The sequence below is a fragment of the Coffea arabica genome, chromosome 1c, assembly GCF_036785885.1.
Source record: "Coffea arabica cultivar ET-39 chromosome 1c, Coffea Arabica ET-39 HiFi, whole genome shotgun sequence".
In the NCBI taxonomy this organism is placed as follows: domain Eukaryota; kingdom Viridiplantae; phylum Streptophyta; class Magnoliopsida; order Gentianales; family Rubiaceae; genus Coffea; species Coffea arabica.
Window position 1 is genome coordinate 42,739,801 of NC_092310.1, and position 56,124 is coordinate 42,795,924.

The window sequence follows — 56,124 nt, forward strand, 5'->3', positions numbered from 1 at the left end:
CAAACAAAATTTTTGCTAAATTTTTTAACAACTTTAACTACAGTAACTTTAAAAAACTTCTCAAAGTTTTTCAATTATACTCTTCAAAATGTTCAAAAATTTACATACTTTAGAAATTTTTCTTATAACTTTTATAGTAAGTTACAGCAAAATTTTAGACAAATATCTAAAAAACTCATTTGCCAAACGAACCCATAGCGTAGTGTTAAATAGAAATGGCCCAAAGAACCGTATGTCATGATAATCTTCCGCTCTCCATGTGGGAGTTCTCTTTTATCTCTCTTGGGAATTGTGTACTTCTCTCTTTCATGAGGGTTTCAAAAACTTTCAAACTTTCAAAGTTTCAAACACTCAAAAACATCCATCTATGCATTTAATGCCAAGATCCATTAGAATTAATCACAAACGGTCCAACATATTAGCATTTATGGAGCAAGGAGGAATATAAGCTAAGTTTTCTTCTCAGCTTTCGTAGTACTATTTTATCCAAAAAAAAGAGAGAGAGGGAGAGCATGAGAAAGAAAAATCGAAAAGAACAAGAGGGATACAAAGATCAAGAGTGCAAAAGAATGAGAAACGGATGACTGGCTGGCCAATTCTAAGAGAAGATCCGGTGTTGAGGTTTTAACCAAAGAAGAGGGAAACCTTAGAGCACACTAAGGAACTCATCTGCTCAATCATATGCCGTTGACAGGTAATGTGAATCCCATGACTTTTGGGCCTCTATTTTTATTATGGTATTATTTTAATTGTTCCAATTAATTAAAAAGATAGAGTTATTATGCAAAAAAAAAAGAAAGGGAGGAAAAGGAAATAAAATAACTATAGTAAGGGATAAGGAGTTCTAATAAACTGAAACTCTTACCCAGACCACCTACTAGTAGGGAGTGCTAGGTTTAGGTTTTTATTGAAACCCTAGACAGAAAAAAAAATAACCTTGCCTTTCTTTCGTCCGCCTCCCTAGAGCAAGAGCCGTCAGAGAGGAGAGAAGGAGAAGAAGGTGTCACCGTCAATCGATCCGACAACTAGGCACCTAAACCTGTAAGTCCCGACTTCACACAAGTAATCTTCTCTTTTAAGTTTTAGTAGATGTATTGATTGTTTTAGGAAAATTATGGTCATGTGATGTTGTTACATATAGGTAGATATATATGTTCTTATAAGAAATTTAGAAGGATGCGCATCTGGATTAGTGGAAATAGGGGGTTTAGGGGGTTAGATCTTGATCTTGGTGAGTAATTGGCCTAATTGGCCTAAATAGGGGGTTAGTTGAGGATGTCGCCAGCACTTGGACAAAATTGTGGTTGGCCATTGCGGCCAACCAATTGAAGAACTTGGGTCGCCAGACTCTCTGGCGACCATGGTCAGACATGGTTGGCCAAAGGCCAACCATGGGCCCCACCAGAAATAAAAAATAAATAATAATAATAATAATAATAATAATGAAAAATAATGATAACAATAAACAAAATAAATAAGTAGAAAGGGAGCAATTTAAACTTGAACCAAACTATAGTATAAAAATTTAGTAAATAGATTTTAAATATAACTAGTCCATTTTTATAGTATATTGTGAATATTAAAATTCAGGACCCAATTTAATATAATTGTTAGAGTTGATGGTTAGTCATGTAAAATATTACTTTATTAATTAAGTCTAAAGTACTTAAATAGAAATCTAAAACATTTTAGCCTAACCTTATTAGATTAAGTTATACAATGTAAGATATGCTCTAGATTGTTGAACAAAGCGCTTAAAATAATAGTAATAATAATATGGATGGAGCAAATAAAGGATGTAAACGAAAATATAAATATATATACAAGTGTAATAAATTAAGACAATAATTATAATAATAAATCAATATATATATATATATATATATATGCACATATATACATAAATAATAATAACACCTACACGTGCACAAAGGTAGGAATAAAGTGAAAGGTAATAATAGCTAATTAATAAATATATATATATATATATATATATATATAAGTGGTAATAAAATAAAGTAGCGACGACAAGGACGATAATAATATAATAATAAATAATTATTAATTATAAATATGTATAGTAAGATAACAGTCAAAATAATAAACATGATTATAAATAATTATTTTATTTTAAATTAGGGAACTTTCTAAAAATTGAAACTTTCCAAATTAGTAAACTTTCCAAAAATAGAAAATCGCCCAATTTGAGGGAGATGCTATTAGGGTCCATTTAATGGTCTAGGTATGAATCTTTTGCTTATTTAGAGGTTGTATATTTATGCATTTATAGGAAGTAGCAACTAATTAGGGAACCTATGCGTTTGATAGGTGCAATGCAAGGATCTAAGGTAGTTCCACTCGAGCAGCCAAACAGAGGTAGGTGGTACTTACCCTTCTGAGATTTCAAATGTATAAAATGAAATTCTAGTTTTCAATCACATTTTGTTGTGTTGACTCGAAAGGTGTTTGATTAAATGTTTTACTTGTATAATTATGAAAGTTATATTTTATTATACAAAATGGACCATGTGACTTATTTGACATGTTTTGATATGTTCTTATATACAAATGAGATGGATCTTTTATGAAAGCAAAGATGTATGTATATGATATATGAAATGAGTTTTGAGAAGTAAAGCTCAGAGCAGTCATGGAATAGACGGTAGGGGTTATAGTCCTGTCTAATCGCCATGGTAGCCTGGTATAAAGTCCGGCCGATTGGTAAGGTCATGGTAGCCTGGTATAGAGTCCGGCCGATTGGTAAGGCCATGGTAGCCTGGTATAGAGTCCGACCGATTGACAAAGCCATGGTAGCCTGGTATAAAGTCCGGCCGATTGACCCAAGAATGAAATGTGAGATCAATCGATAGTCATGAAATCTATTGGTCGCCCACCTAGAAGGGGTCTAATCTCTAAGCTGAGTACTCAGTAGCTGGTCATTGCATGTACTTGTTATGAGCTGATTTGATGGAATGATTATGAACTGATTTGAAATGAGACTTATGAACTAATATGAGTTGATTTACGAATGAATATGAAGAGATTTGTGACTTGAGACGAAATGATTTATGACTTTGCGATTTCTCATGTACAACTATCAATATGATGCTTTTGAATTACTTGTCCTTCTTTACTGCTGATTGCTTTATTAATAACGTTACTTTCAAAATTACGGATGTGAATGATATGCAAATGATTTGAGTTGTACTTATATATTTGTGTACCTATAAAATTAAGAGTGCGTGGTCCAACAGAGGGGTAAATATTGTCTACTGAGCGATGTGTCGCTTAACCCACTTCTTACCATTTTTGCAGATTCTGAAGAGTATGAATTGGTTTACGTAGAAGACCCTGAGGATGACTTTTATTAGTTTTAATTGAATAGAAGTTGGCAGACTAGCTACTTCTAGTTGCTAGTCATGTTTATTCTTGTTTCCGCTGTTTCAATTGGAGAATAAATGTACGAACGTCTTGAATATTTGTGGACTTTCTCTTATATGTAATTCGTACCGCACTTTATTCAGTTGAATGATTTAGTGCTGTTAAGGTTAAATTAGTTAATGTAGCCTTGTATTCTTGAGTGAGATTTGAGAGTACGGCGGATGTCATGTGATGGGCACGTGCGGGCTCGGAGCATGACATTTTTAGTGGTATCAGAGCCTAGGTTCGAGATAAGACCATAAGATAGAATAATTCATGAAATAAGTAGTGTAAGTAGTAAAGTAGGTTTGGAAAAAAAAATCTGTGTACTTTAAAGAGAAGGGAGGCATGGTTGATGGCGTTCCATTTGGTGTTATAGGAGATGGCCGAACCAGTGCACGGGGAGCAGGAGAACTGCGACTGCCTAGTCCATTTGACGGGATGTGACGTGGCTCGCCTTAGGAAGAGACAAAGGTTTTATAGGGACAGGTTCCTCGAGGAGTTAGAGAGAGCCACGGACGGAGCTAGGAAGGCTTATGCGTTGAGTGACCAAGTAGCTGACCAATGGCAAGAGATCTCGTCGCTGATAGTGTCAAGGGAGCACATGAGACAGGACATGGAAGGCTGGAGTGGAGAGGCCCTCCGTCTGCGAGAAGAGGTCATTAAGCTGAAAGCAGATATGGAAGTACAGAAGGGACTAGCTGATACGTATAATGAGGGGTTTGAAGAAGTAGCTTCCCTACTCCAGAATCGACAGGCGGAGTACGAAACCCTAGCGGTGAAATATGGAGAGAGAAGGCAACGCGTGATGAACTGGATAGCTGACCACCAGCCCCTTGCACCGCAGATGCTTGGGTGGAATCACCTGTGGCCTGATAGTGATGCAGAGATAGAGGATGACCCAAGGAGGACCCTGGGAACATGCCCATGGAAAATCAAGAGGGAGAAGATGGAGTTGAGGATCAGGACGATGCTGGGGAGGGCATAGGAGATGGAGCTATTGTGGATGCAGATCCACCAGTTGATGAGTAGTGGAGTTGGTTTAAAAGAGGGTTCGTTTGACGAATCACTCGCTTTATTAGTATCATGGGATATTATTCCAAAAAAAAAAAAAAACTTTGGTAGGTTGATTAGCGGTTGTTTGCGTAGATTAGTCCTGTAGTCAGTCGAAAGCTATAATTAGACAGTTTGGACGCTAGGTTGTAAGACATTTTCTTTTGGGAAATAGTTGGATTTTTTTGACCGCTGTGTAAGGGGGTCGATTGTTCTTCTCGTTCGGAGTAGCGAATGAAACCTCCTACTTAAATATATATATATATATATATATATATATTTTGTTATGAAATAACAAAAATGTGGATGTCCCTTTGTATTCCCAAGGGGATTAATTCATTTATGGCTACTTATGTATAGAAATTACAATTCATAAATCCATTCATGTAGTGGAGAAACCGTTTCATAGGTTTCTTCATATTATTGTAGTAATTGATGTTTAATAAGATTTATGTACCTTTAATCTTGTAGTGCCTATATATAGAGGTACATTGAAACCCTTTGGGATGACTTTTGTATCTTGTTGAAATATAAGGATATCATTATCCCTTTCTCTACTCCTTTCTCTAATACTTCTTCAATTTCTATTGTAGTATTTCATTTTATTAATTTTATAACACGTTATCAGCACGAAAGCTCTTCTTTTGAGCAAAAGGTGAAAACGGAGGCGCTACTTTGAGCAAAAGTGAAGTACAAGATTTTGCCGAAATTCTGCCCGTATTTCTTCAAGTGACTTTTGAGGTAAATTTCTAAATCAAAATCTTATTTCAATTTCTTATGGCTAATCTTACAAATCAAGAGTTTGTACCTCTTGATATTTCTGGAAAAAATTATTTATCATGGGTATTGGATGTTGAAATCCATCTTGAGGCAATGGATCTTGGTAATACTATTGTGGAAAAAAATGAATCCTCAAACCAAGACCGTGCCAAAGCTATGATTTTTCTTCGTCATCATTTAGATGAAAGATTAAAATCAGAGTATCTTACTGTTAAAGATTCTCTTGTCCTTTGGCGAGATTTGAAAGAAAGATTCGACCACCTGAAGTTGGTCGTTCTTCCAAAAGCCCGATATGATTGGCTTCACTTACGGCTGCAAGATTTTAAATCTGTCAACGAATATAATTCAGCCATATTCAGAATCACTTCTCAATTATCATTATGTGGCGAAAAAGTCACTGATGAAGATATGTTAGAAAAAACATTTTCTACTTTTCATGTCTCTAACATGCTCCTGCAGCAGCAATATCGAGAGAAGGGGTTTAAAAAATATTCTGAACTTATTGCATGTCTTCTCTTGACTGAACAAAACAATGAATTGTTGCTGAAAAATCATGAGTCCCGACCAACTGGTGCAAATCCATTCCCTGAAGCGAATGCGACCCAATTTCAAAATTCTGGTCGAGGTCGTGGACGTGGCCGTAGAGGTGGCCGTGGAGGAGGCCGCGGACGTGGTTGTGGCCGTGGACGTGATCGTAGTAAATTTGTGCCCCGTGAAAATTTTAACCGGGGCAAGCAACAAAATGTTTCCCAAAAGAGGGAAAATAACTACGATCAGAAAAATGGAGAAAAGAAAGTTTATGAAGAAAAATGCTACAGGTGTGGTATGGAAGGTCATTGGTCTCGTACCTATCGTACGGCCGAACATCTTGTTGACCTCTATCAAGCATCATTGAAAATGAAAGACAAAGGTGTTGAGACAAATTTCATTGATCAAAAGAATGACTATGATGATGGTGATGATGCTGACATGACACACCTCGATGTTGCTGATTTTTTTGAACATCCTGAAAATGTCAACAAATATCCCATGATTATTTAGATATTTTTATGATACTTTATATCTTTCATGTAATTTTCTTTCCATTGAATATTTATTTTCGCATCTTTATTAATATTTATTTTTGTTTGAAATTTTCTTCCTGAAGAAGAAATGGATGTCAAATATTTGGGATTAAATAATGGTGATGATGATATTTGTCTCATTGATAGTGCTACTACGCACACCATATTGAAAAATAAAAAATATTTTTCTTGTTTGAAAATGGGAGAGACAAATGTTAATACCATTAGTGGTAGTGCAAAATTGATTGAAGGCTCCGGAAGAGCCACTATATTTCTCCCTGAAGGGACTAAAATTATTGTAAATAATGCACTATTCTCTCCTAAGTCTCGAAGAAATTTATTAAGTTTTAAAGATATCCGCGAAAATGGATATCATATCGAGACAATGACTGAGACAAATGGTGAATTTTTATTAATCACAAGTATCATTTATGGGAAAAAATGCAAAGTAGAAAAGTTACCTTCTTTTTCTTCTGGATTATATTATGCACAAATTAGTGCAATTGAAATTCATCACCTAGTAGACCAGAAGTCTACTCATCCCGATGATTTTATGATTTGGCATGATCGTCTCGGACATCCTAGATCTATAATGATGAGACGAATAATTGAGAATTCACATGGCCACTCATTGAAAAATAAAAAAGTATTAAAAGCCAATGAATTCTCTTGTGTTGCTTGTTCTCAAGGGAAATTAATTATTAGACCATCACAAGTTAAAGTTGGGACTGAATCACCTGCATTTCTAGAACGAATTCATGGTGATATATGTGGGCCTGTAGATCCACCATGTGGACCATTTCGATATTTTATGGTGCTAATTGATGCATCAACTAGATGGTCACATGTATGTTTATTATCTACTCGCAACTTGGCATTTGCGAGATTACTTGCTCAAATAATTAAATTGCGAGCACAATTTTCAGATTTTCCAATAAAGAAAATTCGTCTAGATAATGCTGGTGAATATTCGTCACATGCTTTTGACGATTATTGTATGTCCATTGGAATAACTGTTGAACATCCTGTAGCCTATGTTCACACACAAAATGGTCTCGCCGAATCACTTATTAAACGGCTACAATTAATTGTTAGACCATTGTTGATGAGGTCTAAGCTTCTTTCATCTGCTTGGGGACATGCTATTTTACATGCAGCAACACTTGTGAGAATTAGGCCGACAAGTTATCACACTTATTCTCCCCTACAATTAACTTTTGGTTATAAGCCAAATATTTCTCATTTACGAATATTTGGTTGTGCGGTGTATGTTCCAATTGCACCGCCCCAACGTCGTAAATTGGGCCCACAAAGAAGATTGGGAATATATGTCGGATATGAATCACCTTCAATCATTAAGTATATGGAACCATTAACAGGTGATTTATTTACTGCGAGATTTGCAGATTGTCATTTTGACGAATCACATTTTCCGACATTAGGGGGAGATAAAAATCAACCGAAAAAGGAAATCACTTGAAAAATATCATTGAATTTCCTTGATTCTCGTACTAAAGAATGTGAATTAGAAGTTCAAAGGATTATACATTTGCAAAAAATTGCAAATCAATTACCGGATGCATTTAATGACTCCAAAAGAGTTACTAAATCACATATTCCTGCTGAAAATGCTCCGATTAAAATTGATGTCTCTGAAGGACAAATCACAAGTGCTAATGAGTCTAAAGCACGCCTGAAGCGTGGGAGACCTCTTGGTTCCAAAGATAAAAATTCTCGAAAGAAAAGAGGAATAGATGAATCAACAATTAGTGACAAAATTCAACCTCCTGAAGAGGTCGCTCCTAAAGAGCCAATTCTTGAAGAGAATGAAATTATAGAAAATTCAATAAATTTTGTCACTTCAAGAAAAAGTTGGAACCGAAAAGAAATAATTATTGATAATATTTTCGCATATAATATAGCACTTGATATTATGGTAGAGGACGAGGATCATGAGTCTAAATCGATTGATGAATGTCGAGGTAGAAATGATTGGCCAAAATGGAAAGATGCGATCCAATCTGAATTGGACTCATTGGCTAAAAGAAAAGTTTTTGGACCTGTAGTCCAAACACCTGAAGGTGTAAAGCCAGTAGGATATAAATGGGTATTTGTGAGAAAAAGAAATGAGAAAAATGAAATTGTGAGATATAAAGCAAGACTTGTAGCCCAAGGATTTTCACAAAAGCCTCGATTTGATTATGATAAAACGTATTCACCTGTAGTGGATGCTATCACATTTAGATATTTTGTGAGTTTTGCAGTACATGAAAAATTAGATATGCGTCTAATGGACGTCGTTACTGCATATTTATATGAGAATCTTGAAAATGATATTTATATGAGAATTCCCGAAGGATTCAACATGCCTGAAGCATGCAAATCAAATCCTAAAAATATTTATTCTATTAAATTACAAAGGTCTCTGTATGGGCTCAAATAATCTGGACGTATGTGGTATAACCGTCTCAATGAATGTCTAACAAAAGAAGGTTATACCAATGATCCAATATGTCCATGTGTTTTTATCAAGAAAAATGGATCAAATTTTGTGATAATTGCGGTATATGTTGATGATCTAAATTTAATTGGAACTCCTGAAGAGATTCAAAATAGTGTTGAATATTTGAAGAAAGAATTTGAGATCAAAGATTTTGGAAAGACAAAATTCTGCCTTGGTTTACAAATTGAGCATTTGAAAGGTGGAATTTTTGTCCACCAAACTGCTTATACCCGAAAGGTATTAAAGCGATTTTATATGGACAAACCACATACATTGAGTACCCCAATGGTTGTCAGATCATTAGATCCTAATAAGGATTCTTTTAGACCACGAGAAGAAAATGAAGAGATACTTGGCCCTGAAGTACCATATCTTGGTGCAATTGGTGCACTAATGTATCTTGCTAATTGTACAAGACCTGATATATCATTTGCAGTAAATTTATTAGCAAGATTTAGTTCCTCGCCCACAAGACGACATTGGAATGGTATTAAACATATTTTTCGCTATCTCCAAGGAACAATAGATCTTGGTTTATTTTATTCAAATAAATCCAAACCTGAATTGGTTGGTTATGCTGATGCTGGGTATTTATCCGACCCGCATAAAGCAAGGTCTCAGACTGGTTATTTATTTACATATGGAGGCACAGCCATTTCTTGGCGATCTACAAAGCAATCACTAGCCGCCACTTCATCGAATCATGCTGAAATAATAGCAATTCATGAAGCCAGTCGAGAATGTGTTTGGTTAAGATCAATGACCCACTATATCCGGAAGAATTGTGGGTTATCCTCCGGAAAAGAAAATCCTCCAACTATATTATATGAAGATAATGCAGCTTGTATAGCTCAATTGAAAGGAGGATATATTAAAGGAGATAGGACGAAACATATTTCACCAAAATTCTTTTTTACTCATGATTTGCAAAAGAATAGTGAAATTGATGTGCAACAAATCCGATCAGATAATAATCTGGCCGATTTATTTACCAAGGCATTACCAACTGCGATATTTGAGAAATTGGTGAAGAGTATTGAAATGCAACGATTAAAAGATCTCAAATGACGTTTGCATCAGGGGGAGAAATTATTACACAAGAATAGTGTACTCTTTTTCCTTCACTAGGGTTTTTGGTCCCACTGGATTTTTTCCTAGTAAGGTTTTAACGAGACATATTCTTTGTGTAATGGACATCCAAGGGGGAGTGTTATGAAATAACAAAAATGTGGATGTCCCTTTGCATTCCCAAGGGGATTAATTCATGATTTTATGGCTACTTATGTATAGAAGTTACAATTCATAAATCCATTCATGTAGTGGAGAAACCGTTTCATAGGTTTCTTCATATTATTGTAGTAATTGATGTTTAATAAGATTTATGTATCTTTAATCTTGTAGTGCCTATATATAGAGGTACATTGAGACCCTTTGGGATGACTTTTGTATCTTGTTGAAATATAAGGATATCATTATCCCTTTCTCTACTCCTTTTTCTAATACTTCTTCAATTTCTATTGTAGTATTTCATTTTATTAATTTTATAACATATTTTTTTTTATTTTATTATATAGTTAATTGTCATCATAATTTGTTTTATGTGATCTTTCGCCATATTGTTTTAAGGGTAGTACACGTAAAGTATGCATGTAGGCAACCCTAGTTGGACCTTCTTAACAGCGTTAAAAGCGTGTTTTCTTGTGTATCTATATATGTGTATACATGTATGCATAATGATAAATAAGGGTAACAGATTCACGTAGTATGGGGCTCATTTGTGTGACTTAGGAAATGGCACCAAGAACTAGGCGTGGCGGGAATCGCAATGGCAGCTCTAATGGCGAGGACGTCCAGGGTAGTCATAGCCAAGAACCGTATCCAGGAAATAATGTTCAGGATATGGGTCACCAGGGGGCTGGTTTAAGCGGGCATCAACCCTACATGATGTTGCCAATGGAATTAGTGACTACCCTAACTGGAGTAGTCCAAGCATTACAAGCCCAATCCCAGTTAGCGCAATTTCAGGCTGTCCAAACCCAGGGTCATGGACAAGGGGGAACCCAATCCTACTATGAAAAAATGAAAAGGGTCCATGTCCCTACCTTTGATGGAACCCCTGACCCGAACTTGATAGAAAAATGGTTAGATGAGATAGAAAATAATTTCGCACTTTTGCAAGTGTCGGAGGAGATGAAGCACCTAATTGTCAAACCCTTTTTGATAGGAGAGACTAATAAGTGGTGGGCAACTCTGGAACCTATCGTTGCCCCACCAGTCAGTTGGACAAAATTTAGAGAGGAATTCTTGAAATACTTTTTTCCACCCGCCATGAGGATGCAGAAAATAGATCAGTTTGAAAATCTGAGGCAAACACCGGTTATGTCTGTGGTACAATATTCAAATAAGGTTACGACGCTGGGAAGGTTCGTGCCGTCGACCATGGCGGATGTCGAGTTGAAGAAATATAAGTTTGTACGGGGATTGGCAAGTAGAATTCAAACTAGGGTGAACACCGCGTTCGCCCCAACATTTAATGACGTACTGGATGCCAGCGTGAAGGCTGAGGCTGACTGCAAAAGATTGGACGAAGAGGGTAGGAATAAAAGGCCTAGACTAGGGAATGAACTGGCAGTGTCGGGAACACTGAAACCTGGCGGGCAGTTCCGCCTAATTAAGAAAAGTCATAGGCCACCACCGAAGGTAACTGGAGGAAACACCTTTCCTACGTGCAAAACTTGTGGAAAGATGCATCGAAGAGAATGCGACTTAAAACGACCCCTACGTGTAAGACCTGTGGGAGGATGCATCGAGGGGAGTGCCGATCTGGAACAGGGGCTTGTTTTGAATGTGGACAGCTGGGGCATAGAACTATGAATTGTCCAAATAGGAAGTCGGGAGGAGATAAGAATGGCAAGCCCGCCGATATGAAGCCAAAGGTTAACGCGAGAGTACATGCCATGACCGACGTTGAGGCGGAGGTGTCAGGCGACGTGGTCACGGGTACTCTTCTAATTAATTTTACGCCTGCATATGTGCTGCTTGATTGTGGAGCTAGTCACTCTTTTGTTGCTAGGAAATTTGCTAAATACTTGTGCATGCCTCCTGAATGAATGGACCACCCCTACCGAGTAGCTGCTCCAGGAAATAAAATCTTAGTGTCTCATACTAGGTATCCGAACTGTAGTGTGGAATTGGAGGACAAGAAATTAGAAGTGGATCTAGTACAAATAAACATGAGTGACTTTGACGTTATCCTAGGGATGGATTGGCTAGCTAGACATTTTGCACAAATTGATTGTAGGAAGAAGATGGTATTATTTATGAAACCGGACAAGGAGGATTTTTCATACCAAGGAAATGTTGATAATAGGAGGGTTCGTCGGTTACTTCTCCTGTCTGCCATGCAGGTGTATAGGGCAATAAGAAAAGGATGCGAGGCATATTTGGTTTACGTTGTAGATATGGAGAAGGAAGAGACGTCATTAGAAAAAATTCCAGTGGTGAAGGATTTTTCCGACGTGTCCTCGGAGGACCTTCCTGACCTACCTCCGAATAGGGAAATAGAATTTGAAATAAATGTTATACCTGAGGCGAATCCCATATCTAAGGCTCCCTATAGGATGGCATCTACGGAATTAAAGGAACTCAAGGAGCAATTACAAGAATTGTTGGACAAGAAATTCATTAGACCTAGCATTTCTCCGTGGGGTGCGCCAGTGCTCTTTGTAAAGAAAAAGGATGGTAGTTTGAGGTTGTGTATCGATTATAGGGAGTTGAATCGGATCACGATAAAGAACAAGTACCCTCTTCCAAGGATAGATGATCTTTTTGACCAATTGAAGGGAGCTAAGGTATTCTCTAAGATAGATCTGAGGTTGGAATATCATCAACTGAAGATTAAGGCCGAAGATATCCAGAAAAATGCATTTCGTACGAGATACGGGCACTATGAGTTTTGGTCATGCCCTTTGGATTAACTAACGCCCCGGCGGCCTTTATGGATATGATGAATCGGGTATTTAAACCACAGTTGGACCGTTTTGTCGTAATATTTATTGATGACATCTTAGTGTACTCTCCAAACGAGAAAACTCATGCTGCCCACCTTAGAGAGGTCTTAACGATACTAAGAAGAGAGAAACTGTATGCTAAATTTAGTAAATGTGAATTTTGGTTGAAGAGTGTGGCATTCTTAGGTTATGTAATATCAGGTCAAGGGGTGTCTGTGGACCCGAAGAAGGTGGAGGCGATTGTAGACTGGTCACGGCCCACTAATACAACAGAATTTGATATGCATTTTAGGAATATTGACTTTTTCTTTCGTTCATTTCAAGAGGACGGGGCGTAAATGTCATTTCCTATTGTCGTCAAATGTATAATAGAAACCATTACGTGGAATCTGACAATCACTGAAAATTATAACATTTTCTAGGAAAGATTTGATTTTGCAGCATGACCAAAAATATATTCATATACATCACCAACAATACCCAAAGTCACTTTTAATGTCTATCATCAAATGGCTCCACAAGTCTCTTGTAGGGATCCGAATTCCAAACTTATTTATTCATGATTTACAAAGTCAAAGGTTATCGGACCAGTGAGACTGTTGTTACCCAACCCTAAATACTCCAGATCTTCCAAATGAAACAATGACCTTGGAATGCTTCCGGTGAAGTTATTGCTGTTGAGGTCGATGTGATACAAGTTTGGGTAATTCATCCAACAGTCAGGAATTTCTCCTGATAGAGAATTCTCCCGAAGATCCAAATATCCAAGAACCTGATATTCATTCTTCACTTCACACAAAATGTGAGAGATGCCTCCTGAAAATAAATAGTTAGAAATTAAGTTCTAAATATGTCAATCAATGATAAATTAATTGGGTGTGTAGGTAATTGAATATGTTTGATTGTTGTTTGCATATAAATCTTTTAACAGTTTTAGAGATATTTGAACTTTTACCATAAAATTAATTGTGAGGAAGTTCCACATGGACCAATGATGGGTTGAATAACTAAGAGGGAATAGCCATTGAATATCTTTGACTATAATGCACATATAAACCTTTAACAATTTCAGAGATATTTGAACGCTACCATGGAGTTGATTGTGAGAAAGGTCTACGGTATCCAATGATGAGTTGAATAGCCAAGGTGGAATGGTATCTGAAATTCCTGTGAAGGACAAGTCCAAAGCCTGAAGGAATTTTTGTGATCGGATCCATGTAGGAAATTGGGGACTTAGCTTCCACGAGCACAATCCAAGTACTAGAAATTGGGCACGAGGAGTCCAATTTGCACTTACTTTTAAGGTCAAGTAGGAGTTTCCAGATGCGTCAAAGATCCATAACGCTGTTAGATTGTCTAGGTGACTCTCACTCACAACACCTTCTATTAAATTATCAGCAATACGAAGCTCTTCAAGTTTGGAAAGCTGCCAAAGACTTTTAGGAAGAGTTCCAGTGAGTTTGTTCTGAGATACATCCAAGTGCTCCAAGGATGACAGTTTTCCTAAATTTGATGGAATTGAACCAGATAGAGCATTACCACATAGCATAAGGTATTCTAGCTTGGTACATCTTCCTAAATTTGATCGAATTGAACCAGATAGAGCATTATAATTTAGCCAAAGTTCTTTGAGCTGGGTACATCTTCCTAAATTTGATGGAATTGAACCAGATAGAGCATTACCAAATAGCGAAAGGATTTTGAGCTTGGTACAGTTGCCAACTGCGCTTGGAATTGGACCATTCAAGTGATTACTACTCACATCAAGTGAAATCAAGTCCTTCAATGTGAATACTTCACTTGGTAAAGAGGAGCTAAGGCTGTTATTATATAGATCAAGATGTTGAAGGTTGGAAATGTTGGCAATAGAGCTTGGGATAGAACCTCGAAACTGATTGGAGGCAAGAAGAAGTGAAATTAGGGCAGTTAAAGTGGATAATTGGCTTGGGAGGAAGGTAGCAAAGTTATTGTATGATAGATCCAAAGATGTAAGGGAACTTTGATTCCAAATTCCATCCAAGGAGCCTTCGAATTGATTATCCCGAAGGTTGAGAGAAATGAGATTGTTAAGATAGAGAAGCTCATCTGGCAATGAACCATTCAACTGGTTCGAGGAAAGATCCAAGTGTTGGAGGGAAGTCAAGTTCCAAAGACCTCTGGGCAATAGGCCTTCAAGCTTGGTCCCACTTAAATCAAGGGAAGCAAGGGCAGTAAGACCGAAAATCCATCTAGGGATGAGGTGTCCAAGAAAATTTCCAGAAACATCTAGGACAGTAAGAGAAGAAAAGTTGGCATGGAAGACAAATGTATCTCTGCCAAGATGATGAGAAATTAAATCAAGTTGACAAGAGCGCAAATGTATCTCTACCAAAGAAGGGATCATGTTAATCACCTCCAGCCCATTAGACGCTGTACTAAGGTTCATGCCACTCATGTCTAGGTGCTCCAGATTAGAGAGACCAGCCAACCATTGCAGGTTATCAACTTGAAGATCGGACGGATCGCCTCCTATGCTTAAAGTGCGTAAACTTGACAGGTTTCCAAGCTGATAGGGAACCATTCCTTGAAATCCAGCTCCAGATAAATTCAGGTACCTCAGACTTCTGAGAGACCCAAAAAAACTGGGAATTGGAATTCCACTGAAATCATTTAGACTTAGATCAAGGTAACGCAAGTGAGTCAAATTTTGTAACGAATGACTGATTTTACCGCTTAATGGTGATTCAAGAACAATATCATCTAGATATTCAGGATGACCATAACCATCAATTTCACGATCAGGAGTCTGAAGGTGGAGTTGAATCACGCGGCCACTTCGGTTGCCACAAACAACTCCTTCCCATTTGCAGCAATCAACGTCGCGAATCCAAGACGAGAGTTTACCATAGGGATCTTTCAAGTCTTTTTTGAAGTCCATAAGAGCTTGTTTCTCACTTACATAGCAAGTTGCATTTACAGTTTTGCTGGAAGAACAGAGTAAAATTATTGCAACGAGCAAGAAAACAGAGAAATGGTTTGATCCACCCATGATCATGTGAAATGTCGGAAGAAATACACTGCAGTACTTCAGCTATGTTGCAGATTGATATATAGAGCTGGCAGTGGTCGTCAAATTGTTGAAGCCTCAAAGCGACTTTGGCAGTTGACGTGGCTATCAATATCAGGCTTGGAAAGCATGTTTCACTTTTGCTGTGTTTACTTGACAAGTCAACAGTGGAAGACTCAGGTCATGATGTGTCTCATTTATGATTTGAGGTCATGACGTAGTAAGTCTAAACATCTGAGTGGAATTTAGAATGGAATCTGATTTGGAAAAGAATTTATTATTCATTTTTGGCTTCATTATTGAGAAATTTTAACCTCAGAAATGATTTGAAACAATTTACGAAGAAAATTACATAAACATAAAATTAACAAGTTAAAAAGAGAATTGGGATTGAGGGAGAGGAAAGTTCTTCTTTTGTCTCTTATATATATATATATATATATATACACACACATTTTGGGTATATATATATTGTCCGAGAGATAAAATTCACTCTTTCTAAGCACATATATTAAGATTTGACTCTTATTGCTATCGTTGCTGCACTCATGCAGTAAGAGTTTTGTGGTAACAATGCACTAAAATTAGTAAAGCTAGAAAATAAGCAAAAAAAAAAAAAAAGGGAAAATGAAAGTTGTTTTGATTGTCCCACTTTTGTACCTATGCTTTAATACAAATTGTAGTATCAAAATAATTTATCAGAGGCGGGCATAGGGTGGACAGCCGCCCTCCAAAAGTTTTAAAAATTTTAAAATTCTCCCTATAATTTTAGTTGTAACAAAAAAAATTTATTATATTATCCCCCTAAACAAAATTATTCTTTTCGTTACTTTGTGTAATTTCTTTCGATAAAGTGTCATATATCAAACTAACAATTAGTTTCCTTATAAAAGGATACCATTAATATCTACATTATTATACAGTTAGCATTATTTTTGAATAACAATTATAAAAATATAAATTTTCTTTTCTCCAAGTTTCTTATAACAAACCAACTCTTAGTTTCTTTGATAACTATAATTTTACAGTAGCAACTAAGGTAATATGTTACATAGGAAATCAAAGACAAAGGAAACAAAAAATATATATATATATATATATTCTAGCTATCATACAAATTAAAGAAGTTTCAACTACGATTTTAAATGCCTTACGCTGACAGTAAATAGAAAGGTATAGAGTCTAATTTTCACATTGTTTTTAGTTTTTAAAAATATCTTGTTTCAAATTATAATCTATTGAGCTTTCATTTTGCTTTTAATATGCTTTATTTGCTATAATATCACTGGTGATTCGTTGCCACTAAACTTTTGAATTCGTCACTGATGCTGATGCATATTTTCAAGGGTAAATACATCAACATAAAAGTGACATAATAAAAACAGTAGGAAGAGATCTTCTTGCTCTCACGCAATAACAGACTGAAACTAATGTTTCACAGTTCGTGCTTCAGATTTTCTCCAATAACTTGACAATATAATTTGTTTCTGCCCCTGAAATAATTTGTTTCAGATAAATACATCTACATAAAAGTGACATATTAAAAATAGAATTGGGATTGAGGGAACGAACGTTCAATTTTTTATTACGTGGTTCGGAGCTAGATATTGGTCCGAGAGGTTAAAATCTCTCTTTTTAAGCTCACACGCTAAGATTGAACTCTTATTGCTATCGCTGAAGCACTTATTTAGTAAGATTTTTCTTTTTGTTTTACACTATACTAAAATTAGTAAAGCCAGAAAATATGAAAAAAATTTGGATGCCCAATGTTCGAGGGATAGAGACCAAAATGGTCTCTTTTGAATACACGTTAGACAAAACAAATTTAGCAATCAAGGTGAAAATTTGGCCCTTGATGATTTAAATAATAATTCTTTTTCTTAAGTAAAATGAAAAAAAAAGAAAATTTTAGTCTGCACAATGTTTTCTAAGAATTGTAGTAATTTTTTTTTTTTTTACAATGCAGAAACTTCCATTTCAAGTTTAAGATGGAAAAATATTGAAACGGAAAAAAAAATTGAAAGAAATAGATTTCAGTGCATACAAGCACAAAAGCAGTGGAAAGTAGTGAAAATACTCGACTTTGGAAGCACATATAATGCTGATATGTACCTTAGGCATAAATATATCATCACATCCTTACTTCTGCAATTTTTCTTAAACGTAAGAAACAAAATTTTTTTCTTTATGATCTACCTTACTTCTGCAATTCGTAGAATCCTTCATATACTAATAAAAAGTAATTCGACCTTATTTTTTGACAAACTTTTCCTCATTTCTTCATATTTTATAAATGTTCATCCAATGAAAAGTTTGAAGATAATTACATTTAATATGAAAATCTTTGAATGAGGGGCCGAGTAATTTTGTTATTATTCTAAAGTTGAACTATTCATTTATTCATTTATTCGCAAATTAGGATTTAGGTTGCAAAGGTGCATAACTTAATATTTTTAGGCTAGAAACAAGAATCAGCGATATTTACACTATGCCCTTCCCCTAATCAAATTGATGGCTAATAGGATACCGTATTGACAAAAGACCAAGGCCTCAAATGTTCCAGCAAATACAAAGGACCAAGACCTCAAGACCTCAAATTTTCTAGCAAAGAAAGAGACTTCACTAAACTGGAGAAGTATTTGATTTAAACTCTTTACATGTAGAATGTGCAAATTTTATTGGTAGTCACGATCAGAACTATGACAAATATGTCAAACTTATAAGCATTGTAAGTAATTGCAATTTCTAACTAATAAGATAACTTTCATTTCATGAAGAAAAGGAATATCATAATTTTGCTTTAGTTTTGAAAATTTTTCTCCAATAAATTCAAAACCAAAAAGTACGCTAATTTTTCCACATCAAGTATTCTATTTACACTAATTATCATACTGTAACTTTTCGATTCTACGAATTAGCGTCTAGGGTGGAAATTAAAATTAGAGCAGTAAATATTGACATTATAATCCTTCCCATATTACTTCGAGGGCTTATTGGATTTCGTACAGACCAAAGACCAAGAAGTCTATTTCCCAGCAACGAGGTGCCAAGATTTCAAATTCTACAGCAAAGACCGAAGATTTTACGTGTGGAATATGCAAATGCACAGCATAGTGATGAATGCCTCTAGAAAACAAATTCTCAGAAAGGTGTACTGTTTTAAACATAAGAAACTTCATATTCTTTTATATTTTTTTCTCAGTCTCAGCAATTCATTAAAAAACAGTAAGTTATTTAAACTTATTTTCTGCTTAAGTTTTTCTTATTTCATCAAATTCTTTAAATATTTGTTCAGTGGAACGTTTGAAAATAGTTACATTCACTATGAAAACCTATTAATAAGGGACTGAATAATTATTGTTGTTATTTTAAAGTGATTTAGTTGCATATTAGCATTTAGGACGCAAAGGTGCACAAGTTAATACTCCAGCCTAGAGTCTAGTGACATCAATGACTAATGGGCTGCCGTGTAGACAACAGACCGAGGCCTCAAATTTTCCAGCAAAGACAAAGGACCAAGACCCTCGAGACCTCAAATTTTCCGGCAGAGAAGGAGACTTCACCAAAGTGGAGAAGTATTTGGTTTAAAGTCTTTACGTGTGGAATATGTGCAAATTTTATTCGTAGTCATGATCTAGACTATGACAAATATGTTAAATTAGACAAAGTTGATGGGAATGCTTTGACTTTTTCATGCATAATTATATCTTATTACTTCTTCTATTTCTTATTTCATCTCTTTTGAAACTTTTCTTATGCTAAACTTGTTTGGCTTGAGATCTTATATTACACTTTTTCACGTTACATTTTATTATACAACTTTTTAAAGTAACAAGTGTCCCATGAATGGGGAGATTTTAAATAACTTGGATTGTTACTTATTATTACATGGAACACATATCATTCAGATGGATAGTGTAACAAAAATATAACAGAAAAAGTTGTAATGGAGATCTTTTGCTGCCCGTTTGGGCTTTCCTCTAGTATAGGATAGCATAGAATTAGTGCAGTTGTTATTTATTGATAAAAGACTCAGTAGAGAAGATTGTACTGCTGTGACTCGTTCATTGTTGTTTTGTCTTATTTTTTGGGACAGTGCTTCAGCATCGAGAGTTACTGTCAATGGCAGAGCCAAAGAGCCGGCGGGCAAGGGGAGCAACTATCACTTTGAAAATATTTTGTACTGGACTAAAAGACGTATTGTCAATGCGGGTAATAGAACATACTGCCTTATACAGGATGAATCCTGATTTAAAATATATAAAATACTTCCACTGAAGTTATTGGTTACAAAAATTTTTGATGGAGAAGAGAACTCTATGAAATTTAAAAGGGAAATTTAGACAGAGGAGTGAACTTTTTAAAAATTTGAAGGGGACAATGTAGTTATGGAAGGGATTTTACAAAAGTTGAGGAGGGGTAGATAAGGTGCAAAATTTAAAATATTGTAAAATATCAAGTCTATTACATAATTTTTTTTCTTTGAGTTTTTATTCTACATATTATTTGTTTCCAAAATCAATATGTTTTCACCTTACCATGTATCCAAGTTTAGGGGAAAAATTAAAGTTTTAGCAGAATTGGAGAATACTATTAACCGATTCACGAAATAGACTATCGTATAATACCACAAAACTTAGTTTTGACTTTATTTTCACAAGTTAAAATTTTAGAAGATGTTTCATTAAATATTGATGCCATTCTATTTGATTATTTTCATAAATAGAACTTAAAAAACACTTTGTCCCCCTTAGCCTATGGGGTGGTAACACTTTACCACCCTGAATTTTAAAAATATATATTTTGCCCACTCAAATGAATTATGTTTATGCTTTTAATTTTGAACAACCTATGTGTATATTTTTCTTCCAAGATTACCCCCAATTTTTCAAGTTTCTCAACGGTCAACTTTTAGAGTGTTGCATTTTCTTCTTATGTTTTCATCAAAATATTCTGTTATTGTGTGCTATGATGTTAGATTATAATATACTCCCTCCGTCCCACTTTGTTAGTCTTGTTTTCCTTTTTCGTCCGTCCCAAATTGTAGTCCACTTTCCCATTAAGAAATATAGTAATCTTTCAAATTGTCTAAAATACCCTTATTAAATATCTTGTTATTAATACATTGTTATTAAATACTAACCCACTATATTGAATACATTGAGCTTTTCCAATACATTGAATACATTGACTGCATTGATTAGCATAAGGGTATTTTAGGAAATTATTAATCTAAATTTATGTTTCCAACCAAATTAATTACACTTTCTTAATCTATGTGAAAAAAAAAACCAAGACTAACAAAACGGGACGGAGGGAGTAAATTAAATAAAAAACTCCCCCTACCTCAGTCTTTTCCCCACCCTATCCCACTTTCTTAGGAGTGCTCCCATAGTGACCATTACTATTTTTTATTTGACCTAATTTTTTTTAAAAAAAATGTATATATAGCACAAATAAAAATCGCAATCATCAGTCTTTTGAATTAGTCAAAAATTCAATGTTAATTATCACATTTGAGACTATGCGAAATCTAAATCAATACCCATTAATTTTTTTACAAACAATATATAACATGTGACAAATAAAAGTCAAATAAATTAATATAACAAAATCATACTTTTGCCACAAACATAATAAAATGCCAAGAAATGGTTTATTATTTTATCACAATAAAATACCATATTGTTTATTTTAAATTTGACTATTTATATGCATATTAGTACTACACTACATTATGTATAAGGTGAGGGAGAGGGTAGGGGCATTAGCCCAATTTAAATTGATACTAAATATACATAAATCTATGTAATAAACCAACTTTGAACATTTATGCATTTTTTCCATTTTGTAACAGTTCGCCACCAACTGCGGTTTCAAATAGGAAATTGAGGGTCCGGCTTCCACAAACCTAAATAAAATGCCCTTCCCCCACCCCCCCCCCTTCTTTTCTGGCTAACCATGGAGTGGGATGCCAACAAAAAATTTTATTAAAGAAAATAAATCATTACAAGGATGGCAGTATGTACCTAACCTACAGATAAAGTGCTGCACGGTGGGTACGACGACTCATTATATTGAAGCCTCCGATAGACCTTGGCCCTTTTTGTTTTGTTGGGCCAGAGAGACTTTGGATTGACTTAGAATAATTCACCTTTGCTCTGTTACATTGACAAGTAAACAATGTGTTTGGATAGCCAAATAATGGCCAAAAACAAAAATTATTTGCTTATATAACAAATATAATTTTCAACACATTTTTTATTTTTAATTACTTTTTTATTTCACATACATCACATGATAAAAAATGTTACAATAATTATTCCAAATAATATTTCAAATAATCTCCAATCCAATGAGGTAATATTTCAAATATTCTATTAACAACCCAAGTCTTGCTTCTTGTTTATGATTTGAGGTCACGATGTAACAGGTCCATGCATTTGAGTGGAATGCACATTAGAATTTGATTTGGATGAAAATTTATTCATTTCTAGCTTGATTAGTGACAAATAAAAACTCATATGGCTTTTAATCACTCTTGGTATGCTTTCAATAAGTATATTTAATGAACAAATGAAAGAGCAACAAAGAAGAATAAGAAAAAATCATCTTCTTCCGTTCACCTTTTCAGGTTCATATTTTTTAAACAGGTTCATAATTGTTTCATGATTCATGTTTCAGATTTACAGTGAAATGATTTGAATAGAAATCTAAAACATTTTAATCTAACCTTATTAGATTAAGTTATACAATGTAAGATATGCTCTAGATTGTTGAACAAAGCGCTTAAAATAATAATAATAATAATAATAATAATAATAATAATAATATGGATGGAGCAAATAAAGGATGTAAACGAAAATATAAATATATATACAAGTGTAATAAATTAAGACAATAATTATAATAATAAATCAATATATATATATGCACATATATACATAAATAATAATAACACCTACACGTGCACAAAGATAGGAATAAAGTGAAAGGTAATGATAGCTAATTAATAAATATATATAAGTGGTAATAAAATAAAGTAGCGACGACAAGGACGATAATAATATAATAATAAATAATTATTAATTATAAATATGTATAGTAAGATAACAGTCAAAATAATAAACATGATTATAAATAATTATTTTATTTTAAATTAGGAAACTTTCTAAAAATTGAAACTTTCCAAATTAGTAAACTTTCCAAAAATAGAAAATCGCCCAATTTGAGGGAGATGCTATTAGGGTCCATTTAATGGTCTAGGTATGAATCTTATGCTTATTTAGAGGTCGTATATTTATGCATTTATAGGAAGTAACAACTAATTAGGGAACCTATGCATTTGATAGGTGCAATACAAGGATCTAAGGTAGTTCCACTCGAGCAGCCAAACAGAGGTAGGTGGTACTTACCTTTCTGAGATTTCAAATGTATAAAATGAAATTCTGGTTTTCAATCACATTTTGTTGTGTTGACTCGAAAGGTGTTTGATTAAATGCTTTTCTTGTGTATTTATGAAAGTTATATTTTACTATACAAAATGGACCATGTGACTTATTTGACATGTTTTGATATGTTCTTATATACAAATGAGATGGATCTTTTATGAAAGCAAAGATGTATGTATATGATATATGAAATGAGTTTTGACAAGTAAAGCTCAGAGCAGTCATGGAATAGACGGTAGGGGCTATAGTCCTGTCTAATCGCCATGGTAGTCTGGTATAAAGTCCTGCCGATTGGTAAGGTCATGGTAGCCTGGTATAGAGTCCGACCGATTGACAAAGCCATGATAGCCTGGTATAAAGTCCGGCCGATTGGCAAGGTCATGGTAGTCTGGTATAAAGTCCGGCCGATTGACCCAAGAATGAAATGTGAGATCAATTGATAGTCATGAAATCTATTGGTCGCCCACCTAGAAGGGGTCTAATCTCTAGGCTGAGTACTCAGTAGCCGGTCATTGCATGTACTTGTTATGAGCTGATTTGATGGAATGATTATGAACTGATTTGAAATGAGACTTATGAACTGATATGAGTTGATTTACGAATGGATATGAAGAGATTTGTGACTTGAGACGAAATGATTTATGACTTTGCGATTTCTCATGTACAACTATCAATATGATGCTTTTGAATTACTTGTCATTCTTTACTGCTGATTGCTTTATAAATAACGTTACTTTCAAAATTACGGATGTGAATGATATGCAAATGATTTGAGTTGTACTTATATATTTGTGTACCTATAAAATTAAGAGTGCGTGGTCCAACAGAGAGGTAAATATTGCCTGCTGAGCGATGTGTCGCTCAACCCACTTCTTACCATTTTTGCAGATTCTGAAGAGTATGAATTGGTTTACGTAGAAGACCCTGAGGATGACTTTTATTAGTTTTAATTGAATAGAAGTTGGCAGACTAGCTACTTCTAGTTGCTAGTCATGTTTATTCTTGTTTCCGCTGTTTCAATTGGAGAATAAATGTACGAACGTCTTGAATATTTGTGGACTTTCTCTTATATGTAATTCGTACCGCACTTTATTTAGTTGAATGATTTAGTGCTGTTAAGGTTAAATTAGTTAATGTAGCCTTGTATTCTTAAGTGAGACTTGGGAGTACGGCGGATGTCATGTGACTGGCACGTGCGGGCTCGGGGCGTGACAGGTAATCTCGAAGCTCAGATCCTTGATTCCTTCCTTGCCAATTATTAAGTAGCCTTTACTTCCTTTGTGTCTTTTCTTAGTGTGTATAGCTATAGTTCCGTGTTTCTTCGTGTACTGTGCGTTCCCCTTCTCCAAACTTCCAGCTACTGAATTCTGGTAGGGAAAGAAGTGCGTGGAATACCTTTAGAATTTGTTTAACAATGGAGAAAGAACTATCAGAAATAATGCAAAAACTGGCTCTCTCGAGCAAAGAAATAGGGGATGCAAACCTGGATTTGGGAAATGTTAACCTAGGACTTAGAGAGTGCCAAACTAGTCTTGTGGGAAGAGTTATGGGGGAAAAATTGTCAATTTTGTAGGGGGGAAAAACTTTGTGACTGCTGCCTGAAGCTCCCCAAAAGAAATGAAAGTCTTGGAATTAGGACCAAACCTATTCCAATTCATTCTGGCCAAGGAGGAGGACAGAAAACATATCCTAAAGGGCGGGCCCTAGATCCTAGATAATCAAATGCTGGTGTTAAGTAGTTGGTTTGAAGGGATAGAGGAGGAAACCTTAGCATTTCATATAGCTCCATCATGGATACAATTGTGAAATCTTCCTGTCCATTGGATCTTAAGGAAGTCATAGTCCCGCAAACTAGAGGGAAAGATAGCAGGCACATAAAAATCTTGGTGATGGCAGATATTTCACAACCACTGATAAGAGGTAGGATGGTCAAATTGAATGGAACTACTAAATGAATAAGTTTCAAATATGAAGGGTGTCTAGATTTCTACTACAATTGTGGAAGAATAGGACATAGTAAGAGAAGCTGCAAGATTGAAGTGAGAATGGAAAGAGGTCAGTTAGAAAATCAATATGGGCCATGGCTGAGTGTAGGTGGAGGAAAGAGTTCACCACAAAAGGAGCAAGCACAGAACAAGTATACAAGTGGTAGGGTCCACTGGGGATTTAGAGATGGAGAACTAGTCCTCGAGAGACCGGCAGAGAGGGAGAAGAGTCAGTAAAATGATCAGATAGGAAAGGAAAGCTAGGGGAAGGAAAATACAAAAGGGGAGTCTACAACATCTAATAAAACTGAGGTGGTAAGGGTTGGAGAAATTGACCAAGAAAAGGGTAGGCTGATAGAGACAATAATCACAAGGGCATACACTGTAGGGTAGGAAAGCCTTCTATACAACCACAAGGCAGAGACAAGTGATGGCAAACAGGGGAATACACACAAATCAAACAGTCTCATTAACAACAAGAGACAGGGAGTAAAGGAGACACAAAATCACCCTCTGACTCCTGTGGATTAGGAAATGGCTAAGATGCATAAAAGGGACAATAATGAAAAAGAAAACAAGAAGTAAAAAGTATACAAATAGATGAAGTACTCTCAGACATGATGAAGGTGGCCTCACTGAAGAAAGGAAAAGAATGAACAAACAACTCAAAACTCCATCCAGGACCAGACAACCACTACAAGAAGTGAATGGGCAAAGTAGCAGAGCAGAACCCCAAGAAAAGGGAAAATTTAGCTTGAGAGATGAAGTAATGCTAGATGTAGATGAGGAGGATCGTAACTTGAAGAAAAACAGAACAACAGAAGAAATGGAAGCTGACACAAGAGAGGAAGAGTGGTAGAGGCCAACCCAAACTGGCCTCTAAAGTCAATATGAAGGTGTTAGTATGGAATTGTCAAGGTGCAGGGAGCCCCTTGACAATTCTCCAATTGAAGGAAGTTAACAACCTGCTCTCCCCAAACATGAACTTCTTGTGTTTGTTTGGATTAGCTGTTTTTAAAGGTGTTTGGATGAGATGCTTTTTTGAGTTATTGTGTATTACTGTAATATTGTATTTGAAAAAATAACCAATCCAGACGGATTAGTAGAGGCTAAGGATAGATCTGGTGGAATGGCACTGCTATGGCAAAGTGACATTAAAATATTGGAAATTCATCGTACATCCTTCGCAATTGAATCTAGAGTACAAGATCCAGAGACATAGATAGAATGGTGGTTCATAGAGATGGAATTCAAATGTGGGGGGGAGTAAAAGAGAACCGCTAGAGTTTTTTATTTTGTTTTTTTAATGTGAAATTTTGAATCATGCGAGTCAAGAAAGTGGAGCCAAGTGGGGCAGGTTATTGTGTCCTCTATTGATTAATGATAACGGCTTTTTATTTATTGCAAATGTTAATCGCACTCCATTTTTTATAATGACACTCTTTTTATTATTTTTATTTATTAAACTATATGATAAAAAAATATAATGAGAGTATCATTACAAAAAATTATACCATGAGGTAAAAAAATGTTAATCACACTTCACTTTTTATAATGGTACTCCCACAATCATTTTTGTCATATTTCATAGTGTTTTTCATAAAGGGATTATTAAATAGGTCTTGCTTTAATTTTTTCCCCCTTGATATACAATTATATACTTGAAAAATCTTTAATTATTTTTTTATCTCTATCTATCTCTCTCTCTCTCTCAATTCTTCTTTATCTTCATCGTCCTTAGTAGGCTGTTGATAAATGTCTTAGTAGAGGTGGGAGGTCAAGAATTCAACTCTTGCTTCTAAGGTTGCAAACGAGCCGAGTTGAGTCGAGTTTTAGCCTAATTGAGCCGAGTCTTGACTTAGTTTTATTAAACTCGAAATCGAGCTCGAGTTCGACGAGCTGACAATTTAAAGTTCGAGCTTGAGCTCGACCTCGAAAAAATAAAAAACAAATTTATTTTTTTAAAAAATAAATAAAATAATATTTTTTCTTAATAAATAATAAAATATTAAGGATATATATATAATTTTACTATTAAAATAAAAAATAAAATAAAATAAAATAAAAAATATATATATACTCAAGCTCGCAAGCCAACGAGTTTAATATTTTGAGTTTGAGTCCGACTCGAACCAGTTCGAGCTCGATATTGAACGACCTCGAGTCGAACTTGACTCGAGCTGCTCGCGAGCGGCTCACGAGCAGTTCGATTCGTTTGCAGCCTTACTTGCCTTCTACCTTGCCACTTAATTGTGGCTGCCACTTCAAGTGACTTTCGTCGATGGGGGTTTTCCGTCAGCTTGCCCTCCCCTTAGATTAGGTAAGAGTAAATTATACAAATGTTATTGCTGTGATTAAAAAAAAAAAAGAAGAAGTCATTTCCCCTTTTTGAACCAGAATCCTCGGTGCATCCATCATCAATAATCCTCAACGAATCTTTCCTTTATATCACATCTAACCCATCGAGATTTATATCAAATGATTCAGTTTATTTTAGAAGTTTCAATTTAGCTATTTGATTAAAAAGTAAAAAAAAAAGAAAATCCAATATGTAAAATTTTTTCATGCTTGCACATCACACCACCATTGCTTGCCACCGTCACAGGCTTGAAATCTAATCAAAGGAGAGATCAATGTTAGGGGAAGGGAACTAGAGAAAGAAAGAGAATGTGCTAGACCAAAAGTGAATAAGCAAAATAATTTCGATTGTTTGAAATGGTGAGCTTGTATTAAAAAGCAAAAAAAGATTGACAATGTTTATGATACTTGTTTTCACTTCTATTACCAATTCTTTGGTCTTTGTCCCTAGGCTAGGAATGAGTTGTGCTAAAATGATATCGGAAAAAGATAGTAAGACCACAGCAGAAGAATATCTCTTGTTGTGACAAGAAGGGAGAGTTTAGTAAAATAAATGCAAAAGAAAATTTAATTAAAAAAAAAGGAACCAAATTGTGGATGTCAAGCAAGGCGAGAACAACTCTTCATGAACTATGACAATCACCTATATACATTGCGTGGCGGATGACTTAAATGATTAAACTAAATGGAAATTTATAACTCATAGAGATTGTTTATGAACTTTCTGTTATTGACAAGTCATGTCTACATCTATTTCACACAAACTTTTGCATTCTTCATTGCGAGTATCAAATATCAATTAGGGTCATTATCACTCTATCCCCTTCAACTATATTACTACTATCAGTTTATCTCTTAACGTTATCTATTAGTCATTTCATCCTCATAAGTAATTTAGGTTAACATGTTAAGAAATTTTGAACAAAATTTTTTTTTATTCTATAGCATTACTATATTGTTATTATTATTTTATTCCTTTAAATTATAGTGATATAATCGCTTTATTTCTAACATTATTTTCTAGGTATTTTACTTCATCGTTAATCTAATTAGTATGGTCAAAAAATTTTAAATATATTGACCCTTTAATATATATAATTAAAAATAAAAAAGTTGGAACGATTATTCTTCTTTTTTTCACTTTAAGAGATCCAAAATATAAAAATAAAAGGATGTTCTCAAATTTCTTTTTCACACTTATTATTATTAGGAAAAGAAAAAGAGACAGGAAAGAAGGAGACCGAAAATTAGATTTTACAAAGAAAAAAATAAAGAAAAGTCTAACATTATCGTATTAATTTAAGGTTGTTGGGATTAGGATTGAAATCTGGCAGTAAACATTAAAGTAAAATAATTTTAAAATAATAAAAGTATTTCATTCTTTCTTATGTGTATTTAAAAAAAAATAATTGAGCTCTCTCTCTCTCTATCTCTCTCTCCCCCTCTCCCTCCCCCTCCTAATCTTTCTATTTGTTTTAATATTAATAAGATTGCCAAGAAGAAAGAGATTAATACTTTGATTTTTTTTCTTGATACTAAAAATGAAAAGAGCCACTTTTAAATTTTTTATTATTTTTATTATACAAAGAGGAGGGTATTTTCTCTAAAGTTTTTTAACTTACTAAATTGGTTTAATGGTGGGATAAATTGTTTAAAACATAACTTTATAGGGTAAATTGATAATGAGGCTATAGTTTATGGGGGTAAAGTGAAACTCTATTAAGTTTGATTGTTAGTCTTGAAGATAAAGTGATTAAAAAATAACGTTAAGGGGGAAATTGATAGTCGCACCAAACGTTAAAGAGGTAAAGTGACCTATTAGTTACCTTGAAAACATTTGTTTTGGCAGGGTGATTATTTGAAATATTTATTTGAAATAATTACAATAGCACTCTTTATGACGTGATATATGTGATAGATAAAAAGTGGTTGGAAATTATACTTATGATGTAAGCACAACAAAATTTGAATTTTTTTTGGCAAATCTTGATAACGAAACATACCTAATTTGTTCTAGCAGTAGGCTAACTACTAGTTAAGGAAAGCTCATATGCATTATGGCATGATTGGCATCCTTGGTGCCATCAAGAACGAGTTAATATACAAAACAACGTTCAACAACATGATCACATAAAAAGGTTGTATAATTATTGACCTTTTTAGTGATGTTGTGAAATAGATATGTTCGAAATTTCAAAATTTCATACTTATCCTTAAATAATCATCGTATAAAGTTGTGAATTTGGAACGGGACAATTAATACCCATGAATAAGTTGCAGTATTTATCTATTTTTTTTCTCCTTGTATACTTTTGTGGTTTTAAATCGATGATCAACATTTCAATGTCATTTCGAAATGAACTTATTCTCTAGTAAAGAAATGGTTGTTTAGTCAATTGATTCCTATGTAGCTCCAACTTAATATCATTTGTAAGGTGATGAAACTTGAGATAAAGCACAAGTCCGAGACAAAACACTAATGGAGGCTATAATTCCTTGGCACAAATTTGTAACATGATATATTATTTGAGCAATTACGGAGCACATGACATGAACAGAAAGACCTGCAATTGATAAACACAAATGAGGCTTCAACTGTTTCTTTTCTTCTTCGTTTGAAAAGGCTCATCAAACATTGAGTACTCAGGCAGAATATTTAGTAATGAATTGTTTGGTGATTCCCATCAACTTCTTGGAAGGTTCAGAGTTGGGATTTATAGTGACGAACCCATGTTGCTGTCCTTCAAATTCCTCATACTCAACTTTCTTTCCCCACCCTTTCAACTTCTTTGCATACTCCTCAACTCTGTCTTTCAATAAATCGCTTCCTGCACAAACCACTAGGATGGGATCAAGATCAGCTGTTTCCAGGTTGGGGCTTAAGGGTCCAAATGGATTTATTAGCGGATGGTCAGTTGTCTCCCCCAGCTGGTACTGAAAGCCTCCAGAACCTAATTCATCAAGCAAAATAACAAACCATATAGCTAACGAAATTCACCGTGGTGGTGTACGTAACAAAATCACAAAATCTATCCGTTTGGATTGCAAGGTAATGGAGTTTTTGTTGAAAAATATATTATAGCAATGTGAGATAAAAAAGTAATTACAAAATGCATCGAGAAAATTTTTCTACGAAAACTCGCAATTTAAACAAGGAATTCACATAATCTGTACATAAAAGTAATCAAATCTTAATCATGAGTTCCTTAAACAATTACAATTGCTATCAACTTGTATTGCTTTCAACGGGCATGACACATTACAACTACTATTTTGCATCACTTTTGACACGTTTAAGATTATGTAAAACGAGAACCAACAAAAATGTAAAAAGTGATCTATTTTATATTTATTGTATAACTGAAATACAACTTTTTTTTTGTTTGAACATGTACAAGTTAATCTTGAAAAATCACAAAACCCTTAATAAAAAAATTATAATTTATTAAAAAAAGCATTATGTGTCTAAATAGCCAAGGGGGAGTATTTAGTGCATTTTTTTTTATCGAATTAGTGTATTCCAAAAAATATGAAATTAGTGCTGCATAATTAGTCAGCAGCTGACCTGTCAATGAGCTCCCCATTCAAGAATGCATCTTTTGGCCCTTCAGCTTCAGACTTGGTAAGCACAGTCCCGCCAAAGAAAGGAGCCCGAAGGACATACCCCTTTACTCTAACCGGCGCCAGCTCAGGTGAGCCGGCTCCAAGCTTAACAGCCAAGTTATGAGATATATTTCCACCAGCCGAGTCACCCGAAATGAACACACTCCCAAAGTCGGCTACATCAGTGAGCCATGTATCCTGCTCCTCAGCCACGGCTTGGGCCTGAAGCCATTTCACTGCCATGAACGCATCTTCAATAGCAGCCGGAAGCCGGTTTTCCGGCGCCAGCCGATAGTCAGGAGATATGATCACCGCTTCAAGCTCCTTAGCCAGCTTCAAGCAGTAGTTCTGGCAATTGGGCCATGCACGTGAGCCAATGCAGAACCCTCCTCCATGAATATAGTAAAAGATCGGGAGCTTCTTCGACGAAGTCGCTGTAGCCGGCTTGTATAGCCGGAGCTGAAGATTGCGTTCTGGGTCGAAAACGGCGTCCTTCCAGAGAACGGAGCCGTCGTCTTCTACAGGCACTTCGAAGCTTGGTTTGGTGGACCGGACAATTGAGCCGTCGCTATAGACTCGGAGGACTCCCCGGCATTCGTCCACCTCATACGGTTCGGTGGCAGCGAAAGAGGCAGCCGATGGAGCCTCCGGAATAGCTGTATCCGACTTGTCTATTATGTGTTTGATAAATTGTCTGAGAGAAAAATATTACTAGGAAGAATTTTATGTCATCAAAAAATAGGCGGGGGTTAAATAGTATTGATGAAAGTCCTAGTGGTTTAGTAGGACAAAAGGGTTTCAACTACTGATCATGCTGAATTGGAATTTTTGTTGGCATTTAGTTTGTGAAAGATATGTCGTTTTAGGATGTTTGTGGATTAGGTTTGAAATGTTTATGTAAGCAAATTCTTTTGAGTTAATGTGGTGCCAAAAATAAAGGACAGGATTAAAGACAAAGCTTGGTCTTCCACTTGAACCAAACGCCTAATTGCTGAATCACTTGTGAGTTCTATACTTCTACTGGTTTGTTGCTTCAATTTTTTGACCTGTTGCTTTTGGTGTTTCGAGTTTTGCTCTTCTGTTGAAGCCGAATTGACTCTCTATCCAAGTCATATCTAGATTGGTTCTATAAAATCATGAAGAAATATAATTACTTCAAATTAGTGAATTTATGGGTGAAAAATGGTATTAATTAAATTTTAGTACTAATATGTAACAAGTGTGCAACTTCTTTAAATTTAAAATGGAAAATATGACATTCTTCGTATCATGGTGGCCGGAGGAGGGTGGATAAGATTAACCATTGTAAGACTCTTTTCAAAAGATGGCCTACATGTTGGTCTTTGCTCATGGTCAGAATAGAAAGCTGGCAGGCCGGTCAAATGGAAACTTAGGTAATGATATGGCTAAGATTTCCATCTTATCTAGACAAATGGATGGCAAAGTGATCAGTGATTTCTTCATAAATGACAAAGTAAATACGGCTGCCAATTGGGTTCATTCATGTCTTGAAAATAACATGGTGACAGAATTGAATTCTTCCTAGCTAGTATGGATCCAATATACTGTGGATGTAATATGCTTTTGCTTTTATTACCAAACTTTTGTAAAAGTAGATGTTTGTCAATTGATTTAGAATGAGGATGATTAGTTGTCTCTGCATGCAAGCTCCCAAACAATAATCAGATGTCTTTGAATGCAAATTATGCAATCAATAGATATACGATCTAGTGTATAAGTCTGTTTCTTTTTCCTTTTTTTTTGTTTGAGGAAAATATAGCACAAAAGTCTTGATACAAGTTCTTTTTGGATGGTGTTGTGTTATTGTTGCAAATGGAAACATCATTCCATCCTCACCACGAAAGGCTGGAGCTTAATAAGCAATAGCATCGCTCAAGGTTGGAAATTGTAGGAAGAGTAGAAGGAAGAAGGCAGTAAAATGCTACCAAATACCATGTTTTGTGGGATTACCAGACCAAGTGAGATGCATAAGTAGCTGTCTGCAATTGTTAATGGCCACGGTTGAAACATGGAGGGCAGAAACAATCCACGAGTCTTCCCGGCTTTCAGCTCCTGTTTCTGTTTCTGTTGTTAACTTGATAGAATTTACCCAAAAGAGAAAATGATCGATTACCTGGACTACTATTTTCCCACTTTCAGTACAATTTTTCCACCTTTGTGGGTGTTCTATAGCAACAGACAGGTGATAATATGCCATACAAATCTTACGTATTGACCAAGTCAGGAAGTGTAGATAAAAATGATACTAACACCCCGCCCCCCAGCCCCCAAAAAATCCCAAAAAAGAAAGGAACAAAAGAAAAAGATGGAAACTGTTAAGTGGACCTAGTAAAGATGCTAAGAAGATAGTCTTGAATAAATGAATTAGGGATATGACATTATCTTCCATATTGGCAATTACAAGGGGAAAAAGCGATTCTGGGGGTTCTAAAGTTCTTTACAAACGTCTTGCATATCCAGAACCTCCGCACTTCTTACACAGTATCAAACCTGTAGAATGATACTATTAGCTTAACTACCGAAGTGATAAAAATGCAACAATATCAAGTTTATAAACAATGTATTCTTAGACCTGTTAATGTTCCGAAATATTAGTTGTGGCACACAGTTAAAAAGTAACAAACCTGCACCCTTGCAGACCCTGCAATCAACCAGCCCTGTTTCCATTTTCATCTTACCATCATTGCAGAAGACACATTTGGTTACCACCTGTCGTCAATTAACAAAGAATAGTTCATCAGGTACGGGGGAAATGACTACTAACACATAATGAAAACTACCAATTATCAACAAGTATCTGAAATTATCGTGGCTTCAAATCCAAAAGGACTACAAAGATTCACAGAAGTCTGCAAGCCAAACAAGAGTGTGATTACATACTCATTGGTGACACTAACATAATTCGATCCATTTATGTATACTAGGAGGAAAACACCACGCGATGCGCGGTGTAATTGTTAGGCTCGATAAAAAATGCCCAGTTATTCAAATTTATATATTAAGTATGAACAGTTACATAAAGGTACAGTAATATCTTTGCGATTTTGTAATTTTATTAAGAGTGAAAATAAGTAATTTGTTAAGAAAATGCAAGACAATATAATAAGAAGATTACTGAGATCATTATGATGTTCCTTGTTTCTACATACAATGTAAGATGTTCCTTGTTTCTGCGTAAAATATGAGATGTAACATGCTTTTGCATACAATGAAAATAGAACAAACAAAAAAGACATAATCAAGGCGGAGCAAAGTCTTCTGAACGAGATCTAAAATTGATACAAAGTTGAGACCAAACATAGTTCAGCCTTTGCCACAAAAGTTGCCTAAGGATAACCACACACAGATGTACATAATTTGTAGATATAGCAATAATCCTTTCAAAAAGTTCTAAATAATCTGTCAAATCTAGAATGGCAAATCAAGAAGGCAAAAAGTATCAAGTTCGAGTTGTATAAAAGTTGAATAGTATGAATTCAGCTTAATCTTGTTTTCTTGGTGGAGTAGCTGTCCATATTTTAAGAGTCATCTCCTTTCATATTATCTGTATCATCGAACTTTTTAGCAAGTTGAAGGCAAACTTTTGAAGAACCATTGGCTTCTCCTGCAGTCATGAATTTTCCTGCAATTTGCTTTTAGGAGAAGACAAATGTGTATTACAAGTTGAATTGAGTGTTCATGTACTTGGAGTTGAGCTCCACAATCTGAGCTTGATGGCTAAGTGACAGAGTCATTTTTTGCGCTACCTGCTAACTGGACAGAAGTGGCAATGTCATTAGTTTCAGAATACTGTATCACTGTGTAGTGCTACCTTGCATTTGCTAATTGTGTTTGCACTGATTTGATATGTACCAGAAACATCTTTTTTTTGAGTCGCTCATGAACAAATTCAAGACGAAGCTCAACATTCTGTGAGCAAAACTAAAATATGTCAGGTAACAAGTCCTACAGAGAACTTGGAGCTTTTAGCAAAACCACTACAGAGCCTTATCAAGGACAGAAATGCTCCATAGCATCCCTATTGTTTCTTACTGTTGCTTCTCTAAACACTCGTTACATGATTTCTAAATACTATTAGGATGTGACAGTGACAAGGCTCCTGAAACCTTGTAGTAGTGTTATGTTAGCGGCAAAAAAGGTTGACAGAGCATGTATGATATTACTAACAAAAATTTACCCATTTCATGTCAAAGTAAATCATATCCACTCTCCAAGTGTATAATATTAATTCAAAATTGCAAACTGACATTCACAGGTTCTACTTTGTTGTGTACTTGGGGAGTAATGGAGTAATTTAATCTTAGAAACCTCAATAACTCTGACCACAATCCAATCTATAGCTAATATTCCCCCAACTGTTAGTTGGTAACATTTGCTCAGAGAGCAGAAATTATTGTATATGAGACAAAAATAAAGGGAATGTTGCCACTGCCAAGCAGGCAATGCAGATTTACTTTTATTTAAAAGCTTAATATTGCTCAAAGAAGTAGTTTTTGCAGATACAAGCCTCTCTCACATGGCAATGTCCAATCAGCAGGCATTTAATGGAGTACAAAGGCAACAAAATGTTTGTTAATATGCTAATGCTTTGTAATTTTTAACTTAATTGTTTACCTTAAAAGATAAGCAGCTGAACAGTACATGTATTATATGGCAGGTTAGAATACATCAGCAATTGTAGTTGATTACACATCCATTTATGCTGGACTTTTTGCATGATATCTGACAAAAAAATTAAAAAAAAAATACTGATTCAGCAACTACCCTTTTTCCTAGTCTTTGAGGCTCAAACTAAACGGCAACTAATAGTCAAATGGCACAATTAATCGCATGAAACTTTGATTTTTACCTAGCTATATTTCAGTTTCATGAACTTATTTTGGTCTACAAGTTTTCTGATGATTTCATATTGGAACAAACATAGCTACACCCAAAACGGAAATTCCTAAGAAGTTCAACTCCCAAAATTTACATCTAAGCATAAAGTAACAAAATATATACAAAACAAGTTAAAAAAAAAAGCTAGCAGGATAAGAAAAGAATGCTAGAAAAACTAACCTCTATGTAGGAGGAGCAACTGACGGCAGAACTGAAGCACAACTAAAATTCCCAAAACAAAATGATGCTGCAAAAGTTATTGACGTTTAAGATATGAGTTCAAAGTTTTAGAAAAGGTAATAAAATTTGAAAGTTGTTTTAAAAAAAATGTTGACATTGGTACTATAATGTTAGTTCAGACCTCATAGTAAGTTGTTAGTGTTATAGAATTAATACCACTTTATTCCGCTTCAAAATTATTTCCTCATAACCATTATTTCATCTGCAATTTTATTCTTTGTATACTAGTGAAAAATACAAAGGCAGAGACATGAACAAGAACCAAGAAATTGATGATTTCAGTTATTCTGAAAAACCCAAACAACAACTAAACAGGAGTTGAGAAATTTGAGCATTCATTGTTAAGAAACCGTCAAAAATTCCTTGCCTTCTAGTAAGGACGATTCTCAACAAATATATGATATGTGACAGACTTATATAATATCAATGTTAAGCTGAATTCCACAAAATTTTTGAAATTGCTGGCTTTATAAGTATTCAAACATCCTAACAACATAGAACTCTATTAAAGATACCCACAAAAGATACTAAAGTGCATTCAACATCAATAACCTTCTTCCATTTGTACATCCTCAGCCTTATGAAACCAGCAAATAACCAAAATCATCACTTTACTCAATCAATTTACATGGGTTTTACAGTAAGACCAGGGGCATACAGAAACTTAGCAGAACAAATCATCATAGAGAAACTTAGTAGAACAACCAATAAGCACTGACAAAGAGAGAAACAACAAGAAAGCAAACAATAAGCAAGTGTAAAGTGAAAGTCAATCAAAGATATTCATCTTAAAAATTGGTCTTAAATTTTGTATCAGGGTTGGTCCTATTTAATATTCACAAAAATTACCTGAATTACTTAATTTTTTGCTACTACTTGTTTAATCAAACTTTTGATATCTATTCTATTCCCATTAAAAAATATTGATCCAAATCCAACAAAGAAGACCCCAAGATGGAATTTCTCCCACATGGCCATAAAATGTTGCCCAAAAAGTATAAAATTGATGGCTGCAAAAAGGCAAAAAATGTCAAAATCATTACCAACTAACTAAAACAATTTAAGAGAAACAGCCAATCCACACTCTTTTACTCTAAATTTCTTGATTGTGAAGAGTTTCTAGCAATATCAAAAGGAACATACAACTTTCCAGGAATATGAAAAAACAAGTTAAATTATTTCACCTAACGAAAAAAATCATAAGTTCCAATGCAAGGGTAAACCATAGAAAAAAAAGGAAGAAACTTTTGAGAGCTAAAAAAAAAGAGATTATATGAACAATCATGAAAAAATGCTTCATTTCTCTAATTCTTAAAAATCCATGGAACCAAAAAGAATGCTCTTTGTGAGCTACGAATTCAACAAACATTTTTGGAAAAAAACACACGATATGGTTTAAAAGAAAAACCTGCCATCAGTTGTTGTTCATTCTTCTTCTATCATCTAGCTGCCATTAAAGAAGATGCAAACAGGTTTAAGAAGACCCAAAAAAGGGGAAAAAAAAGAGCTGGAAAAAATTGATTAAAAAATAATCACACGGTGGGTAAAATGAACCTTTGAGGTTAATGTTTTCAGTAAAACATCTGGAACCATAGGGAAATATCAGAACCTCCATTAAATCACCATTACTTCCTCTTCAATTTTCATCATCTTTTTTCACATTAAAAAAAACGGAGCCATTGGTTGGGATTTTTCCCTTCAGTTCAAAATTTGTTTTTCCTTCTTTTTTCCAAAGCTTCTCTAGCCTTTTGTGTTTTTTTCCCTTCTTTTTTAATTTCATTTTTTTTTCCTTCTCTAGCCCATTTTTTATTTTCTCAAGGGTCCTGGCCAAATTTCATCTAACCATCAAAGCAAAAACCTTACCATACACCACCAAAAGGTCAGGGACAAATATTAAAATTATCAGCTTTTAAAAGTTTTGTAGTAAAGAGATTGTTTTCGAAGTTTCTAATCTCGTTTTCAATGATTCACATGAACCAAAACCATATGAGAAGGAAAAGAGAACACAAGAATGGAATGGCAGTATGTGTGTGGAAATCAACTGCTAAGTATCATCAGCTAATCAAACACATGGAGCACTAGTAATCTAGAGACAAACCTTTGTAGAAAAGCCCCTCAATCAAGTCTTTTAGCAGGGGATTCATTCCATTAGGGATATACAAGAACAATCTATGAAAAGTGCAAATCTCCAATTACAAATAACTATAGAAACCAATAAATGAACAAGGCACAAAAAGAATAACAAGCATTCCTGTTCTTTACAGGACATTTTTACGTGAGGAGGCAGTGGGAATACATTATCATGCGTGTGAACCCAACTACCAACATGTCAACAACTTTGGTATGATAGGTTGAACCTAATTACACCCCAAAAAAAAGATGTAAATACATAGGGCCAAGTACGTAAGTATGCAGAAATGAAGCCTCAGGTCTCGCATACTTCAGCATCAATCATACAACTACCTAAACAGCACTCTGGTATGGTAAAAATAGGAATCCCAGTAGAGCAGCGAAGTTCATTGTTATCATCATAAAAGTAAAAGCAGGTTAAGAGAACATAACAAACCAAAATTAGAATGCAAAGCTATAAAATAAAACAACAATCACCGGTCACAAAAACAAACCCACCATATTGCTCAATAGGAGATCCTCACAATCCAACAAAATTAGAGGGTTATTTCTAACAAAGAAAAGATATCAAAAATGTGCTATAATAAAAAGAAAGACTATTTCTTACTTTAGTGTTTGGCATTTTTTTGGTCTAGAGAAAAAAATTTAGTCTTAATTAATCTTTCTTATGTGCCTTACTGAAAGGCATTTATAGGTGTGCACAAAACCACCTCAATGGAACATGATCAGGCATTCTGGAAATTCTTCAACAACCACACAACAAAAATAACATTTTCAAATTCTGTCTTTCTGGTGATAACTGCGCATGATATACAAGATGAAAAAGCTACAGTCAATTAAGTGGAGCTCTTATAGAGAGGAATATACAACAACATCCAGATGTCAGTGTGCAGGCATAGACACATAGTTCTTCTACCAAGTAAGGATCCCCCTTAATGTAAAAATGTTGCGAAAACTGCAGTGCATTACCTTAACAACTTGATTAAAACTAAAATCACCAATCTTCACAATCCTAGAAGCAGCTACCAAGAGATTATCAGCTGTAATATCACCATGCACTAGAATCTGTGAAATTGGAAAGAAATTAGTGCAAAACATTAGAACATTTTAATGTTATGCAAACGATATAGAAGACAAAAGCTTAGGTTAAGTTGAATACGTAAGACATCATAGGAGAAAACAAATGGTCATTTTCTTCAGCAAATTATAGGCACATAAGTAGGTGAAATAATTTACAAGAGCACTCAAGTTTTGAGACTTCAATCTTACCAGAATCTCAGATGAAGGTAAGAATACCATAAACTATCTACAACAGAACAACATCAGGGAAAAAAAATTTCCTAAATGATTCAAATTGCAAAATTATTTGAGGTAATCTATAAGCTTAAGTAGTAGTCCGTCAAAGGGGAAGAGCTTATATTGCCTTATAAGAAATGCAATAATTAAGGAGAATACAGACTCTAAAACCATGTAAAACGCACAATTGGCAAGGGTAGTCTTAACACAAGCTAGGATACTACCGAATAATAAGAAATTTTTGTGATTACATATCTAACAGACCTTAATCGGGATGCAACAATATGCATTGGCAAGTAGAAGACAAAAATGGAAATCCTATCCCTTACAATGCTTGGTAGTGAACAAAACTGAAATATGATCATCAACTATCACTAAGAAGCTCTATTTTGGATGGCTTTGAGCTCAAAACTACCACAAAGAAGATTAACATCTACTTCATGCACAATGCATTCCCAGTCAAAGGTATTTCAAAGCATGTCAGAAAACAAAAAAAAAATCGATTTTAGTAGTTTTTCATCAAGTAAATTGTGCAACTGCAAGTATCACAACAAAACTTTAAAAAAAAGGGCAAAAAACCTGGGCGGCCATTAAACTTTTCTCAGGATCATGTTTTGACCATCGAACTATTTTTTGTCAATGATTGACCACTAAACAACTTAATCAGTCCACCCGTGCCCATTTCGTCGATAATGGCTCTTAATTTCTGAAATTAGCATTACACGCGGCAAACCACAGGGGCAATTTTGTCCGTCAATCCACTGACCGTTCACTTACATTAATACATCAACTGAAAAGAAAAAAAAAGAGCGGTAGAAACAAGCCAATTAAACAAACTGAAGTTCTCAAAATCGTTGTAGGAAGATCGAAGAGAAGGGTTTTGAAGATCGAAGAGAAGGGAAAATCATGGTGAATCTATGGAGTGGATCATCAGGAGAAGAGACGTCGACATTGATCCATATGAAATTTACGGTAAGTTATTTTTTGGGGAAAATCATGTGAATGAACTGAAACTATACTTTAAACTAAATGTAATGGGTGTATTACTCAAGTTTGTGTCTGAAATCGAAGGTGCTTATTTGTGGGTTGTGAATATGTGGCAGCATTATGGGGTTTAAATGTTAGGGTTTTCATCCAACTGCCGGTTGTAAAAGTGGGAAATTTTGAAATAAACAAGTGTTTTTTTCAGCCTTTTTTTTTCAAATGAAGTGATTCCTTTTTTTTTCCCATTTCATTGCAGTGCCTAATTCTGAACTATTCAGTATTAAAATGTTTCATGGTGGTAGATTTAGTGGGCATCAGTATAAAACATACGTTGGTGGTGAAATAGATTATGTTGATGCGTGTGATGCGGAGAGAATGTCTATCCATGAGATAAATGACATGGTTCAGAAATTAGGACATAATGGTACAATGCTTTACTATTACTTAGAACCTGGGAGTGATTTGAATAAGGGATTAAAAGAGTTACAAGGAGATGCAGATATAGTGGCAATGTGCAAATGGGCGTACGAGCACAAACTGATAGATGTTTACTGTGACCATAGGCCTTTACATGAAATTCTTGACATCCAGTCACATTCTCCACTGTTAGGTAGTAAGAAAAAAATAGGGTTGTAATTGAAGAAATTGATGGACATGGTAGTGTAGTTGTAGATGAACAATGGCAGTGGAGTTGTAGAACTTGATAAACAATTGGTGGTTAGAAAAAATCTTTTTGGTAGCTCTTTTGTTAGTACAAATATGACTGCCCCTGGACCAGCAATGGGAGGTACAAGTAGAGGTGAAGGTGTAAGAGTAAGTGTTGTCATTGAGGGAGAAGCTAGCGGGACTGGTCTAAAGTAGGAGTCAAGGAGATAAAACTGATGTGAATGCAAGGGCAAGTGAAGAAGATGATAAAGATGACAGCAGCTCAGAAGGGGAGCATTTCACTGATGACGAAGAGTTTTGCAAAGATGATCAAATGCTTGGGAGTGAGAAACCAACTCCCACAGTTGAAATTCCCCCTCCTGTTATGAGGAGAACTACTGAATCTATACTCCATGAGAGCCAAGGTGTAAATGGCTTGGAAAGTGGTACACATGGAGATGGTCAACATGATGCCCAAGCTGAAAAACAATCACAGGCAACTGATGGATCATCTGGTGGCAGCAAGAGAGCAAAGAAAAAGTATCCTAGAAAAACAACAAGAGGAAAAAGAAAGTGGTCAGCAAGAAGGGAGAAGACATCATCAGCACAGGTTGACCATAACACATCATCACAGGAAGCTGCTGAGGAAATGGAAGAAGCTGCTGATGAAGATGTGTTGCATAACAACATGATGGAGGATGACCTGCATAGCATTGATGGTTCTTCTGATGAGATGATGAAGTGCAGAAGGGAATCAAATATGTTGACTTCAATGTTGAAAAGGACATGAGAAATCCACATTTCCAGATTGGGATGCGATTTGCATCATCAGCTGAGTTCAAGGCCGCAATGCAGAATTATTCTATTGCTAATGGTAGATCTGTTTGGTACTACACTAATGAGGAACTAAGAGTAAGGGTAAGGTGCAAGGATCCATGCAACTGGGAGTGTTATGCTTCCCAAGAGAAAGCACTTGGGCCGAATGATTTGGTGATTAAGACCTTTTATGATTATATGAAAACTGCAGTCATGCCTGGAAAAATAAAATGATGACTGCTAAATGGGTTGCTGAGAGATATGAGGACAAAATTAGGGCCAATATGAACATTCTAGTTCATTCTTTAAGGCAGACAGTGCATGAGGAGTACAAGATACAAATATCGAAAACAATAGCCAGAAATGTTAGAGGCATAGCTATTGACAGAATCAAAGGTTGAGCAGTCGAGCAGTATAAGCATATATGGGAATATTGTGAGGAGATTAAGAAGACTCATACTAATTCTACCATGGTGGTCGAGTTCACTCCATTTAGAGATCCAGGTTCGAATCCTAGGTTCATGAGACTGTACTGTTGTTTAGGTGCACTAAAAGAAGGATTCAAAATGTGTAGACCTGTGATTGGACTTGATGGCTGCCATATAAAAGGGCCTTACCCTGGTCAACTATTATCAGCAGTGGCAGTTGATCCCAACAATAGTTGGTGGCCTATTGCTTGGGCCATAGTGGAGAAGGAATCTACAATACAGTGGAAATGGTTCTTACAACTTCTCCAAACGGATCTGAAAATAGATAATCAGTGTCACTACACTTTCATCTCTGATCAACAAAAGGTATGAATCTTATTATCCAACATTTGATGTGAGACTTGTGGCTGCTTGAACCAATAATTCATTTATTTTTGTGCAGGGATTGGATAGAGCATTATCCGAGGTGCTACCCAACTCTGAGCATAGATACTGTGTGCAGCACATGTATCAAAATTTCAAGAAGAAACATCCTGGAAAAGTGCTGTGGGCGATAGCTAGGAGCAGCACAATTGAGATGTACAAGAAAGCTGCTGAGGACTTGAAAGAGTATGACAATGAAGCATACAAGTGGGTGGAGAAGGCTCCTCATCCGATGCATTGGTGTAAGGCTTACTTTTCTCCTCACACTAAATGTGACATGATTGTCAATAATCTGTCCGAATCTTTCAATTCACATATACTAGAGGCCAGGGATAAACCAATTATATCTTGCTTGGAGAATATTAGAGAACTGATGATGGAAAGAATTCAAAAAAGAAAGGCTGCCATGACTAGATATTCACACTCAACTGGTCCTTTGATTAGAAAAATTATTGAGGACAGAATTGAAGAGTCTTTCTAGTGGTTCCCACGATTCAATGGGATTGATGGTTATCAGGTAAAGGGCCCAAGGAATTCCTAGTTTGCGGTGAATTTAAGAAAGAAGAGTTGCACTTGTCGAATCTGGGAATTATCTGGTTTACCTTGTACCCATGCCATTGCAGCAATTAAGCAAACTGAGGATGATCCACATGAAATGATTGTGGAATGTTACTACAAGAGCTTATTTTTACAGATTTATAATAATGTCTTGCAATCCATCAGCAGCCAAGTACTATGGCCTGAGTCCAGCATGCTTCAACTTGATCCTCCAATTCCCACTGTCCAGCCTGGGAGGCCAAAAAAGGCAAGGAGAAGAGATGAGACAGAAGGGAAGAACCATGGAAGAAAACTTAGAAAAAATGTCACTATGCATTGTAGAAAATGTGGTAAAACAGGGCACAATGCTGCAACATGCAAAGAGGTGACTGAGCACCGACAATCTGGCCAACCAAAGAAGAAAAAACATGTGAGTATACATACAGTTCAATGTATTTCAAATGTCATATAGTATACATACATATAGTCTCTAATCAACTTCCATTTGTACAAGGTTTCTAGAAGAAAACAGCAAGCAAAAGTAGTCCAGTCACAAGGTATAGAGACCTAAGGGCAACAACAACAGGAAACTCCATCAACTAGCCAACCAAGCCAACCAATCGCATCTGCAACTCAGCAATCAGATCTAATATCCCAACACCCAACTCCACCACTTCAACAGCCAATACCAGTAGTTCAGCAACCAGATCCAGCAGCTACAAGTTCTAGATCTGGCATGAAATTCAACAGAAATGGTAAACGGCCCTTGACTGATGCTGACAAAGGGATGATTAATGCTAACTATGCCTACTTGGGAAAGGAACCACCCTTCAAGGTTGGTAGGTGGAGGGGTAGAAAAGGTGCAAGTGCTGGTAGATCTAGATCTAGATCTACAAGAGGCAGAAGTGCAGGTGCAAGTTAGATGGAATTGGATACAGTTTTAGATGTGATCCGAGATGTTGATGATGGTGACTGATATGTACATAAGTCTTTTGACTTATAATAGTTTATTTAAGTTCAGTGAGCTGTTAAAATAGATGCATTAAACTTTATGGGATCCACTTCATGTTGATAGTGGATGGCTTTTGTTTTGTTATAGTGGATGCCTTTTGTTTTTCATCCACTATCTTTTTGCATATTCAACAGAAAGCTGTGTACTTCTGCAAATTGGAAACTTTTCTAGTTGGTTTTATCCAATGGAAATGCTCCTTTTGTCTTAATTTTCTGTGTTATAATGCCGCATTCATAAGAAACTACAAAAAACTTGCATCCATTCATTCAGTAAAAAGTAACACAATTACAGCAGGGATTCCATTACATAAGAAAACAAACCAATGAAAAATTCACTATAAAATACAACATGGGAATCTTTGGTCTGCTATTGCTACGGACACTACCACCAAAAGCTATCTCCACTCAACCTTACTACTCTCATTTCATCACAATCACCCAACAACATTAACTATCCCTTGATGGCCAACATATGGTCACTCTTAATAATAGTCTTCAGATAGCAGCAAAAACAATACAGCAATAGAAAAGCCCATGTATCGAGAAGAGCTCTTTTGAGATAGTGCTCTCTGGTCTTGTGCTTTTTCACTTCACCCTCCAATTTTACAACTTTAAGTTCCAATTTTTGAGCTTTATTTTCCCATCTTCTTGCTGAAGTTTCTAATTCCTCCATATTACTTTCCATTCTATTCATTCTTCGCAGCAAACTAGGAATCACTTGAGTTGATCTTTCGCACATTGTTGGATCATACCATTCCCAAAAACCACATCCCTCATCCTGCAATTTACATTTTCCAAGACAAAATCCTCTTGTTATAACATTTCCATTACAAATCTAACATCTTATCTCTCTAAGATCTTACCTCTCCTAAAGTGCAGACCACAAATCTTCTTGTTGGGTTCCAATTTGTCCATGAGGTCTTCAACATTGCTGTTAATCCGCAGGAGCATCTAGGTATGGGTTTAGGAGAGTGTCTCGACATTCTTTGGCTTCTTCGATTTCTGACACAGGATTTAGGGCTGGAAATTGAGTCCCTATTTTTTCCTCCACAAGACCAGACACTTCAGTTTGTTTAATTGGCTTGTTTCTACCGCTCTTTTTTTCTTTTCAGTTGATGTATTAATGTAAGTGAACGGTCAGTGGATTGACGGACAAAATTGCCCCCATGGTTTGCCCCGTGTAATGCTAATTTTAGAAATTAAGAGCCATTATCGACGAAATGGGCATGGGTGGACTGATTAAGTTGTTTAGTGGTCAATCATTGACAAAAAATAGTTCGATGGTCAAAACATGATCCTGAGAAAGTTTAATGGCCGCCCAGATTTTTTGCCCTAAAAAAAATGGAAAGTTATTTCTATGCAAGGAAAGAATAATATTGTAATGGATTGAACCAGTTAGTTAGCTTAGAGTAAAGAAAGTGAACATATAAGATCAATAAAAAATGAAAAGTCCTTCTCTTACATTTGCATGAAGAATGAAGATACATCAAACCATAAATTATATCTCGAAAATGCTTCCGTAATGCACTTTCTCTAAGACCATCAGGCGAGCCAGCAACTCTAAAGGGCCATTTGCCTTCCACATACTCCGAAACTGAACAAGAAATATATAGAAGTGGTCAACCAAACTACCCACATAATAAACATAAACATTCAGACAGAAATTTATAACGACAAAGAAAGATGAAGAGCAAGTGCTTTATTTCAAGAACACTAATATGCTTTTTCTAGTTTCTTCCTTTTATTTTGTTCCTTTAAAAGGAGAGGGTTGGAGATGCGGAGGGGGTGAGAATACCCATTTTTAAAAAATAACCTTATGGAACCTAACTTCAAAAGGGAAAAACAAAATTTACAAAATCACTTGAGGATGGCGGAGAAAATTTCCAAATTATGTACTTTCAGCATCACAACATCACACAAGGGGAAAAAATTAGACAACTAAACTCGTAAATAATAGGAAAAAAAAAGAAGAACCAAAATGCTAATAAAGATGCTCAGGAAAAATGAAGCAAAAAGAGTTTTTGAAGCAAAAAAAAAATTCTAGATAGTATTTTTATTTTGTTGTCGTCCATCAGAAAGAAAAAAACTTGTAAATAATAGGAGGAAAAAAACTAAAAGACTAATGAAGATGCTTTGGAAGAAAGAAGCAAGAAGAGTTTTTGAAGAAAAAAAAAAAGTTCCAGCCAGTTTTCGATTTTGTTGTCATCCATGGGAAAGAAAATGAAGAGAGAAAAACATGAGCTTTCTTCGTGATGAAGAACAAGGACAACATGAAAGAGAAAGCACAGGTTGGAAAGAGGAAATCAGATGGCAAATGAAAGGAGTGAAGAAGAGGCGTGTCTGGCAGAGAAAATCTCGAGCTATTGTCACCGAAAAGCCAGGAAACAGGTAACCTTCTCCAATCAATCACGTCACATCTGTGTTTCCAACAAAAAAAAAAGTGAAGGACCACTAAACTTGCCACCAATTCCATTTTGCCGCATGAAGTCAATCACCTTATGTCACATGGGCAAACAACCAAATATTACGTGGCTAGGTTCCTTCACTCTACCACTGGAAACCAAGTAATTTTCAAACGAACACTCTCCAGCAAATCACACGTCGCTACGTCAACAACACAAGCACCCTCTTGAGGAATGGAATTCCCCCTTTTATATATATATATATATGTTAGTTAATAACAGGATTGGAAAATTTTTAAAATGCATTGAGCTACATAAATTGTTCAAGGGCAATAATATAGAACTCATAAAGAACAAGTAATTGGTCAAATGGAACCAAAATAAGGGAATAGCTAATGGGAATAACTCATCCAATACCACTATACTCTTTAAGAGTTTGTGGGTTGCAGAGCAACATCACCACTCAAACATTCCAAAAACAACACACGCTCTACCTAACTATCCCAACTTGCTCCCACCAGTTAATCTCCTCTTGATATATTCTGATCGAGTACATATACCTTGTAATATAGTTGATGCTATCAGGTCATCTGATTTCAGCTTGTTCACTTTCCCGGGTAGTGCCTCAGTATACCATATGGCACTTAAATGAATTTGCATTTACTTTGGTGATGGAAGCTGTAAGTAAGAGAATCGAGATGATTGATTTAGGTAGACGTTGAGATGGTGGGTTGAGACGTATTTTCATGTGTTTGGCCATTGGCGCATACGTGATTGGACACTTGAGTTTGATAGACGTAAACAATAAGGCATATGACTTGGTGGTTCATATTTGAACTTTGTCCAAAAATAAATAGGGCTAAGGGTCAGAAATAGGATCATTTGATCTAGAATCTGTAAAGAGCCATCTCATAGGGCCAATGTCAAAATAGGATTCCCTATGTGCTTGTTGAAGTCAAACTATGTACACCTGGAACAAACAGACCTTTCTAATATTCTATTTAGGTTTATGAATCTAACTGGAAGTTTACGCTCATAAAATATGTTGTAAAATATAAGTGTATTTCAAAAGTTGTGTCTCACATCAAAAAATGAGAAGGATTGCTTTCTCTGTCCCACATCGGGAAGTGAGAAGAATTGCAGTCTTTATCCCACATCAGAAGTGAGAAGGGTTGCACTTCATTCTAAAATCTATAAATAGCATCCATTCTCTCCTCAGAAACTGGCCCCAGCAGCTTCAGTTGATACCTTTCTGATAGTTGCTCTGACTCTCTCTATCTCTCTCTCTCTTTCTCTTTTATTTCTATCAGTTTATACCTTCCTGCCAATTCTGTTCTCATCTTCTCTCTCTATATCTATTGGTTTAATTTGCTAGTTCTGGTCCTTCTAGTTTGCAACAAGAAGAAACCTTATCTTTCTTGTTCGCAATAAATAGAAGAAGGTTTGCTTAATCCTGGAGAGACATTCAATTTTATGAAATAATTTCTTAGGACAGTGCTAAGCACGACTCAAGCAATAGTGTTAACATTGTTGTGGCCATTTCGACAACAATCTAAGAAACTATGGCCTCCAACAATATTAACACCTCGCAACCTGTACCAGGATCAGTTGCAGTCGCACTACGTTTGGCTAAACCTTTTCCAGACGTATCCAAAATTGAAGTTTTTGCCAATAAAAACTTCAAAAGGTGGCAAGAACGTATGCACTTTCTACTCGACATTCATTGAGTAGCCTATGCATCGACAGAAATACAACCACCTACAACTACGGGTGTCAAGATGCAAGAATCTTGGCAATATGTCAATAAGGTATGTCGGCATACTATTTTACAAATTCTTTCAAATGTGATCAATGAAAATGCATCTTCATCTGCTTATATTGTTGATTCAATTTCTTTATGGCATGCTAGATTAGGGCATGTTAACGCAAGTTATATAAAGAAAATGCAATTTAGTGGCCTAATTTCTGGTATTAATGATAAAATACACAAATGTAAAATATGTGCAGAAACCAAAATAACAAAGAAAAGTTGTGTAAGTGTCCAAAGAGAAACTGAATTATTAACTTTAATTCATACACACTTAGATGATTTGAAACAAACTATGACTAGAGGAGGTAAAAGATATTATGTTACCTTTATAGATGATTACTCTATATATACTAAACTTTATTTACTAAGAAATAAAGATGATACTCATAATGCCTTTTTATCCTATAAGTCTGAAGTAGAAAATCAACTGAGTAAAAGGATAAAAAGAATTAGATCAAATACAGGAGGTGAATATTTAGCCTTGGATAGCTTCTGTGAACATGAAGGTATAATACATGAAGTAACACCACCTTATTCACCACAATCTAATGGTGTAGTTGAAAGGAAAAGTAGAACACTAAAAGAAATGATGAACTCCATGTTAGTTAGTTCTCATGCTCCTGATAATTTGTGGGGGGAAGCTATTTTATCTGTTTGTCATTTACAAAATAGAATTCCACATAAAAGAATGGGAAAAACACCTTATGAGTTATAGAAAAATTATAAACCTAATTTGAAATATCTAAAAGTGTGGGGATGTTTAGCTAAAGTGTTATTGCCTGAATCTAAGAAAAGAAAATTCGATTCTAAAACTTCTAATTGTATGTTTATTGGATATGCTAAACATAGTGTAACATATAGATTTTTTGTTTTAAGAAATGATGTACTTGATTGTAATACAATCATTGAGACAAAAAAATGCTGAATTTTTTAAACATATTTTTCCACTGTCTAATAAAATTTCTCATGCATCTATTAAAATAAATAGAGAAATAACCTCTAATGAGGAATTGAGAAGGAGTAAACGGCCAAGAAAAGAATTTTCCTATGGAAATGAGTTTCAAACCTTTCTTGTTGATAATGATCCTTTAACTTATTTTGATGTTATTTCTTCTTCTAATAGCAAATTTTGGAAAGAAGCAATTAAAACTGAAATTAATTCTATTATGAAAAATAAAACTTGGATTTTGGTAGATTTACTACTTGGTGCAAAACCTATTGATTGCAAATGGATTTTTAAAAGAAAATATAATCCCGATGGCTCTATTGATAAATACAAAGCTCGTTTAGTAGTTAAGGGATTTTCTCAAAAACAAAATATTGATTATTTTGACACATTTGCACCAGTAACAAGAATTTCCTCTATTCGTGTTTTATTTGTTCTAGTTTCTATTCATAAAGTTTTTGTTCATCAAATGGATGTCAAAACAGTCTTTTTAAATGGTGATTTAGAAAAAGAAATTTACATGATCCAACCTGAGGGATGTATCATTTCTGAACAAGAAAATAATGTTTGTAAATTAACTAAATCTTTTTATGGCCTAAAACAAGCTCCTAAATAGTGGCATGAAAAATTTGATCAAATATTGATCAAAGACGAATTTTCGTCTGTAGAAGTGGATAAATGTGTATATGTTAAAATTGTAAATGATCAATATGTAATAGTTAGTTTGTATGTGGGTGACATGCTTATATTTGGTACTAGCCTAAATATTGTCAATAGTACTAAAGAATTTTTGTCTTCCAATTTTGATATGAAAGATATGGTTGAAGTTAAAATGATATTGGGTGTTAAAATTATAAGGAGAGATGATGGTATAATGTTGTCACAAGAACATTATACAGAGAGATTTTAAGAAGTTTGAAAACTATGATGTGACACCCGTAAGCACTCCCTATGATGCTAACACTCAATTAAAGAAAAATAATGGTGGCCCAATCACTCAGTCGAAATATGTTCAGATTATTGGGAGTCTAATGCATTTAATGAATTTTACAAGACCAGATATAGTCTATGTTGTATGTAGACTGAGTAGATATATTTATAATCCCAATCGTGAGCATTGGTTTGCATTGGTCAGTCTAATGAAATATTTGAGAGGTACCATAAATTATGGTATTTTATATAGTGGATTTTCCACTGTACTAGAAGAATACAGTGATGCTAATTGGATCTCTGATTCAAATGATACAAAATCCACTAGTGGTTATGTGTTCACCCTTGGTGGTGGTGCAATAGCATGGAAGTCAGCCAACCAGACAGTCATTGCTAGGTGAACTATGGAGTTAGAGTTTATAACTCTGGAGTTGACTGGTTCTGAGGTTGATTGGTTAAGAAATTTTTTAGCCAATATTCCTTCAAATAAGGATTTGTTGCCTCCCGTGCCTATCCATAGTGATTGTCAAGCGGCTATTGCTATTGTTAAAAATAAATCATATATTTGTAAAAGTCGACACATGAGATTGAAACGTGATGTCGTAAAGCAGCTGCTTAGAGATGAAATTATTTCCATTGATTATGTGAAGTCATAGTTGAATTTGGCCGATCCTCTGACTAAACCCGTAGGAAGAAAATTGATTCTTCAAACTTCAAAAGAAATGAGACTTCGACTAACAAGTTGTCAATAGAGACGGTAACCCAACCTATGTGATTTGTGATCCCGTGAAGTAGGTTCATATGGGTAATAACAAGTCAATATTGACGGTAAAGCATTTCAAATTTAAGTCCCTCCGGAGATAAGTGTTTCGAGTAATTGTAAGGATGAGTTAAAACTCTTAATGAATTCATATCCCATTAGAGAGGTGTATTTAAAGCAATACACACTTGATGAATTCACCAGAGTGGAGTGGGGCCGCTCCTATAAGATTCATTGGTCAAATCTTTAGAGCTCTCATGAATAACTAGGCAGGCGCACAACCTAAAAGCGCAAAATCGCGTTAACAACAAATTATAGATTGCAATGTTATTGATAAAATCTATGTCATACATCAAAAGTTATTGGTTCATAGAAATTTATATTTCATCAATAATTCTATAGGTCATGTTTTATCAATCTAAGTTTGGTTCATAGACCAAAAGACACCAAACGAATTACATTTCACCCAAATAAATCCAGCAGATTATTTTCTTATCTTTTGTCCAAAAAACCTTTTGAAATAGGAAGGAAATTGTTGTAAAATATAAGCGTTTTTCAAAAGTTTTGTCCCACATCGAAAAATGAGAAGGATTGCTTTCTCTGTCTCACATCGAGAAGTGAGAAGAATTGCAGTCTTTGTCCCACATTGGAAGTGAGAAGGGTTGCACCTCATTCTAAAATCTATAAATAGCATCCATTCCCTCCTCAGAAACTTGCCTCAGCAGTTTCAGTTATACCTTTCTGATAGCTGCTCTGACTCTCTCTCTCTCTTTTATTTCTGTCAGTTGATACCTTCCTGACAATTCAGTTCTCATCTTCTCTCTCTATATCTGCTGGTTTAATTTGCTAGTTCTGGTCCTTCTAGTTTGCAATAAGAAGAAAGTTTGTCTTTCTTGTTTGCAACAAATAGAAGAAGACTTGTTTAATCCTAGGAAGACATTTCAATTTCATAAAATAGTTTCTTAGAATAGTGCTACACACGACTCAAGCAATAGTGTTAATATTATTGTGGCCATTTTGACAACAAAATATGCTCCAGAACTTAATCCTTTATCCTTAGAACCAAGTACATAACATATTATTCGGAGAACCTAAAATTGCCCAAAAAGAAACCAAGTGGTATTTTGTCAATCACTCAGAAGAAAGTAATCAAACAGCAATCCAGTATAACTCATGCAAACGAACATCATAGAGAGGTATTAAACTAGTAAATTGACTTAAAAACTCCCAAATCGAATTGTAGTAGCTTTATTTTCATTTTGCTAATGCTTAAGAAAAGGTGAAAAAGAGTTACTTAAATCCTGTTCAATTAGCAATTTGAAAGGTCAAGGTAGGTACGACTTTAAATACCATCTCAAGGATTTTGGTACTAACAAGGGACAAAGTATGATCTTCATTCTTGACCTTCGTCTTACACCATCCTACCCATTCCTCACCCTTGGAAATTAGTTTCTGAAGCCTTGCAACGTTGGGTTGTCGCATTGATTCCACATGGTGCCTCTATCAGTCTATTTTTGCCAAAGCAGCAGCTCAGGCAATATTCTGTTGAGTCAATTGAAGCTAAGCACCATCCAAGAAAGAGAGAAACATGGTCTTCTCAATGTACCAAACGAATTCCTATGAATTCTGTAAATTGGAATGTAATCATTCAGACAGTCTTAGAGCTAAATAGCTAAATTTTCCAATATGGTATCAGTTGGAAGTTCGTGAATCAATTGTACGTCAATTCCTCAACTTAAAGATTCTCATTTTGACACTGATCTAAAAGGATATATCTGATTAATACAGACACATTTTTGAACGAAGTAATAGCAGATTAATATTCCTGAAGAATTCTACCTCTCTATTTTCTTCTTCTCTTTCTTTTGTCCTTTTCTAATCAGAAACCAAAAAGTCACTTCTATTTTGACGTGGAGGTGCTTGATTTCCACTTTTCATAGCCAAACACACAAAACATGCCAACCAAAATCTACAGTGATCATCAACATTGCTCGACCAGAAAAATAAAAAACTTTCACCTTTGTGGGAACATCAAATGAGACGTCAGAGAGAGAGATAGATAGAGAGAGAGCATGTCTAGAAACTTAACTTTTGACTTAACTAGACTTATAAAATTTCCTGCCAATCTGCATTAGATTTTTCGTGCATATAAATGAAAACGCCAGTTTTAATACAATAATGTAAAATTACACATAAAAATGCACTTGCAATCTAAATACAAGTTGATTATGTAGACTAAATGCATGCATAATAATGTATAAATAATTTCGTTTCGAGAAAAAGAGATTACAATTTCCAGCACACCTGTCACAAGGAACAGGATCCCCCTGCATATACAAAACCACAAAAATAACAGCTTTTTAGCAAAAGAAATAAAAACAGTATGCTTATAATTTCAAGCTGCACTAGATAATCCTAAAGCCTGAAGAATATTTTGCGTTAAAAAAAAAAAAGAACGACCCTTGCCCCAATAAGCATATGAAGCCAAATCAAGCAGAAACCACAAAAAGATAACAAATTTATTCAACAAAAAGGCAACCTTGAGGCCAAAAAATAGGGAGAGAGCAATGGCAACCAAGACACTAACAGTGGCAAAAAAGGATTGGGCGTCAATAGGGGGCGTATCAAGGGTAGTGAAGAGAAAAATTGGATGCTTTAGTGTTATAGTTGTGATAGTGGAGTGTTGTTGAACGAATTGGAGCTTGGAAGAACAAGAGGAAACTAAGGAAAAAATTGAGATTTCTGAGTTTGTCAGCAATTGAGTGTGAAGAGAAGAGCATACAGTTATGGGACATAAAAAAGATGATGAAGTTGAAGAAGATGATGAGGGTAAAGAGTGGAGCGAGGAGTGAGCCAGTGATTTGCCCATTGAGGGGATATAGGCATATGGAGTAAGATCAAATTTGTTTGTGGAGCTCAACTTTTCTTTGCCCTCTAAAATCAGCTGCTTCACTGCTTTTTTCCTATTTTCCATTTTTGTATGTTGTTATTTCCTTTCCTGCATTTTATGTTGATTCACCTTTTTTTCTTTTTTTTGTTTCCTTTTCCATTGTTGCCATTTGGCTGATGTTTGAAGAGAATAATGCAAGCATTACATAGTGATAAACTCCCACTAAAGTCTATTCTAAATGCATGGTGAAAATTATTTGATCTACGTATTGAACAAGTAGTAGCTAGAAATTTTTTTCTACCTTTCAACCTATAAAAGCCTTTTCAGATCAATAAGCATTCTATTAAAAGTTTGGCATAAATTATAAAAAGAGAGAAAGTAATATGTTGCATTTTTGTCATTAATTCTATTATTATTTTCCTCTTCTATTATTCCAAATATTGTATTACTTGATAGATTCTACATATATTTGGTATTTGGTACTAATTGTAGGAAGGTGGAGTAAAAAGAGATAAAATATGTGATTTTTCAAGAGTTTCCCAATTCAAAATGGAGTCTACGTGGATTATTAGCGAAAGATTAGGAGGAAGTCTATTTGGTTTCAAAAAGCTAAAACTTAGGAAAATGATAGGATGGCCAGCCCGTGTGATTAATACTCGAAGGAGTCAGCAACGTGAGTGACTCTTTGGTGGGCCTAGCCGCACAAGAGATAGGAGGCATCAGCTTTTCTTTAGCCTTTTTTCCAGGGAAAAGCTTGTAAAAATTCGGGGGAAAACTCTCTTGTCTTTGTACTTTGCTTTTTAGCCGACTTTTGGGAAAGAAACAAGGGGGAAGCTTAAAACAGATTTTTACATGACTTGTTCTCCATTAATGGAGAACTAACTTCGTATTTCTAGTCAAGAGAACAACTGATGATTTGGTTCGGCAAATACTGTGAGATCTAAATCGTTTTGAATTGTTTCTTTCATTTATTGGTATTTATATGTTTCCTGCTTTTAATTGTTATAACCTTTGTGTATGATTGATTAGTGCGCAATAATTAATTATTCATATAGGCTATTTTGCTAAATAGGGGTAATTGAATCCGTAATTGTTCGTTTTAATTGGCTTTATGTCAGGGGAACATACAATCTAGTTTAAACAAACCCTTGTACCGTATTTGTTAGTTAGGATTGGATCTTTGTAAATCTTAATGCAAACCAAAAATTAAATTCTACGGTCGTACCTAAAATTGTTTCCGGATTAGAGAAGTAGTTAACGGTCGTACCTTAACTATCGATAAATTAAGGAAATGCTGGTTGTTTATCGCATACATGACAGCTATAACTAGTCTATTAATAAATGTTGGAATTATTTTTGCATCAATGATCAGTGCATGAACTATTTCTGAAATGTATCCTTGGCTAGAGTACTCCCAATTATTTCTTTTAATTAATTATTTTCTGCAGTTAATTTATTTAGTTGGCATTTAATCTTGAAAATCCCCATTTGTCTTGGCTCGAAAAGAAACAAATTTCTCCTCAGTCCCTGAGGAGACGACCCTACTTGCCACTGCCTACTAGTTAGTGAATTCAGTTAAATAATTAATTCTGGTATATCGGATTAAGCAAACTCTTCAGGAACATGGTGAATCAAATAACTCATTGCATACCTAGGGTCCCTGCTTCAGTACTAGAATTGATTATTGACTGTTTCAGGTGGTAG

General features: G+C 35.1%; 3 protein-coding genes, 1 long non-coding RNA gene and 1 pseudogene across 4 annotated transcripts; 2 read left to right on the forward strand and 3 right to left on the reverse strand.

Annotated features, from left to right (window-relative positions):
• Window positions 1-5,346: 5,346 nt before the first annotated feature.
• On the forward strand, window positions 5,347-6,294 carry LOC140005356 (uncharacterized). Its single transcript, XM_072046238.1, has one exon. The coding sequence runs from the start codon at window positions 5,347-5,349 to the stop codon at window positions 6,292-6,294; it is 948 nt and encodes a 315-aa protein (XP_071902339.1).
• Window positions 6,295-10,611: 4,317 nt separating this feature from the next.
• On the forward strand, window positions 10,612-11,930 carry LOC140005357 (uncharacterized). Its single transcript, XM_072046242.1, has 2 exons — window positions 10,612-11,520; window positions 11,676-11,930. The coding sequence occupies exons 1-2, from the start codon at window positions 10,612-10,614 to the stop codon at window positions 11,928-11,930; spliced, it is 1,164 nt and encodes a 387-aa protein (XP_071902343.1).
• Window positions 11,931-13,383: 1,453 nt separating this feature from the next.
• LOC113693744 (uncharacterized) lies at window positions 13,384-15,858 on the reverse strand. Its single transcript, XM_072046245.1, has 2 exons — window positions 13,920-15,858; window positions 13,384-13,646 (listed from the first exon to the last, which is right to left on the reverse strand). The coding sequence occupies exons 1-2, from the start codon at window positions 15,856-15,858 to the stop codon at window positions 13,384-13,386; spliced, it is 2,202 nt and encodes a 733-aa protein (XP_071902346.1).
• A 14,308-nt stretch (window positions 15,859-30,166) lies between these two features.
• Window positions 30,167-31,981, reverse strand: LOC113739715 (strigolactones hydrolase CXE15-like; annotated as a pseudogene).
• Window positions 31,982-33,629: 1,648 nt separating this feature from the next.
• Window positions 33,630-34,002, reverse strand: LOC140004375 (uncharacterized). The gene is made up of 2 exons (XR_011814181.1): window positions 33,919-34,002; window positions 33,630-33,784 (listed from the first exon to the last, which is right to left on the reverse strand). It is a non-coding gene; the product is annotated as an uncharacterized lncRNA (long non-coding RNA).
• Between the last annotated feature and the right edge of the window lie 22,122 nt (window positions 34,003-56,124).

What these genes read in the sequence shown, in the direction of transcription:
- LOC140005356 (XM_072046238.1), top strand. Translation starts at nt 5,347, where the DNA reads ATGGATCTTGGTAATACTATTGTGGAAAAAAATGAATCCTCAAACCAA.
- LOC140005357 (XM_072046242.1), top strand. Translation starts at nt 10,612, where the DNA reads ATGGCACCAAGAACTAGGCGTGGCGGGAATCGCAATGGCAGCTCTAAT. An exon ending in GTCATAGGCCACCACCGAAG is followed by an intron (nt 11,521 to 11,675) that starts GTAACTGGAGGA and finishes GAATGTGGACAG; the next exon opens with CTGGGGCATAGAACTATGAA.
- LOC113693744 (XM_072046245.1), bottom strand. Translation starts at nt 15,858, where the DNA reads ATGGGTGGATCAAACCATTTCTCTGTTTTCTTGCTCGTTGCAATAATT. An exon ending in TTCTCACAATCAACTCCATG is followed by an intron (nt 13,647 to 13,919) that starts GTAGCGTTCAAA and finishes ATTTATTTTCAG; the next exon opens with GAGGCATCTCTCACATTTTG.